We start from the raw sequence: 67,168 nt of genomic DNA, 5'->3' as shown, positions 1-67,168 counted from the left end.
TGAAGTCAGTGTTTATGCTAAAGTCATGATGAAGTCAGTGTTTATGCTAAAGTCATGATGAAGTCAGTGTTTATGCTACAGTCATGATGAAGTCAGTGTTTATGCTAAAGTCATGATGAAGTCAGTATTTATGCTAAAGTCATGATGAAGTCAGTGTTTATGCTAAAGTCATGATGAAGTCAGTATTTATGCTAAAGTCATGATGAAGTCAGTATTTATGCTAAAGTCATGATGAAGTCAGTATTTATGCTAAAGTCATGATGAAGTCAGTATTTATGCTAAAGTCATGATGAAGTCAGTATTTATGCTAAAGTCATGATGAAGTCAGTATTTATGCTAAAGTCATGATGAAGTCAGTATTTATGCTAAAGTCATGATGAAGTCAGTATTTATGCTAAAGTCACGATGAAGTCAGTATTTATGCTAAAGTCACGATGAAGTCAGTATTTATGCTAAAGTCACGATGAAGTCAGTGTTTATGGTTAAGTCATGATGAAGTCAGTGTTTATGCTTAAGTCATGATGAAGTCAGTGTTTATGCTAAAGTCATGATGAAGTCAGTATTTATGCTAAAGTCATGATGAAGTCAGTGTTTATGCTTAAGTCATGATGAAGTCAGTGTTTATGCTTAAGTCATGATGAAGTCAGTGTTTATGCTAAAGTCATGATGAAGTCAGTGTTTATGCTAAAGTCATGATGAAGTCAGTATTTATGCTAAAGTCATGATGAAGTCAGTATTTATGCTAAAGTCATGATGAAGTCAGTGTTTATGCTAAAGTCATGATGAAGTCAGTGTTTATGCTAAAGTCATGATGAAGTCAGTATTTATGCTAAAGTCATGATGAAGTCAGTGTTTATGCTAAAGTCATGATGAAGTCAGTATTTATGCTAAAGTCATGATGAAGTCAGTGTTTATGCTAAAGTCATGATGAAGTCAGTATTTATGCTAAAGTCATGATGAAGTCAGTATTTATGCTAAAGTCATGATGAAGTCAGTGTTTATGCTAAAGTCATGATGAAGTCAGTGTTTATGCTAAAGTCATGATGAAGTCAGTGTTTATGCTACAGTCATGATGAAGTCAGTATTTATGCTAAAGTCATGATGAAGTCAGTGTTTATGCTACAGTCATGATGAAGTCAGTATTTATGCTAAAGTCATGATTGAGTCAGTGTTTATGCTTAAGTCATGATTGAGTCAGTGTTTATGCTAAAGTCATGATTGAGTCAGTGTTTATGCTAAAGTCATGATTGAGTCAGTGTTTATGCTAAAGTCATGATTGAGTCAGTGTTTATGCTGCTTGTGTCATACACAACACTGATGGACACGAAACGTAGCATCATAAGTTTATACCTGGCAAAACATTCCATTTCCTCGCTTTCTTTCCTTAGTATTTCTCACGTTCTTTCAGTTTTTTAGGCATAATAATTTCAAGACACCGCTTCTGAGTCATGGATCCACGGCCCTCAGGGGCCCTCAGGGGCCCTCAGACCCGCGGTGGTCATTAGTTTGATGATTTGATCAGTTATTAAACTCATAGATTTATAGTTTTATGGCTGTAGCTCATTCCTGGCATTTGGGCTCATCCACGGCATCTCGGCCCGTTCACCTACACGCGCTCTGATTGGTCTAGACGGTCACGAGCTGGGCTAGAGCGGTGCGCCAGAGCGTAGCTGAAGCTAACAGCTTAAAATGCGTTTTAAAGACAACTGAAGAATCTTAAAATTTAAGTAAAGTAAATGACCCAAAAATAGGTAAGAATTGTCGCTGTATCCGACATTTCTGAAAGCTCTTACGTCCCTGTCAGCCGAACACGAGCAGTTTTAAGTTACATTGCGCTCTAGGGAAAAAAGCTTTCTGGGTCGATCGATTTCTTTTGCTGCAGTACCAATGGAGTGGCCACTGGGGGCGGTGGCGACATGCTGCGGCTAGTGATGGGTCATTTGAAGCCGAGGCTTCGAGGCTTGTGTCAGTTTGCTTAAAAACACGTGACCGACAAAAGCGAAGCTTCACTTTTGTTTTTGGTCATGTGACTGGTTCAGGATACGTGTCACTTTCAAATAGAAGCGCGCGATGTCTCGCGGTGCGTCGTGGGTGTCGTGGGTCAGTCAGTGTCAGATAGTAGAATGACAGTTCAGTTTAGTATTTCAGGTTAATTACTCAGGTTTGTATTTCAGAAGCACAGGACGCTGCTGATTATATCTAACAGCACAAGCACCGAGCACGTATCTGTACAGTAATAACATTCCTAATCCTAATTACAAATGCTCACTAAATGATTCAAACAGGAAATACTTGGCCTTAATAATTTTATATCTGAAAGGCACATTATAGAAGAAATGTTTATTAAGGTGAATGAGTACCAAAGCGTTGATTCACTCACGCTCAATTATGTCAATGTGTGATGATCCCCTCATTTTGCAGCAGTGATCAATGAGTCAAGTTCTGATACAGACTTTAAACTGAAGCTCCATCAGGAGGATCTCAAGCAGCGTCTGGATGAGGAGAACAAGCACAAATGAACTGCCTCATAATCCGTGGCAGTGCCTGGGTCTGAGAAAGCTCAGATTGTTGAAATAGATAAATACTAATATAAACCTAGATTTTCCATAAGTCTGTGTGGCTGATTAGAGTTGCATCCGCCCTGGGACCAGGGGAGGCCAGCCGTGGATAGTGGCCATAGAGCGCCAGCCAATCAGAATGAGCCTGTGTGCCATGTGCCACTGTGATGAAGGCCAACCAATCAGAATGCAGAGATTCGTTGACAAATTCATCTCAAGAGACCTGAGTTCAATTCCTGCTGTGCCCAGAAGAAGAGGAACGTTTCAAAGGATCAAAACTTTAAATATATGAAGTTTATGAGTTCAAACTTTAAATGTATAAAGTTTATCAGTTCAAACTTTAAATGTATAAAGTTTATCAGTTCAAACATTAAATGTATAAAGTTTATGAGTTGGTGTGGCAGTTTGCACTTGTTAAAAGGTCAGATCATGAGAAGGACTCACATGCAGCTGCTGGGACTGATTTGCAATATTAATAAAATCACAAATTGATCACAAAAAGTGATTTCTGCTTCACCTTAAGAGATTTACCCACGTCACACCTTCTGCATGAATAAACTTGGTCAGAAAACTCCAGGTGTTTAGTCCGCAGGGGTCAGAGGTCACACTATCACATCTCTAACACTGCAGCACTGAACTGTACCACTGTGTTCAGTTTATGTTCTGCAGAGAAATAAAACATTTACTCATATTATTAATGATATGATATATCAATCATGTAAAGAATAGTGTTGTATCATTATATTGGAAAGAAAACACAAAAAACAAATACTTTTAAGAATATTTATTGACAGGGAAAATACAAGAAATATTAAGTTTCATTAATTTACACTTCAGACAGCATTCATTACTTTACAGTAGTATTTACATTAAATAAACTGATATATAGAGTCCAGGAAAGAATGTGTGGATGTGAGGACTGTGAGGGCCTGCTTCAGCTCCAGTTTGCAGAACCTGCACGTTCTCCCTGGGGCAGGTGACTCCTCTCTCTTCCTCTTCTGTTGCTTCCTTTCCTCCACTCTCTGTCTTGTGGCCTCCAGCTCCCTCTGGAAGAACTCTGTGTCCACAAAGTCCTTAAAGGTGGTGTTTCTTCAGGGCTGCTGCTGCTGCTGCTCAGGGCGTCCTGAGAAAGAGACGGTGATGGTCAGAACTGTAGGAGGCGACGAGGTGATGGTCAAAGCTGTAGGAGGCGAGGTGATGGTCGGAGCTGTAGGAGGAGGCGAGGTGATGGTCTGAGGAGGAGGCTTCACTGTGGCAGGTGTAGTGGTGACGACAGGTGTCGTGGTGATGACAGTTGTCATGGTGACGATAGGCAGAGTTGTGGTGCTGCCAGAGTGTGTGTTTGCTCCAGCTTTTCCGGGCTGATGTTGAGTGAAGATGATGCATTTAATAATCTGATGTGATGATTGATGTAATGAGAAATATGTAGTTTTGTGGTCGGGTGTAGCGCGCTGTTGGCTGATTGGCTCAGGGCAGTGGAGGGGGAGGCGGCCTGTTGATGACGACTGCGGCTGAAGCTTCACTGGAGGAGGAACTACAGAACAAAACAGATGAATGTTTTAGTGATAAGCAACACGTGAAATACAACACATGACACACATTTAGAACCACTGCACTGGCTGTCAAACTACAGTCAGCATGAAGCATTCATCTGTTCACTCTGTGATGGTTTGACTGAGACAGACACAGACACAGACACACATGGAGCTCACTCACTTTGGGTTCTCTCTTCTCCAGGAGCATCAGATGCAGAATGTGTGGGACGAGCTGCATCTGAAACAACTAAAACACCACAATATAGGTTTATGTTTGTTTAGATTATTCTATTAAAATGTCAGACCTGGAGCTGAAGTACTTCCAGACTCGGGCAGAACAAACCTCAGCTCCTGTGGAAGTGGCACTGGAGGCTTGAGGGGCAGCACATCTGCAGCAGCTGAAGAGAGGAAAGAAATGTATGATACGTTTGATCAACTTTGATCTTACAGTGAATAAGCAACAAGTAAAAGCTCTTACCGTCCTGTGGTTCCTCCAGAACAGCTGCTGTAAGAGAAGAAGAAGAATAATGAGTCATATTTAGCTGTTAGTAACAACGCACACTTACATTTGACCTGTTGTTTGTATCATAAGTAAGTTTATATTGCTGTTTTATTTAGCAATGTTAGTGTGAATGAGCAGAAGAAGCTCTCACGTCAAGTACACACTCACTCATTCATATTGAACACCAGATAATATGACTTACTCTCATCACAGATGCATGAATTCAGAGCAGGACATGAACAGGGTCAGGAACAACTGAACTCATGCACAGGACAGAACGTGTCCCAAAGTGTCTTTCATGGCAGGACATCTATGTGAACTTCTGTAAAGCTGAGGATGATGGAGCTCAGCAGTGACTGGTGCAGACACGGCTGGAATAAAAGACAAACCTTTTTAACACATGGTACATCCAAAATGGAGCTAAAGCGTTACAGACACATTACACACATCCACGTGTTGTTTGGACGGAGATGCTGAGCATTGTCCTCTCCAGCGCGTCCTCTTCAGCCACTACTAAAGGAAAAGATATGAAATGAAACAGAAGTGACTGCTCCTCTACACGGTGTGACTCTGTGTGACTCCACACAAACCAAGAACACATGATTTATGTAGTTATACTCACCCAAGGGCTCACGAGGAGAGCTGGTGGGGACACGAGTGGGTGGGACAGAGGACGGGAGAGAGGAGGGCAGGACAGAGGAGGACAGGACAGAGGAGGACAGGGCAGAGGACAGGACAGGACAGAGGAGGATGGGGCAGAGGAGGACAGGGGAGAGGAGGACAGGAGAGAGGACAGGACAGGAGAGAGGAACAACATAATCAACATAAATGTTGAGTCATTCATATGCATTTTGGCTCTTGTTTACAGTCTGTTGCTAGGTAACATTTGTGGAATGTCCTCCACATTAACATTAAGTGAAGGCATTTCCCCCATTGTGGGACAAAGTCTCTCTTACTTGTAATGAATTGTTGATGCTACAACTACTTTTATGCACAATAAGAGACAACACAACACGCAGATCACGTAATATTACACCTTATATAAAACTGCACAACTGCAAACCTTTAAATGTAATAAAGTTTAACTTAACAGGGCTGAATATCACACAAAACTGACTGAAAAGTCGCGTTAGTTTTTCAACAGAGACATGGAAGTAGCAGTGACTTTACGTGACTAAAAACAAAAGTATATTACATCCGTAGTGGTTTAGCACTACCATAGGAAATGAATGGGATTCTGTTAAGGGCTGTTTAGCTAAAGAATCCACGGCTGCCGCGGCGCGGCCAGCCGTGGATAGTGGGCATAGAGCGTCAGCCAATCAGAATGAGCCTGTGTGCCATGTGCCACTGTGATGAAGGCCAACCAATCAGAATGCAGAGATTCGTGTTGTTCACAAATTCATCTCAAGAGACCAGAGTTCAAATCCTGCTGTGCCCAGAAGAAGAGGAACGTTTCAAAGGATCACAACTTTAAATATATGAAGTTTATGAGTTCAAACATTAAATATATGAAGTTTATGAGTTCAAACTTTAAATATATGAAGTTTATGAGTTCAAACTTTAAATGTATAAAGTTTATGAGTTCAAACTTTAAATGTATAAAGTTTATGAGTTGGTGTGTCAGTTTGCACTTGTTAAAGGTCAGATCATGAGAAGGACTCACATGCAGCTGCTGGGACTGATTTGCAATATTAATAAAATCACAAATTGATCACAAAAAGTGATTTCTGCTTCACCTTAAGAGATTAACCCACGTCACGTCTTCTGCATGAATAAACTTGGAGTGGGTCAGAAACAGGGAGTTTAGTCCGCAGGGGTCAGAGGTCACACTATCACATCTCTAACACTGCAGCACTGAACTGTACTATTGTGTTCAGTTTATGTTCTGCAGAGAAATAAAACATTTACTCATATTATTAATGATATGATATCTCAATCATGTATGGAATATTATTGTATTATTATATAAGAAAACACAATAACATATACTTTTAAGAATATTTATTGACAGGGAAATACCAGAAATATTAAGTTTCATTTATTTACAATTCAGACAGCATTCATTACTTGACAGTAGTATTTACAATAAATATACAGATATATACAGTCCAGGGAAGTATGTGTGGATGTGAGGACTGTGCGGGGCCTGCTTCAGCTCCAGTTTGCAGAACCTGCACGTTCTCCCTGGGGCAGAACCTGCACGTTCTCCCTGGGGCAGAACCTGCACGTTCTCCCTGGGGCAGGTGACTCCTCTCTCTTCCTCTTCTGCTGCTTCCTTTTTCCACTCTCTGTCTTGTGGCCTCCAGCTCCCTCTGGAAGAACTCTGTGTCCACAAAGTCCTTAAAAGGTGGTGTTTCTTCAGGGCTGCTGCTGCTGCTCAGGGCGTCCTGAGAAAGAGACGGTGATGGTCAGAACTGTAGGAGGCGAGGTGATGGTCTGAGGAGGAGGCTTCACTGTGGCAGGTGTCGTGGTGACGACAGTCGTCGTGGTGACGGCAGTCGTCGTGGTGACGACAGGTGTCGCGGTGACGACAGTTGTCATGGTGACAACAGGCAGAGTTGTGGTGCTGCCAGAGTGTCTGTGTTTGCTCCAGCTTTTTCGGGCTGATGTTGAGTGAAGATGATGCATTTAATAATTTGATGTGATGATGATGTAATGATAAATATGTAGTTTTGTGGTCGGGTGTAGCGTGCTGTTGGCTGATTGGCTCAGGGGCAGTGGAGGGGGAGGCGGCCTGTTGTGACGACTGCGGCTGAAGCTTCACTGGAGGAGGAACTACAGAACAAAACAGATGAATGTTTTAGTGATAAGCAACACGTGAAATACAAGACATGACACACATTTAGAACCACTGCACTGGCTGTCAAACTACAGTCAGCATGAAGCATTCATCTGTTCACTCTGTGATGGTTTGACTGAGACAGACACACATGGAGCATGAAGCATTCATCTGTTCACTCTGTGATGGTTTGACTGAGACAGACACACATGGAGCATGAAGCATTCATCTGTTCACTCTGTGATGGTTTGACTGAGACAGACACAGACACACATGGAGCTCACTCACTTTGGGTTCTCTCTTCTCCAGGAGCATCAGATGCAGAATGTGTGGGACGAGCTGCATCTGAAACAACCAAAACACCACAATATAGGTTTATGTTTGTTTAGATTATTCTATTAAAATGTCAGACCTGGAGCTGAAGTACTTCCAGACTCGGGCAGAACAAACCTTAGCTCCTGTGGAAGTGGCACTGGAGGCTTAAGGGGCAGCACATCTGCAGCAGCTGAAGAGAGGAAAGAAATGTATGATACGTTTGATCAACTTTGATCTTACAGTGAATAAGCAACAAGTAAAAGCTCTTACATCCTGTGGTTCCTCCAGAACAGTCTGTTTGGACTGTGCAGCTGCTGTAAGAGAAGAAGACGAATAATGAGTCATATTTAGCCGTTAGTAACAACGCACACTTACATTTGACCTGTTGTTTATATCATAAGTAAGTTTATATGGCTGTTTTATTTAGCAATGTTAGTGTGAATGAGCAGAAGAAGCTCTCACTCATTCATATTGAACACCAGATAATATGACTTACTCTCATCACAGATGCATGAATTCAGAGCAGGACCTGAACAGGGTCAGGAACAACTGAACTCATGCACAGGACAGAACGTGTCCCAAAGTGTCTTTCATGGCAGGACATCTGTGTGTGAACTTCTGTAAACCTGAGGATGATGGAGCTCAGCAGCGACTGGTGCAGACACGGCTGGAATAAAAGACAAACCTTTTTAACACATGGTACATCCAAAATGGAGCTAAAGCGTTACAGACACATTACACACATCCACGTGTTTGGACGGAGATGCTGAGCATTGTCCTCTCCAGCGCGTCCTCTTCAGCCACTGCTAAAGGAAAAGACATGAAATGAAACAGAAGTGACTGCTCCTCTACACGGTGTGACTCTGTATGACTCCACACAAACCAAGAACACATGATTTATGTAGTTATACTCACCCAAGGGCTCACGAGGAGAGGTGGTGGGGACACGAGTGGGTGGGACAGAGGACGGGACAGAGGAGGGCAGGAGAGAGGAGGACAGGACAGAGGAGGACAGGACAGAGGAAGACAGGACAGAGGAGGACAGGACAGAGGAGGACGGGACAGAGGAGGACGGGACAGAGGAGGACAGGATAGTGGAGGACAGGACAGAGGAGGACAGGACAGAGGAGGACGGGACAGAGGAGGACAGGGTAGAGGAGGGCAGGAGAGAGGAGGACAGGACAGAGGAGGACAGGATAGTGGAGGACAGGGCAGAGGAGGACAGGGCAGAGGAGGACAGGACAGAGGAGTACGGGGCAGAGGAGGACAGGGGAGAGGAGGACAGGACAGAGGAAAGGACAGGACAGGAGAGAGGAACAACATAATCAACATAATTGTTGAGTCATTCATATGGATTTTGGCTCTTGTTTACAGTCTGTTGCTAGGTAACAGTTGTGGAATGTCCTCCACATTAACATTAAGTGAAGGCATTTCCCCCATTGTGGGACAAACAAAGTCTCTCTTACTTGTGATGAATTGTTGATGCTACAACTACTTTTATGCACAATAAGAGACAACACAACACACAGATGACGTAATATTACACCTTAAATAAAACTGCACAACTGCAAACCTTTAAATGTAATAAAGTTTAACTTAACAGGGCTGAATATCACACAAAACTGACAGAAAAGTCGCGTTAGTTGTTCAACAGAGACATGGAAGTAGCAGTGATTTTACGTGACTAAAAACACAGTTTCAAAAGTGCAAAACACAAGACGAACTTTACCTGAAAACGTCCTCAAATGCCCGTTATAAATGCCACAAAATACGAGTGTTCTGGGGCAGTAAAATGTCCATAAGAAGGTGAAAACAGGAGCAGATCTAGTGCTAAACTTGTCCCGGTCACATTGAATGAATGACGTCACTCTGCATTCAAACATGGCGCGCTCCCGCCACAGCGCCGCCGCTGGCCAAAAGTATATTACATCCGTAGTGGTTTAGCACTACCATAGGAAATGAATGGGATTCTGTTTAGGGCTGTTTAGCTAAAGAATCCACGGCTGCCGCGCGGCGCGGGCAGCAGACAAGATCGAGACCTGATCAAGCCTTATTGTTGAACCATGTGACACAATCTGTTGTTATGGAATGAACATTCATCATTGGATAGATCATTTATTTTTTGTGTATTTTTTGTGTATTGGTGTTGTTTTCTCAATAAAAGCGGTTATTGTTTGGTTTGTGACGCTGTACTATTTCACATGCATTACATTTTATTGACCACAAGATGGCGTAGTGGAGCAAATGAAACACCTTGCGAGGCATCGACTCGTGTATCGATACAATTGGCTAAAGCCTCAAATGGTTCATGGGGCTTCATTTGGCCATCACTATCTGCGGCTAGCCATATGCCAGCCCCATGGCTCCGAGCTAGCGCGCTAGCTCAACATCCGGTTTGGTTTCATTCTCAAATATCGACACTAACACGAACACTGACCATACCCAACTCAACCATGTATTTATTGCACACTAATACATTATCCCAGGTCGTCTATTTATTTGTATTAAATAAATCCGGATCCCAACCACAGAAGAGACACATGGGAGAGAGGAGGACTCACGCTCGGAGCTACGCTGTGGAGCTAGATCATACACCCACTAACTCACGGAAGTCAGAATTTTAAGGGGGACGGAAGTTACAGAATCCAATATGGCGGCCCAAATCACAATCGTAAAAGACAATAATTATATGGCGGCCCTCGATACGCTTCAGATACTGGGTTAGAGTTCACTTCAGATTTTGACTCAAGAGAGACAATTATTGCCTAAGCTGTATCAGCGGTCCCCGCCATGTTGGAGTCTGACTTCCGTGAGTTAGTGAGGTCTGATCTAGTGCCGACCCTGTGGAGCTCCACTCAACATGGCGCTGCCCGTCGCGTGAGCTAGACCCTTCTCGGAGAAGAGTAGACTGTAAGAATTGTAAAGTTGTATTATTTATATTTATACTTTGTATTTTGTGAAGGTTATTTTTTCACGTAAATGTTCAAATGTATCAAATAATAATAATTAATTTGGTATTGACCAACCGGTTACCCCCCCACGAGTCCGAAGCAGCCGCCGACCAACTACTACTACTGAACTGTCGTGACTTTTATAAAAGCAGGGACGGAATTAATCTAATTCTTGGTTGTAATTTGTCATTAGAAATTAAAAATGTATTTAAATCTTAACTGTGCATTGACGGTGAATTTTCTACTTTAGTACGTAGTTCAATTGCCCCCAACTAGAGAAATCTTAATATTAGAGTAAATCTGGAACACAAAGCTAAAGGTAAGTTGCACATTCATCTCAGAGTTTTTATTGATTATTATTCTGTTTGATTATTAGCAGTTATTGTCATCTTTTTTCATAATTTGATGTAAATCATTTCATTAGTTCAATATATATAACAGGAAATGTCAATGCAGTGTAAGAAAAAAAAAAATGTAATTCATCAATGCATTTCTGAAAATGATATAATCTTTGTTTGAAAACTATGTTATGTGTTATGTATGTATCCATGAGTTTCTGAATTCCATAGTTTTTATTTCTCCTACTAGATTTGGATTGCAGAATGAAACAGTGGTTAAAAGGTATGTTTCTGATCGAGTTATTGTTTCTTTTTTTCTGCCCTGGCTCGTGTGGCTTGTTTTGCAAATACTCTTTGCTTTGCTTTCTATCTGTGCAGCATCAGCTGTTATCATCAGCTTCACCAAATGAATATAGACTAGTTTAATACTTGGTTCTGTAAAGTGACTTATTATAAAAGTGACTCATTCCAAACAAATAAATATATGTCTTGTTTTGTATATCTTGACTATTTTAGATGATTAATCTAAAATAGTTATACTTGACCAGGTGTGTCTGTGCTTTTATTCACGTGATTAAATTAAATCCTCAATTTGAGTTTGACAGTCACAATGGACTGACTCTTATTTTATTTCAGATCCAGTTTTGCTGCGGTGCCTGCGGTCATGTCGGCCCACTGGTCATTATCATTGCCCTTTTTGTTCAACAACAATTATACGACGGATTGACATGAAAAGGCATTTGGCCCCGTGCTTCTACAACCTCTCATCTGTCAAGAACCCGCTTATCCCGCTCTCCAGTGCCTCACCATCAAAGCCACACTCCGGTGCCTCGTCATTGCGTAATGAATAAATATACTATTTTAGAATGATATTTTGCTTTTATTTTTAGAGAAAGTTTTAACAGTTTTATCTATGTTCTTTTGTTTCAGATCCAGATTTGAGAAGGTGCCTGCGGTCGTGTCGGCCCTCTGGTCATTATCATTGTCCTTTTTGTTCATCAACAATTATACGACGGGTCGACATAACAAAGCATTTGGCCACTTGCTTCTACAACCTCTCATCTGTCAAGAACCCGCCTTTCTCAGTCTCCAGTGCCGTCCCATCGCAGCCACCCTCATTACAGCCCCCCTCCAGTGCCGTCCCATCGCAGCCACCCTCATTACAGCCCCCCTCCAGTGCCGTCCCATCGCAGCCACCCTCATTACAGCCCCCCTCCAGTGCCGTCCCATCGCAGCCACCCTCATCACAGCCCCCCTCCAGTGCCGTCCCATCGCAGCCACCCTCATCACAGCCCCCCTCCAGTGCCGTCCCATCGCAGCCACCCTCATCACAGCCCCCCTCCAGTGCCGTCCCATCGCAGCCACCCTCATCACAGCCCCCCTCCAGTGCCGTCCCATCGCAGCCACCCTCATCACAGCCCCCCTCCAGTGCCGTCCCATCGCAGCCACCCTCATCACAGCCCCCCTCCAGTGCCGTCCCATCGCAGCCACCCTCATCACAGCCCCCCTCCAGTGCCGTCCCATCGCAGCCACCCTCATCACAGCCCCCCTCCAGTGCCGTCCCATCGCAGCCACCCTCATCACAGCCCCCCTCCAGTGCCGTCCCATCGCAGCCACCCTCATCACAGCCCCCCTCCAGTGCCGTCCCATCGCAGCCACCCTCATCACAGCCCCCCTCCAGTGCCGTCCCATCGCAGCCACCCTCATCACAGCCCCCCTCCAGTGCCGTCCCATCGCAGCCACCCTCATCACAGCCCCCCTCCAGTGCCGTCCCATCGCAGCCACCCTCATCACAGCCCCCCTCCAGTGCCGTCCCATCGCAGCCACCCTCATCACAGCCCCCCTCCAGTGCCGTCCCATCGCAGCCACCCTCATTACAGCCCCCCTCCAGTGCCGTCCCATCGCAGCCACCCTCATCACAGCACCCCTCCAGTGCCGTCCCATCGCAGCCACCCTCATCACAGCCCCCCTCCAGTGCCGTCCCATCGCAGCCACCCTCATCACAGCCCCCCTCCAGTGCCGTCCCATCGCAGCCACCCTCATCACAGCCCCCCTCCAGTGCCGTCCCATCGCAGCCACCCTCATCACAGCCCCCCTCCAGTGCCGTCCCATCGCAGCCACCCTCATCACAGCCCCCCTCCAGTGCCGTCCCATCGCAGCCCCCCTCCAGTGCCGTCCCATCGCAGCCCCCCTCCAGTGCCGTCCCATCACAGTCACGGGATCACACGTATGCTTGGCCACAAGACCAGGGCACAGTTGAAGTTTGTGGTAAATATATTGAATGCCATTGCAAAGTAGTTCTCCTGAAAAAGAATTACAAAACACATTTTTTGCGAAAACATTCCTCTGCCTCGCGTGACATCTCTCAGGCAAATCATCTGAGGTGCATCACACTGGACCAGGATAATGGGATTTATGTGGTCCCGAAAACAAAGCATGGGTTTTCTGTTCCTGTGCATGTGCAGAAAAAACCCCGTGGGCCACAGCGTGTTAGATGTGAGCTGGAGAAGTGCACACGAGGCAGTGACCTCTCAAGTGGGTGTGTCCACGTCCAAGCAGTGGATTACTGTGAAGAGGTCGTTTTAGAGAGTGTCCTCAGTGAAGAGACCCTCAACCAAATGGTGGAGCAAGCCATATTTGGAGAAGACAAAGCGGCGCAGTGTGTGAAGAGGCAAAAGGCAACCCACACAGCTCATGTTCCTCTTTGTGTGCCAGTCAACTTCGGTGGGTCAGGTTCACGCAGGTTCTGTCTGTCCATTCACGAGCCAAACATACAATGGTTTTGTCGTTTAGGAAGGACAATTGTGACCTACAATATAGCCAAGAAAACCTACCATTGTAAATGCACCAAGTTGAAAAAATCTTGTCCTCACAAAGATATTGCCAAGTGGTATTTATTTCAAACCCAAAAAGAGCTGTTTACTTTCACATCACCAAGTCTGAAGTAGCCCCAAGATTAACATTCAAACAGTCGTGTACAATACATTCTTAAAGGAAGGAACAAATATTTCTTAAGTAAATCCTAAAAGACAGTTGCTCCGAGAAGTTAGAGGAGTTTGACAGCGTGTGGATGATGTACTGAGTATGTGCTCATCACAAAGAACTGTCAGCCTCATGGGTCTGATCGAAGGTGAGCGGAAACTATGCTTCTACTTCATCCTATCATCCCTGCAATAGAACTACATTTCATCATTAATATTAGTTTTATTTTTGTGTTAACATATAAAAGAAATGCCTTTGCTGTGAAAAGATTACTGGTTCCAGGAGGAGAAGGGTCCCAGGAGGAGAAGGGGTCTCTACCTCATTCTCACCCGTGACTTTCTGACATGTTTATGAAGCTACTGGGTTTGATATATAAATGTAAAAATAAATCTGATAAAAAAATATCCAGGAATGTGTTCCAACTTGAATGAGCTTTATATTTCATTCGCCCTTGACATTGGATAATGATGTCACCGATACCAAATAGTACTGTTGGTTTCAGACTCTGCCCCTCTCAGCAGCCACACGTCCTCCAGCGTCTGCAGCTCTTGTTATGGTCAAATATGTCATTCTATTAATGCTGTTTTTGTGTGTGGATAATATAAGAATATGATCCATCCAATATAAAGATCCACCTTTTGAGAAAGACAAACTGTTCTATTTCATTCTTTCTTGGTGATAGTTTGCAGTAATCCTACAACACTCTTAATCTGAGCTTCTCAGACCAACTCCTTCAGATTGAAAATGACTTTCTGGTGGAGAATGTTTTGAGTTTTACAACATCGTTGGGTACATCTTCAGAGGTAGATCTCCTTTGGACAAAGTTAGATTGAACTTGATTTCACTGCTGAAAGAAACTAAACTGTTACAGGAAGTTTATCAAGTCAGCAAATCAGTATCGAGCTATTTCAAACCGAACAGTTTAAAGGAAGTTAGTTTGTATGTTATTATGGACAGACTGCAGTACCACAGGCGACCAGCGGGCGGCAGCCACACGCCACAAGGACAAAATGAGCTAACTTGAGGCTAAAGCTAAAAACAGTGAAGTGTCTAAACCACGACCTCCTCCACCTCCTCCACCACCTCCTCCTCCCCCAGAGCGGAGACGCGGCCTCAGATCACGCGGTCTGTGGCAGGACCAGGGCAGGACAGGCGCAGACGGGCTGTTCAGAGCAGTTTTGCACCGAGCTAGCTTCACATTTAACCCATCGAGGACGCGTTTTTACCGCAAGACCTTCGGAAAGGCCGTGTAGGAGTGTGGAACATGTCTGCTGGACAAACGCTCAGAGCTCTGGTCAACGCGCGGCTGACCGCGGCTGCTGAAGACATATTTGTGCTTTTTGAAAGAACCATAGCGGAATATGAGAAGGAACTGAGCCGCTCCAAACAAGAGAACCAGAGGAAACAGGAGCTGCTGGACTCGGTTCTGAGCCCCAGATTCGTGCTGACCAGAGCGGGTGAGTCACGTGTCCTGACCCCATGATCCTGACCAACATGTCCTGACCCCATGATCCTGACCCCATGATCCTGACCTAAATGTCCTGACCCCATGATCCTGACCCCATGATCCTGACCTACATGTCCTGACCCCATGATCCTGACCCCATGATCCTGACCTACATGTCCTGACCCCATGATCCTGACCAACATGTCCTGACCCCATGATCCTGACCAACATGTCCTGACCCCATGATCCTGACCTACATGTCCTGACCCCATGATCCTGACCCCATGATCCTGACCTAAATGTCCTGACCCCATGATCCTGACCTACATGTCCTGACCCCATGATCCTGACCTACATGTCCTGACCCCATGATCCTGACCCCATGATCCTGACCTAAATGTCCTGACCCCATGATCCTGACCTACATGTCCTGACCCCATGATCCTGACCTACATGTCCTGACCCATGATCCTGACCCCATGATCCTGACCTAAATGTCCTGACCCCATGATCCTGACCCCATGATCCTGACCTACATGTCCTGACCCCATGATCCTGACCTACATGGTCCTGACCCCATGATCCTGACCCCATGATCCTGACCTACATGGTCCTGACCTACATGGTCCTGACCCCATGATCCTGACCAACATGTCCTGACCCCCTGGTCCTGACCTACATGGTCCTGACCCCATGGTCCTGACCTACATGATCCTGACCTACATGGTCCTGACTCCCTGGTCCTGACCTACATGGTCCTGACCCCATGATCCTGACCTACATGGTCCTGACCTACATGGTCCTGACCCCATGATCCTGACCAACATGTCCTGACCCCCTGGTCCTGACCTACATGGTCCTGACCCCATGGTCCTGACCTACATGATCCTGACCTACATGGTCCTGACTCCCTGGTCCTGACCTACATGGTCCTGACCCACATGGTCCTGACCTACATGGTCCTGACTCCCTGGTCCTGACCTACATGGTCCTGACCCCATGATCCTGACCTACATGGTCCTGACCTACATGGTCCTGACCCCATGATCCTGACCAACATGTCCTGACCCCCTGGTCCTGACCTACATGGTCCTGACCCCATGGTCCTGACCTACATGATCCTGACCTACATGGTCCTGACTCCCTGGTCCTGACCTACATGGTCCTGACCCACATGGTCCTGACCCACATGGTCCTGACCTACATGTCCCTCTTCAATGTCTTTGTGGTTCATTGTAGTGTTATATATGACTAAAGTGTGATGTCACTGTAACATGATACGGGTAATGTGATTAGGATGGAAGTGTATGTACTTGTGCGTGTACTTGTGCGTGTACTTGTGCGTGTACGTGTATGTGTGCGTGTACTTGTACGTGTGCCTGTACTTGTGCCTGTACTTGTGCGTGTACTTGTGCGTGTACTTGTGCGTGCACTTGTGCGTGTGCGTGTACTTGTGCGTGTACGTGTGCGTGTACTTGTGCGTGTACTTGTACTTGTGCGTGTACTTGTACGTGTGCTTGTGCGTGTACTTGTGCGTGTACTTGTGCGTGTACATGTACTTGTGCGTGTGCGTGTACTTGTGCGTGTACTTATGCGTGTACTTGTGCGTGTACATGTACTTGTGCGTGTACTTGTACGTGTGCTTGTGCGTGTACTTGTGCGTGTACTTGTGCGTGTACATGTACTTGTGCGTGTGCGTGTACTTGTGCGTGTACTTATGCGTGTACGTGTACTTGTACGTGTGCGTGTACTTGTGCGTGTACTTATGCGTGTACTTGTGCGTGTACTTGTGCGTGTACTTGTACGTGTGCGTGTACTTGTGCGTGTACTTATGCGTGTACTTGTGCGTGTACTTGTGCGTGTACTTGTACGTGTGCGTGTACTTGTGCGTGTACGTGTGCGTGTACTTGTGCTTGTACTTGTGCGTGTACTTGTACGTGTACCTGTACTTGTGCGTGTACTTGTACTTGTGCGTGTACTTGTGCGTGTGCGTGTACTTGGGCGTGTACTTGGGCGTGTACGTGTGCTTGTACGTGTACTTGTGCGTGTGCGTGTACTTGTGCGTGTACTTGTGCGTGTACGTGTGCGTGTACTTGTGCGTGTACTTGTGCGTGTACTTGTACTTGTGCGTGTGCGTGTACTTGTGCGTGTGCGTGTACTTGTGCGTGTGCGTGTACTTGTGCGTGTACTTGTGCGTGTACTTGTGCGTGTACTTGTACTTGTGCGTGTGCGTGTACTTGTGCGTGTGCGTGTACTTGTGCGTGTACTTGTGCGTGTGCGTGTACTTGTGCGTGTACTTAGGGGGAGCTGTCCCACAAACCAAAACAAATCTATTTCAATGACTCCTCCATGAACAATATGACGCCATCGGTTAAACCTGTTCCTGTCACTCCCAATTCAAACTGAAGCTGTTTCTTTTGGAGAATAAACTTGAATAAATACATTGGATGAGATCTTTGTGACGCTGTCGTCTCTAATGCCTGGTTTACTCTAATAAGATTGAACAAGCTCTGCACAAAATGATTATAACTTTATGTTTTTCTTATTTACTGGTTTAGCCCCAACTCAGAATTTCTTTTTAAGGCAAGTTCTGGTTCAGGTTTGGTTGTCTTATGTCTTAAGTCTTATGTACTTTATTTTTCGCAAACCTCTAGTTTATGGCTCATTTGTAAAGGTCAGAGAGCGGTCAGAAAGGCCATGGACCATGTACTGACCAGTGAACAGCCCCAGAGGTGGTTCCTGTTCGGGTCCAGACCACGGGCCCCCTCACAGACTTTGTGTTGGGATGTGTGAAAAGTGTGGCCCTCGGGAAAATGTGTCTTGGTGTAAATTCACACCTTTTATCTCCCGGTTGACTCCTGCAGGTGTCCAGATCCCCTCTCTGAGTCCTGGACCCGGTTTGAACCAGGAAATCCCAGAGACTCCACTGACCAAAGAGGAGCCAGAAGACCAGAGCGTGAAAGAGGAGGAAGAGCAGCTGCAAGTGTGAGTCTCAACTACTTTAAACCCCATTTTTCGAATAAATGTTGTCAGATTAGAAATATATTTTGAAAAAATGAGTCAGAAATCTGAACTTCTAAATGAATCCCATGTACAGGGTTACATACACTTTATTTGCATAGCACATTTTACTAACACAAAGTCTCCAAAGTGCTGCACAGAGTACAAGACAAGCACAAGTCCAACATGGTCAGAAATAAATAAATACATTAAAAATAAATATGTACAAACAAAATAAACACTAATTAAAAACAAAAAATGCAAACAGTGGTTTGTAGACGCACTGGTTATACAAATGTATTTGTCTTTGCAGCTTTATTTATACTTTTGTGATGTCAGATGTATGATTTCTAAGTGTTTTCACTTTTAGGATGACTTTTTGACATCTGAAAAAGGGACTCCCGAGGCAAATGAGCTCATATCAGCTAACTCCTGGCACATATACATTGTTTGATGTTGAGAAATGCGCAATGTCCCTTTTCAAAGAAATAAATACATTATCCAGTAGGAGACTGGATAATTTGAATCCAGGTGGTAACTTGTTTTTTGGGACACAGTGTAATAAGACTTTGCACAGGACAGTGTTAATCCAAACATGTTTCATTCATTTAGATTTTATTTGAATTCCTTTTTCAGGGTGGTCCCCGAGTCCAGTGTTGTGTTTGTAAAGACCGAAGAGTCCTCACTGTTTCAACAAAGACAAACTGAGCACAGAGAGAATTCTCAGGATGAGGACATCAGCTCACACTTTCACTCAGAGACTGAGGGAGACACGCACCTCTCTTCTTACATTGACAATGGTGGAGACTGGAGAGCTCCATTCAGTTGTTCAGCTCCAAGGATGGACACAGAGGCAAATGGAGACCACTACAACCACATCCAAATCAGAGCCAGAAGCACAGCTTCACAAAACTTAGTTCTCTACCCCGAATACAAGTCTGCACATGAGATGAGTTACGCTCTGAACTATGACATGTCAAGAACAACCGAAGGAGCGGAAGAGAAGAAACACCAGTGCCCTGTTTGCATGAAGAGATTTGGATGTAAACGGGATTTGCAAAGACACATTAGAGTTCACACAGGAGAGAAACCATTCAGCTGTTCAATTTGTAAGAAAGCGTTTTCCAGAGAGAGTATTGTTGCAGAACACATGAAAACACACACTGGAGACCGACCATACAGCTGTTCAATCTGTAAGAAAACATTTGCCCAAATGTGTAATCTTAAAGTGCACACGAGAACACACACTGGAGAAACACCCTTCAGTTGTTCAGTCTGTATGAAACCATTTGCACAAAGGAGTAATCTCTTACAACACATGAAAACACACACACAGGAGACGCACCTTGCAGCTGTTCACTTTGTATGAACTCTTGATCTAAACAGGAGAAAAACGTTAAAGCTGTTCTGTCTTTAATACACGGTTTACCGTGTGTGTGTGTCTGTGTGTGTCTGTGTGTGTCTGTGTGTGTGTGTGTGTGTGTGTGTGTGGGTGGGTGTGTGTTGTGTGTGCGTGTGCGTGTGAGGCGCGTCTGTGTGTGTGTGTGTGCGTGCGTGTGATGCGCGTCTGTGTGTGTGATGCGCGTCTGTGTGTGTGATGCGCGTCTGTGTGTGTGATGCGCGTCTGTGTGTGTGATGCGTGTCTGTGTGTGTGAGGCGCGTGCGTGTAAGGTGTATGCGTGTGTGTGATGCGCGTCTGTGTGTGTGAGGCGCGTCTGTGTGTGTGATGCGTGTCTGTGTGTGTGAGGCGCGTGCGTGTAAGGTGTATGCGTGTGAGGCGTGTGCGTGTGTGTGATGCGCGTCTGTGTGTGTGAGGCGTGTGCGTGTGTGTGATGCGCGTCTGTGTGTGTGAGGCGCGTGCGTGTGAGGCGTGTGTGTGTGTGTGCGTGCGTGCACTCGTGTGCGTTTTTAACCTTGTAATTGTTTTCTCACACATTTATAGACCTAAAGAACAAATAGACAGCAATAATCATGAATAATCAACCTTCCTGAAGACATTTATGGTCAAATACGGCTGTTCCTTGTTCCAGTGTTCCAGGTTTACCGGGGCTTTTATTGATCCCACTGTGAGGAAATGTGAAGCTACTGCAGTACTCTTATGTACAATGAGGCTATGACTATGTACAGTGCAGCATATTGACAGAATAAATACTACAGCAGGTAAAGTGACTTCAGTGTCTTGATTCACATTATTGTAGATGTTAAAGAAGGTTTTTAATGGTTATGGGCAAAACTTGAAACTAAGTAGTAATTGACAAATGTATTTGCCTAGTACCCAAGTTATGGAGTACTTGGAGTGCAGTGTTGGGAATAATACTTTGAAAATGTATTTTGTAAGATGCTATATTCTGTTACATGGTCCAATCAGAATACTGCATTCTCAATACGTTGAGTTATATATCTTACTGTGAAAAGCAAAGCAAAAAAACTGCTTTAAGTTTGTGCACTGTTGTGCTGTACAGGCAGTGGCATGTGGTCAGGGCAATTAGTTGGCCAATAAAATCTCAAATTACTGTGTGTCACAACTAGATGAAATTTCCCCATGTGTGGACAATAAAGGAATATCTTATCTTATCTTGGATATAAAATTGTTCTAAAATATATAAAAATAAGCCGCTTTTCCCTCACTTCTGTTGCTGAAGCTTGGTTGAAGTCACGGTGTCTTTTAGCTCCCTCTAGGCTACTGAGCTTGTATTTTCATAAAGTTTAAGTTTGTCACAAGCTCAGAGTCGGGGGAAGGATTTGGACCCATAACTTCAGAACACACATTTAAAGTTCCTGGTCTCTGAACCACAAATTCACATGTTTGTCTGTTTTTAGTTTGTCAGTTTTTTTTGTCTGGTTTAATCCTTGCTCCTGGACAGAGAAAGTGTTTAAGTGTGAGACTTTAGATGTTGGAAACAAAGACGCACATGGAAGTCTGGAGGCCAGGGGCCCAATGGAGGAGGAGCACACACAACAACAGAGTTCTTGCTCTGCCCAAGGGTCCAGGACCCTCATGTGGCAGCTGTGCGAGTGTCAGGACTCTCCAAACGTGAAGACATTTTATGATCAAGAGTTTGGATTATGCAGAGAACTAATAAAGAGAGTTTATTAAAAGAGACCCAATAAAAGGCGTTATTCAGTAGTTCCATGGAGCGCATGAGGTGAGGAGAGAGCGCGAGGTGAGGAGAGAGAGCACAAGGTGAGAGAGGAGCGCAAGGTGAGGAGAGCGTGAGGTGAGGAGAGAGCACGAGGTGCGGAGAGAGCGCATGAGGTGAGGAGAGAGCGCATGAGGTGAGGAGAGAGCGCGAGGTGAGGAGTGAGCGCGAGGTGAGGAGAGAGCGCATGAGGTGAGGAGAGAGCGCACGAGGTGAGGAGAGAGCGCACGAGGTGAGGAGAGAGCGCGAGGTGAGGAGTGAGCGCGAGGTGAGGAGTGAGCGCGAGGTGAGGAGTGAGCGCGAGGTAAGGAGAGAGCGCGAGGTGAGGAGAAAGCGAGGTGAGGAGTGAGGTGAGGAGAGAGCACGAGGTGAGGAGAGAGAGCACAAGGTGAGGAGAGAGGAGCGCAAGGTGAGGAGAGCGTGAGGTGAGGAGAGAGCACGAGGTGAGGAGAGAGCACGAGGTGAGGAGAGAGCGCGAGGTGAGGAGAGAGCAGAGGTGAGGAGAGAGCACGAGGTGAGGAGTGAGCGCGAGGTAAGGAGAGAGCGTGAGGTGAGGAGAGAGCGCGAGGTGAGAGAGAGCACGAGGTGAGGGCACGAGGTGAGGAGAGAGCACAAGGTGAGGAGAGAGGAGCGCAAGGTGGGGAGAGAGCGAGGTGAGGAGAGAGCACGAGGTGAGGAGAGAGCACGAGGTGAGGAGAGAGCACGAGGTGAGGAGAGAGCACGAGGTGAGGAGAGAGCACATGGTGAGGAGAGAGGAGCGCAAGGTGAGGAGAGAGCGAGGTGAGGAGAGAGCACGAGGTGAGGAGAGAGCGCGAGGTGAGGAGAGAGCGCGAGGTGAGGAGAGAGCGCGAGGTAAGGAGAGAGCACGAGGTGAGGAGTGAGCGAGAGGTGAGGAGAGAGGGCGAGGTGAGGAGGGAGCGCGAGGTGAGGAGAGAGCGCGAGGTGAGGACGGGGTGAGGAGAGAGGACGAGGTGAGGAGTGAGGAGTGAGCAGAGGTGAGGAGAGAGCACGAGGTGAGGAGAGAGGACGAGGTGAGGAGAGAGCAGAGGTGAGGAGAGAGCACGAGGTGAGGAGAGAGCACGAGGTGAGGAGAGAGCACGAGGTGAGGAGAGAGCGCGAGGTGAGGAGAGAGCGCGAGGTGAGGAGAGAGCGCGAGGTGAGGAGAGAGCGCGAGGTAAGGAGAGAGCAAGAGGTGAGGAGTGAGCGAGAGGTGAGGAGAGAGGGCAAGGTGAGGAGGGAGCGCGAGGTGAGGAGAGAGCGCGAGGTGAGGACGGGGTGAGGAGAGAGGACGAGGTGAGGAGTGAGGAGTGAGCAGAGGTGAGGAGAGAGCGCATGAGGTGAGGAGAGAGCGTGAGGTGAGGAGAGAGCGCGAGGTGAGGAGAGAGAGCACGAGGTGAGGAGAGAGCACGAGGTGAGGAGAGAGCACGAGGTGCGGAGAGAGCGCATGAGGTGAGGAGAGAGCGCGAGGTGAGGAGTGAGCGCGAGGTGAGGAGTGAGCGCGAGGTAAGGAGAGAGCGCGAGGTGAGGAGAAAGCGAGGTGAGGAGTGAGCGTGAGGTGAGGAGAGAGCACGAGGTGAGGAGAGAGAGCACGAGGTGAGGAGAGAGCACGAGGTGAGGAGAGAGAGCACAAGGTGAGGAGAGAGGAGCGCAAGGTGAGGAGAGCGTGAGGTGAGGAGAGAGCACGAGGTGAGGAGAGAGCACGAGGTGAGGAGAGAGCGCGAGGTGAGGAGAGAGCAGAGGTGAGGAGAGAGCACGAGGTGAGGAGTGAGCAGAGGTGAGGAGAGAGCACGAGGTGAGGAGTGAGCGCGAGGTGAGGGCACGAGGTGAGGAGAGAGGAGCGCAAGGTGAGGAGAGAGCGAGGTGAGGAGAGAGCACGAGGTGAGGAGAGAGCACGAGGTGAGGAGAGAGCACGAGGTGAGGAGAGAGCACGAGGTGAGGAGTGAGCGAGAGGTGAGAAGAGAGCGCGAGGTAAGGAGAGAGCACGAGGTGAGAAGAGAGCGCGAGGTAAGGAGAGAGCACGAGGTGAGGAGTGAGCGAGAGGTGAGGAGAGAGCGCGAGGTGAGAAGAGAGCGCGAGGTAAGGAGAGAGCACGAGGTGAGGAGTGAGCGAGAGGTGAGGAGAGAGGGCGAGGTGAGGAGGGAGCGCGAGGTGAGGAGAGAGCGCGAGGTGAGGACGGGGTGAGGAGAGAGGACGAGGTGAGGAGTGAGGAGTGAGCAGAGGTGAGGAGAGAGCACGAGGTGAGGAGAGAGGATGAGGTGAGGAGAGAGCAGAGGTGAGGAGAGAGCACGAGGTGAGGAGTGAGCAGAGGTGAGGAGAGAGCACGAGGTGAGGAGAGAGCACGAGGTGAGGAGAGAGCGCGAGGTGAGGAGAGAGCACGAGGTGAGGAGAGAGCACGAGGTGAGGACGGGGTGAGGAGAGAGGACGAGGTGAGGAGGGAGCGCGAGGTGAGGAGAGAGCGCGAGGTGAGGACGGGGTGAGGAGAGAGGACGAGGTGAGGAGTGAGGAGTGAGCAGAGGTGAGGAGAGAGCACGAGGTGAGGAGAGAGGGTGAGGAGAGAGCAGAGGTGAGGAGAGAGCACGAGGTGAGGAGTGAGCAGAGGTGAGGAGAGAGCACGAGGTGAGGAGAGAGCACGAGGTGAGGAGAGAGCGCGAGGTGAGGAGAGAGCACGAGGTGAGGAGAGAGCAGAGGTGAGGAGAGAGCACGAGGTGAGGAGTGAGCAGAGGTGAGGAGAGGAGAGAGCACGAGTTGAGGACGGGGTGAGGAGAGAGCACGAGGTGAGGAGTGAGGATGGAGCAGAGGTGAGGAGAGAGCACGAGGTGAGGCGAGAGCGCGAGGTGAGGAGAGAGGAGCGCGAGGTGAGGAGAGAGCACGAGGTGAGGAGAGAGCACGAGGTGAGGAGAGAGCGCGAGGTGAGGAGAGAGCACGAGGTGAGGAGAGAGGAGGGCGAGGTGAGGAGAGAGCACGAGGTGAGGAGAGAGCGCGAGGTGAGGAGAGAGTGCGAGGTGAGGAGAGAGCGCGAGGTGAGGAGAGAGCGCGAGGTGAGGAGAGAGCAGAGGTGAGGAGAGAGCACGAGGTGAGGAGGGAGCGCGAGGTGAGGAGTGAGCAGAGGTGAGGAGAGAGCACATGGTGAGGAGAGAGGACGAGGTGAGGAGGGAGCGCGAGGTGAGGAGAGAGCGCGAGGTGAGGAGAGAGCACGAGTTGAGGACGGGGTGAGGAGAGAGCGCGAGGTGAGGAGAGAGAGCACTAGGTGAGGAGAGAGGACAAGGTGAGGAGAGAGGAGCGCGAGGTGAGGAGAGCGCAAGGCAGGACAGAGCACGAGGTGAGGAGAGAGTGCGAGGTGAGGAGAGAGCGCGAGGTGAGGAGAGAGCGCGAGGTGAGGAGTGAGCAGAGGTGAGGAGAGAGCGCGAGTTGAGGAGAGAGCAGAGGTGAGGAGAGAGAGCACTAGGTGAGGAGAGAGCAGAGGTGAGGAGAGAGCGCGAGGTGAGGTGAGGAGAGAGCGCGAGGTGAGCACGAGGTGAGGAGAGAGCGCGAGGTGAGGAGAGAGAGCACTAGGTGAGGAGAGAGCACAAGGTGAGGAGAGAGGAGCGCGAGGTGAGGAGAACGCAAGGTGAGGACAGAGCACGAGGTGAGGAGAGAGTGCGAGGTGGGGAGAGAGCGCGAGGTGAGGAGAGAGCAGAGGTGAGGAGAGAGCACGAGGTGAGGAGAGAGCAGAGGTAAGGAGAGAGCGCGAGGTGAGGAGAGAGCACGAGGTGAGAGGTGAGGAGAGAGCACGAGGTGAGGAGAGAGCAGAGGTGAGGAGAGAGCGCGAGGTGAGGAGAGAGCAGAGGTGAGGAGAGAGCGCGAGGTGAGGAGAGAACACGAGGTGAGGAGAGAGCACGAGGTGAGGAGAGAGCGCGAGGTGAGGAGAGAGCGCGAGGTGAGGAGAGAGCGCGAGGTGAGGAGAGAGCACGAGGTAAGGAGTGAGCAGAGGTGAGGAGAGAGCACGAGTTGAGGATGGGGTGAGGAGAGAGCACGAGGTGAGGAGTGAGGAGAGAGCACGAGGTGAGGAGAGAGCACGAGGTGAGGAGAGAGTGCGAGTTGAGGAGAGAGCAGAGGTGAGGAGAGAGCACATGGTGAGGAGAGAGGACGAGGTGAGGAGGGAGCGCGAGGTGAGGAGAGAGCGTGAGGTGAGGAGAGAGCACGAGTTGAGGACGGGGTGAGGAGAGAGCACGAGGTGAGGAGTGAGGAGTGAGCAGAGGTGAGGAGAGAGCACGAGGTGAGGAGAGAGCACGAGGTGAGGAGAGAGCAGAGGTGAGGAGAGAGCGCGAGGTGAGGAGAGAGCGCGAGGTGAGCACGAGGTGAGGAGAGAGCGCGACGTGAGGAGAGAGAGCACGAGGTGAGGAGAGAGCACAAGGTGAGGAGAGCGCGAGGTGAGGAGAGCGCGAGGTGAGGAGAGACCAGAGGTGAGGAGAGAGCGCGAGGTGAGGAGAGAGCAGAGGTGAGGAGAGAGCACGAGGTGAGGAGAGAGCAGAGGTGAGGAGAAAGCGCGAGGTGAGGAGAGAGCACGAGGTGAGGAGAGAGCACGAGGTGAGGAGAGAGGAGCGCGAGGTGAGGAGAGCGCGAGGTGAGGAGAGAGCAGAGGTGAGGAGAGAGCGCGAGGTGAGGAGAGAGCAGAGGTGAGGAGAGAGCACGAGGTGAGGAGAGAGCAGAGGTGAGGAGAGAGCGAGAGGTGAGGAGAGAGCACGAGGTGAGGAGAGAGCACGAGGTGAGGAGAGAGCGCGAGGTGAGGAGAGAGCGCGAGGTGAGGAGTGAGCAGAGGTGAGGAGAGAGCACGAGGTGAGGAGAGAGGACGAGGTGAGGAGGGAGCGCGAGGTGAGGAGAGAGCGCGAGGTGAGGAGAGAGCACGAGTTGAGGACGGGGTGAGGAGAGAGCACAAGGTGAGGAGTGAGGAGTGAGCAGAAGTGAGGAGAGAGCACGAGGTGAAGAGAGAGCAGAGGTGAGGAGAGAGCGCGAGGTGAGGTGAGGAGAGAGCGCGAGGTGAGCACGAGGTGAGGAGAGAGCGCGAGGTGAGGAGAGAGAGCACAAGGTGAGGAGAGAGGAGCGCGAGGTGAGGAGAGCGCAAGGTGAGGACAGAGCACGAGGTGAGGAGAGAGTGCGAGGTGAGGAGAGAGCGCGAGGTGAGGAGAGAGCAGAGGTAAGGAGAGAGCGCGAGGTGAGGAGAGAGCACGAGGTGAGAGGTGAGGAGAGAGCACGAGGTGAGGAGAGAGCAGAGGTGAGGAGAGAGCGCGAGGTGAGGAGAGAGCAGAGGTGAGGAGAGAGCGCGAGGTGAGGAGAGAACACGAGGTGAGGAGAGAGCACGAGGTGAGGAGAGAGCGCGAGGTGAGGAGAGAGCGCGAGGCGAGGAGAGAGCGCGAGGTGAGGAGAGAGCACGAGGTAAGGAGAGAGCAGAGGTGAGGAGAGAGCACGAGGTGAGGAGTGAGCAGAGGTGAGGAGAGAGCACGAGTTGAGGATGGGGTGAGGAGAGAGCACGAGGTGAGGAGTGAGGAGAGAGCACGAGGTGAGGAGAGAGCATGAGGTGAGGAGAGAGCAGAGGTGAGGAGAGAGCGCGAGGTGAGGAGAGAGCGCGAGGTGAGGAGAGAGCGCGAGGTGAGCACGAGGTGAGGAGAGAGCGCGAGGTGAGGAGAGAGAGCACGAGGTGAGGAGAGAGCACAAGGTGAGGAGAGAGCAATAGGTGAGGAGAGAGCGCGAGGTGAGGAGGGAGCACGAGGTGAGGAGAGAGGACGAGGTGAGGAGGGAGCACGAGGTGAGGGGAGAGCGCGAGGTGAGGAGTGAGCAGAGGTGAGGAGAGAGCACGAGGTGAGGAGGGAGCGCGAGGTGAGGAGAGAGAGCACAAGGTGAGGAGAGAGCACAAGGTGAGGAGAGAGGAGCGCGAGGTGAGGAGAGCGCGAGGTGAGGAGAGAGCACGAGGTGAGGAGAGAGCACGAGGTGAGGAGAGAGCGCGAGGTGAGGAGAGAGCAGAGGTGAGGAGAGAGCACGAGGTGAGGAGTGAGCAGAGGTGAGGACAGAGCACGAGGTGAGGAGTGAGCGCGAGGTAAGGAGAGAGCGTGAGGTGAGGAGAGAGCGCGAGGTGAGAGAGAGCACGAGGTGAGGGCACGAGGTGAGGAGAGAGCACAAGGTGAGGAGAGAGCAGAGGTGAGGAGAGAGCACGAGGTGAGGAGAGAGCAGAGGTGAGGAGAGAGCGCGAGGTGAGGAGAGAGCACGAGGTGAGGAGAGAGCACGAGGTGAGGAGAGAGCGCGAGGTGAGGACAGAGTGCGAGGTGAGGAGAGAGCGCGAGGTGAGGAGAGAGCGCGAGGTGAGGAGTGAGCAGAGGTGAGGAGAGAGCACGAGGTGAGGAGAGAGGACGAGGTGAGGAGGGAGCGCGAGGTGAGGAGGGAGCGCGAGGTGAGGAGAGAGCGCGAGGTGAGGAGAGAGCACGAGTTGAAGACGGGGTGAGGAGAGAGCACGAGGTGAGGAGTGAGGAGTGAGCAGAGGTGAGGAGAGAGCACGAGGTGAAGAGAGAGCAGAGGTGAGGAGAGAGAGCACTAGGTGAGGAGAGAGCAGAGGTGAGGAGAGAGCCCGAGGTGAGGTGAGGAGAGAGCGCGAGGTGAGCACAAGGTGAGGAGAGAGCGCGAGGTGAGGAGAGAGAGCACTAGGTGAGGAGAGAGCACAAGGTGAGGAGAGAGGAGCGCGAGGTGAGGAGAGCGCAAGGTGAGGACAGAGCACGAGGTGAGGAGAGAGTGCGAGGTGAGGAGAGAGCGCGAGGTGAGGAGAGAGCAGAGGTGAGGAGAGAGCACGAGGTGAGGAGAGAGCAGAGGTAAGGAGAGAGCGCGAGGTGAGGAGAGAGCACGAGGTGAGAGGTGAGGAGAGAGCACGAGGTGAGGAGAGAGCAGAGGTGAGGAGAGAGCGCGAGGTGAGAGCAGAGGTGAGGAGAGAGCGCGAGGTGAGGAGAGAACACGAGGTGAGGAGAGAGCACGAGGTGAGGAGAGAGCGCGAGGTGAGGAGAGAGCGCGAGGTGAGGAGAGAGCGCGAGGTGAGGAGAGAGCACGAGGTAAGGAGAGAGCAGAGGTGAGGAGAGAGCACGAGGTGAGGAGAGAGCACGAGGTGAGGAGAGAGCGCGAGGTGAGGAGAGAGCACGAGGTGAGGAGAGAGGAGCGCGAGGTGAGGAGAGAGCACGAGGTGAGGAGAGAGTGCGAGGTGAGGAGAGAGCGCGAGGTGAGGAGAGAGCGCGAGGTGAGGAGAGAGCGCGAGGTGAGGAGAGAGCAGAGGTGAGGAGAGAGCACGAGGTGAGGAGGGAGCGCGAGGTGAGGAGTGAGCAGAGGTGAGGAGAGAGCACATGGTGAGGAGAGAGGACGAGGTGAGGAGGGAGCGCGAGGTGAGGAGAGAGCGCGAGGTGAGGAGAGAGCACGAGTTGAGGACGGGGTGAGGAGAGAGCGCGAGGTGAGGAGAGAGAGCACTAGGTGAGGAGAGAGGACAAGGTGAGGAGAGAGGAGCGCGAGGTGAGGAGAGCGCAAGGCAGGACAGAGCACGAGGTGAGGAGAGAGTGCGAGGTGAGGAGAGAGCGCGAGGTGAGGAGAGAGCGCGAGGTGAGGAGTGAGCAGAGGTGAGGAGAGAGCACATGGTGAGGAGTGAGCAGAGGTGAGGAGAGAGCACGAGGTGAAGAGAGAGCAGAGGTGAGGAGAGAGAGCACTAGGTGAGGAGAGAGCAGAGGTGAGGAGAGAGCGCGAGGTGAGGTGAGGAGAGAGCGCGAGGTGAGGAGAGAGCGCGAGGTGAGGAGAGAGAGCACTAGGTGAGGAGAGAGCACAAGGTGAGGAGAGAGGAGCGCGAGGTGAGGAGAGCGCAAGGTGAGGACAGAGCACGAGGTGAGGAGAGAGTGCGAGGTGAGGAGAGAGCGCGAGGTGAGGAGAGAGCAGAGGTGAGGAGAGAGCACGAGGTGAGGAGAGAGCAGAGGTAAGGAGAGAGCGCGAGGTGAGGAGAGAGCACGAGGTGAGAGGTGAGGAGAGAGCACGAGGTGAGGAGAGAGCAGAGGTGAGGAGAGAGCGCGAGGTGAGGAGAGAGCAGAGGTGAGGAGAGAGCGCGAGGTGAGGAGAGAACACGAGGTGAGGAGAGAGCACGAGGTGAGGAGAGAGCGCGAGGTGAGGAGAGAGCGCGAGGTGAGGAGAGAGCGCGAGGTGAGGAGAGAGCACGAGGTGAGGAGTGAGCAGAGGTGAGGAGAGAGCACGAGTTGAGGATGGGGTGAGGAGAGAGGAGAGAGCACGAGGTGAGGAGAGAGCACGAGGTGAGGAGAGAGCAGAGGTGAGGAGAGAGCGCGAGGTGAGGAGAGAGCGCGAAGTGAGGAGAGAGCGCGAGGTGAGGAGAGAGCGCGAGGTGAGGAGAGAGAGCACGAGGTGAGGAGAGAGCACAAGGTGAGGAGAGAGTACTAGGTGAGGAGAGAGCGCGAGGTGAGGAGAGAGCACGAGGTGATGAGAGAGGACGAGGTGAGGAGGGAGCACGAGGTGAGGGGAGAGCGCAAGGTGAGGAGTGAGCAGAGGTGAGGAGAGAGCACGAGGTGAGGAGAGAGCGCGAGGTGAGGAGAGAGGAGCGCGAGATAAGGAGAGAGCACGAGGTGAGGAGAGAGCACGAGATGAGGAGAGAGCGCGAGGTGAGAGCGCGAGGTGAGGAGAGAGCACGAGGTGAGGAGAGAGCAGAGGTGAGGAGAGAGCGCGAGGTGAGGAGTGAGCAGAGGTAAGGAGAGAGCACATGGTGAGGAGAGAGGACGAGGTGAGGAGGGAGCGCGAGGTGAGGAGAGAGCACGAGTTGAGGAGTGAGGAGTGAGCAGAGGTGAGGAGAGAGCACGAGGTGAGGAGAGAGCAGAGGTGAGGAGAGAGCGCGAGGTGAGGAGAGAGCGCGAGGTGAGCACGAGGTGAGGAGAGAGCGCGAGGTGAGGAGAGAGTGCGAGTTGAGGGGAGAGCAGAGGTGAGGAGAGAGCACATGGTGAGGAGAGAGCGCGAGGTGAGGAGAGAGCGCGAGGTGAGTAGAGAGTGCGAGTTGAGGAGAGAGCAGAGGTGAGGAGAGAGCACATGGTGAGGAGAGAGGACGAGGTGAGGAGGGAGCGCGAGGTGAGGAGAGAGCGTGAGGTGAGGAGAGAGCACGAGTTGAGGACGGGATGAGGAGAGAGCACGAGGTGAGGAGTGAGGAGTGAGCAGAGGTGAGGAGAGAGCACGAGGTGAGGAGAGAGCAGAGGTGAGGAGAGAGCGCGAGGTGAGGAGAGAGCGCGAGGTGAGCACGAGGTGAGGAGAGAGCGCGAGGTGAGGAGAGAGAGCACGAGGTGAGGAGAGAGCACAAGGTGAGGAGAGCGCGAGGTGAGGAGAGCGCGAGGTGAGGAGAGACCAGAGGTGAGGAGAGAGCGCGAGGTGAGGAGAGAGCAGAGGTGAGGAGAGAGCACGAGGTGAGGAGAGAGCAGAGGTGAGGAGAAAGCGCGAGGTGAGGAGAGAGCACGAGGTGAGGAGAGAGCACAAGGTGAGGAGAGAGCAGAGGTGAGGAGAGAGCACAAGGTGAGGAGAGAGGAGCGCGAGGTGAGGAGAGCGCGAGGTGAGGAGAGAGCAGAGGTGAGGAGAGAGCGCGAGGTGAGGAGAGAGCAGAGGTGAGGAGAGAGCACGAGGTGAGGAGAGAGCAGAGGTGAGGAGAGAGCGCGAGGTGAGGAGAGAGCACGAGGTGAGGAGAGAGCACGAGGTGAGGAGAGAGCGCGAGGTGAGGACAGAGTGCGAGGTGAGGAGAGAGCGCGAGGTGAGGAGAGAGCGCGAGGTGAGGAGTGAGCAGAGGTGAGGAGAGAGCACGAGGTGAGGAGAGAGGACGAGGTGAGGAGGGAGCGCGAGGTGAGGAGAGAGCGCGAGGTGAGGAGAGAGCACGAGTTGAGGACGGGGTGAGGAGAGAGCACGAGGTGAGGAGTGAGGAGTGAGCAGAGGTGAGGAGAGAGCACGAGGTGAAGAGAGAGCAGAGGTGAGGAGAGAGAGCACTAGGTGAGGAGAGAGCAGAGGTGAGGAGAGAGCGCGAGGTGAGGTGAGGAGAGAGCGCGAGGTGAGCACGAGGTGAGGAGAGAGCGCGAGGTGAGGAGAGAGAGCACTAGGTGAGGAGAGAGCACAAGGTGAGGAGAGAGGAGCGCGAGGTGAGGAGAGCGCAAGGTGAGGACAGAGCGCGAGGTGAGGAGAGAGTGCGAGGTGAGGAGAGAGCGCGAGGTGAGGAGAGAGCAGAGGTGAGGAGAGAGCACGAGGTGAGGAGAGAGCAGAGGTAAGGAGAGAGCGTGAGGTGAGGAGAGAGCACGAGGTGAGAGGTGAGGAGAGAGCACGAGGTGAGGAGAGAGCAGAGGTGAGGAGAGAGCGCGAGGTGAGGAGAGAGCAGAGGTGAGGAGAGAGCGTGAGGTGAGGAGAGAACACGAGGTGAGGAGAGAGCACGAGGTGAGGAGAGAGCGCGAGGTGAGGAGAGAGCGCGAGGTGAGGAGAGAGCGCGAGGTGAGGAGAGAGCACGAGGTAAGGAGAGAGCAGAGGTGAGGAGAGAGCACGAGGTGAGGAGTGAGCAGAGGTGAGGAGAGAGCACGAGTTGAGGATGGGGTGAGGAGAGAGCACGAGGTGAGGAGTGAGGAGAGAGCACGAGGTGAGGAGAGAGCACGAGGTGAGGAGAGAGCGCGAGGTGAGGAGAGAGCGCGAGGTGAGCACGAGGTGAGGAGAGAGCGCGAGGTGAGGAGAGAGAGCACGAGGTGAGGAGAGAGCACAAGGTGAGGAGAGAGCACAAGGTGAGGAGAGAGCACTAGGTGAGGAGAGAGCGCGAGGTGAGGAGGGAGCACGAGGTGAGGAGAGAGGACGAGGTGAGGAGGGAGCACGAGGTGAGGGGAGATCGCGAGGTGAGGAGAGAGCAGAGGTGAGGAGAGAGCACGAGGTGAGGAGTGAGCAGAGGTGAGGACAGAGCACGAGGTGAGGAGTGAGCGCGAGGTGAGAGAGAGCACGAGGTGAGGGCACGAGGTGAGGAGAGAGCACAAGGTGAGGAGAGAGCAGAGGTGAGGAGAGAGCACGAGGTGAGGAGAGAGCACGAGGTGAGGAGAGAGCGCGAGGTGAGGACAGAGTGCGAGGTGAGGAGAGAGCGCGAGGTGAGGAGAGAGCGCGAGGTGAGGAGTGAGCAGAGGTGAGGAGAGAGCACGAGGTGAGGAGAGAGGACGAGGTGAGGAGGGAGCGCGAGGTGAGGAGAGAGCACGAGTTGAGGACGGGGTGAGGAGAGAGCACGAGGTGAGGAGTGAGGAGTGAGCAGAGGTGAGGAGAGAGCACGAGGTGAAGAGAGAGCAGAGGTGAGGAGAGAGAGCACTAGGTGAGGAGAGAGCAGAGGTGAGGAGAGAGCCCGAGGTGAGGTGAGGAGAGAGCGCGAGGTGAGCACAAGGTGAGGAGAGAGCGCGAGGTGAGGAGAGAGAGCACTAGGTGAGGAGAGAGCACAAGGTGAGGAGAGAGGAGCGCGAGGTGAGGAGAGCGCAAGGTGAGGACAGAGCACGAGGTGAGGAGAGAGTGCGAGGTGAGGAGAGAGCGCGAGGTGAGGAGAGAGCAGAGGTGAGGAGAGAGCACGAGGTGAGGAGAGAGCAGAGGTAAGGAGAGAGCGCGAGGTGAGGAGAGAGCACGAGGTGAGAGGTGAGGAGAGGGCACGGGGTGAGGAGAGAGCAGAGGTGAGGAGAGAGCGCGAGGTGAGGAGAGAGCAGAGGTGAGGAGAGAGCGCGAGGTGAGGAGAGAACACGAGGTGAGGAGAGAGCACGAGGTGAGGAGAGAGCGCGAGGTGAGGAGAGAGCGCGAGGTGAGGAGAGAGCGCGAGGTGAGGAGAGAGCACGAGGTAAGGAGAGAGCAGAGGTGAGGAGAGAGCACGAGGTGAGGAGAGAGCAGAGGTGAAGAGAGAGCGCGAGGTGAGGAGAGAGCGCGAGGTGAGGAGAGAGTGCGAGTTGAGGAGAGAGCACGAGGTGAGGAGAGAGCACATGGTGAGGAGAGAGGACGAGGTGAGGAGGGAGCGCGAGGTGAGGAGAGAGCGCGAGGTGAGGAGAGAGCACGAGTTGAGGAAGGGGTGAGGAGAGAGCACGAGGTGAGGAGTGAGGAGTGAGCAGAGGTGAGGAGAGAGCACGAGGTGAGGAGAGAGCACGAGGTTAGGAGAGAGCAGAGGTGAGGAGAGAGCGCGTGGTGAGGAGAGAGCGCGAGGTGAGGAGAGAGCGCGAGGTGAGCACGAGGTGAGGAGAGAGCGCGAGGTGAGGAGAGAGAGCACGAGGTGAGGAGAGAGCACAAGGTGAGGAGAGCGCGAGGTGAGGAGAGCGCGAGGTGAGGAGAGACCAGAGGTGAGGAGAGAGCGCGAGGTGAGGAGAGAGCAGAGGTGAGGAGAGAGCACGAGGTGAGGAGTGAGGAGTGAGCAGAGGTGAGGAGAGAGCACGAGGTGAGGAGAGAGCAGAGGTGAGGAGAGAGCGCAAGGTGAGGAGAGAGCGCGAGGTGAGGAGAGAGCGCGAGGTGAGCACGAGGTGAGGAGAGAGCGCGAGGTGAGGAGAGAGAGCACGAGGTGAGGAGAGAGCACAAGTTGAGGAGAGAGGAGCGCGAGGTGAGGAGAGAGCGCGAGGTGAGGAGAGAGAGCACGAGGTGAGGAGAGAGCACAAGTTGAGGAGAGAGGAGCGCGAGGCGAGGAGAGCGCGAGGCGAGGAGAGAGCAGAGGTGAGGAGAGAGCGCGAGGTGAGGAGAGAGCAGAGGTGAGAGCACGAGGTGAGGAGAGAGCAGAGGTGAGGAGAGAGCGCGAGGTGAGGAGAGAGCACGAGGTGAGGAGAGAGCACGAGGTGAGGAGAGAGCAGAGGTGAGGAGAGAGCGCCAGGTGAGGAGAGAGCACGAGGTGAGGAGAGAGCACGAGGTGAGGAGAGAGCGCGAGATGAGGAGAGAACACAAGGTGAGGAGGGAGCACGAGTTGAGGAGAGAGCGCGAGGTGAGGAGAGAGCACGAGGTGAGGAGAGAGCAGAGGTGAGGAGAGAGCGCGAGGTGAGGAGAGAGAGCACGAGGTGAGGAGAGAGCACGAGGTGAGGAGAGAGCGCGAGGTGAGGAGAGAGGAGCGCGAGGTGAGGAGAGAGCACGAGGTAAGGAGAGAGCGCGAGGTGAGGAGAGAGCGCGAGGTGTGGAGAGAGCGCGAGGTGAGGAGAGAGCACAAGGTGAGGAGAGAGCAGAGGTGAGGAGAGAGCGCGAGGTGAGGAGAGAGCAGAGGTGAGGAGAGAGCACGAGGTGAGGAGTGAGCAGAGGTGAGGAGATAGCACATGGTGAGGAGAGAGGACGAGGTGAGGAGGGAGCGCGAGGTGAGGAGAGAGCGCGAGGTGAGGAGAGAGCACGAGTTGAGGACGGGGTGAGGAGAGCTTGAGGTGAGAAGTGAGGAGTGAGCAGAGGTGAGGAGAGAGCACGAGGTGAGGAGAGAGCAGAGGTGAGGAGAGAGCGCGAGGTGAGGAAAGAGCGCGATGTGAGGAGAGAGCGCGAGGTGAGCACGAGGTGAGGAGAGAGCGCGAGGTGAGGAGAGAGAGCACGAGGTGAGGAGAGAGCACAAGGTGAGGGGAGAGGAGCGCGAGGTGAGGAGAGCGCTAGGTGAGGAGAGAGCAGAGGTGAGGAGAGAGCGCGAGGTGAGAGCAGAGGTGAGGAGAGAGCACGAGGTGAGGAGAGAGCAGAGGTGAGGAGAGAGCGCGAGGTGAGGAGAGAGCGCGAGGTGAGGAGAGAGCAGAGGTGAGTAGAGAGCACGAGGTGAGGAGAGAGCAGAGGTGAGGAGAGAGCGCGAGGTGAGGAGAGAGCACGAGGTGAGGAGAGAGCAGAGGTGAGGAGAGAGCGCGAGGTGAGGAGAGAGCAGAGGTGAGGAGAGAGCGCGAGGTGAGGAAAGAACACGAGGTGAGGAGAGAGCACGAGGTGAGGAGAGAGTGCGAGTTGAGGAGAGAGCAGAGGTGAGGAGAGAGCACATGGTGAGGAGAGAGGACGAGGTGAGGAGGGAGCGCGAGGTGAGGAGAGAGCGCGAGGTGAGGAGAGAGCACGAGGTAAGGAGAGAGCACGAGGTGAGGAGAGAGCGCGAGGTGAGGAGAGAGCGCGAGGTGAGGAGAGAGCACAAGGTGAGGAGAGAGCAGAGGTGAGGAGAGAGCGCGAGGTGAGGAGAGAGCAGAGGTGAGGCGAGAGCGCGAGGTGAGGAGAGAACACGAAGTGAGGAGAGAGCACGAGGTGAGGAGAGAGCGCGAGGTGAGGAGAGAGCGCGAGGTGAGGAGAGAGCGCGAGGTGAGGAGAGAGTGCGAGTTGAGGAGAGAGCAGAGGTGAGGAGAGAGCACATGGTGAGGAGAGAGGACGAGGTGAGGAGGGAGCGCGAGGTGAGGAGAGAGCGCGAGGTGATGAGAGAGCACGAGTTGAGGACGGGGTGAGGAGAGAGCACCAGATGAGGAGTGAGGAGTTAGCAGAGGTGAGGAGAGAGCACGAGGTGAGGGGAGAGCACGAGGTGAGGAGAGAGCAGAGGTGAGGAGAGAGTGCGAGGTGAGAGCGCGAGGTGAGGAGAGAACGCGAGGTGAGCACGAGGTGAGGAGAGAGCGCGAGGTGAGGAGAGAGAGCACAAGGTGAGGAGAGAGCACAAGGTGAGGAGAGAGGAGCGCGAGGTGAGGAGAGCGCGAGGTGAGGAGAGAGCAGAGGTGAGGAGAGAGTGCGAGGTGAGGAGAGAGCAGAGGTGAGGAGAGAGCACGAGGTGAGGAGAGAGCAGAGGTGAGGAGAGAGCGCGAGGTGAGGAGAGAGCACGAGGTGAGGAGAGAGCACGAGGTGAGGAGAGAGCAGAGGTGAGGAGAGAGCGCCAGGTGAGGAGAGGGCATGAGGTGAGGAGAGAGCGCGAGATGAGGAGAGAACACGAGGTGAGGAGAGAGCATGAGGTGAGGAGAGAGCGCGAGGTGAGGAGAGAGCGCGAGGTGAGGAGAGAGCGCGAGGTGAGGAGAGAGTGCGAGGTGAGGAGAGAGCACGAGGTGAGAGCAGAGGTGAGGAGAGAGCGCGAGGTGAGGAGAGAACACGAGGTGAGGAGAGAGCAGAGGTGAGGAGAGAGCAGAGCTGAGGAGAGAGCAGAGGTGAGGAGAGAGCACGAGTTGAAGAGAGAGCAGAGGTGAGGAGAGAGCACGAGGTGAGGAGAGAGCACGATGTGAGGAGAGAGCAGAGGTGAGGAGAGAGCGCGAGGTGAGGAGAGAACACGAGGTGAGGAGAGAGCAGAGGTGAGGAGAGAGCGCGAGGTGAGGAGAGAACACGAGGTGAGGAGAGAGCAGAGGTGAGGAGAGAGCAGAGGTGAGGAGAGAGCACGAGGTGAGGAGAGAGCAGAGGTGAGGAGAGAGCGCGAGGTGAGGAGAGAGCGCGAGGTGAGGAGAGAGCGCGAGGTGAGCACGAGGTGAGAAGAGAGCGCGAGGTGAGGAGAGAGAGCACGAGGTGAGGAGAGAGCACAAGGTGAGGAGAGAGGAGCGCGAGGTGAGGAGAGCGCGAGGTGAGGAGAGAGCACGAGGTGAGGACGGGGTGAGGAGAGAGCACGAGGTGAGAAGTGAGGAGTGAGCAGAGGTGAGGAGAGAGCACGAGGTGAGGAGAGAGCAGAGGTGAGGAGAGAGCGCGAGGTGAGGAAAGAGCGCGATGTGAGGAGAGAGCGCGAGGTGAGCACGAGGTGAGGAGAGAGCGCGAGGTGAGGAGAGAGAGCACGAGGTGAGGAGAGAGCACAAGGTGAGGGGAGAGGAGCGCGAGGTGAGGAGAGCGCTAGGTGAGGAGAGAGCAGAGGTGAGGAGAGAGCGCGAGCGAGATGAGGAGAGAGCAGAGGTGAGGAGAGAGCACGAGGTGAGGAGAGAGCAGAGGTGAGGAGAGAGGAGCGCGAGGTGAGGAGAGCGCGAGGTGAGGAGCGAGCAGAGGTGAGGAGAGAGCGCGAGGTGAGGAGAGAGCACGAGGTGAGGAGAGAGCACGAGGTGAGGAGAGAGCAGAGGTGAGGAGAGAGCGCCAGGTGAGGAGAGAGCACGAGGTGAGGAGAGAGCACGAGGTGAGGAGAGAAAGCGAGATGAGGAGAGAACACGAGGTGAGGAGAGAGCACGAGGTGAGGAGAGAGCGCGAGGTGAGGAGAGAGCACGAGGTGAGGAGAGAGCAGAGGTGAGGAGAGAGCGCGAGGTGAGGAGAGAGCAGAGGTGAGGAGAGAGCACGAGGTGAGGAGTGAGCAGAGGTGAGGAGAGAGCACATGGTGAGGAGAGAGGACGAGGTGAGGAGGGAGCGCGAGATGAGGAGAGAGCGCGAGGTGAGGAGAGAGCACGAGTTGAGGACGGGGTGAGGAGAGAGCACGAGGTGAGGAGTGAGGAGTGAGCAGAGGTGAGGAGAGAGCACGAGGTGAGGAGAGAGCAGAGGTGAGGAGAGAGCGCGAGGTGAGGAGAGAGCGCGAGGTGAGGAGAGAGCGCGAGGTGAGCACGAGGTGAGGAGAGAGCGCGAGGTGAGGAGAGAGAGCGCGAGGTGAGGAGAGAGCACAAGGTGAGGAGAGAGGAGCGCGAGGTGAGGAGAGCGCGAGGTGAGGAGAGAGCAGAGGTGAGGAGAGAGCGCGAGGTGAGGAGAGAGCAGAGGTGAGGAGAGAGCACGAGGTGAGGAGAGAGCAGAGGTGAGGAGAGAGCGCGAGGTGAGGAGAGAGCACGAGGTGAGGAGAGAGCACGAGGTGAGGAGAGAGCAGAGGTGAGGAGAGAGCGCCAGGTGAGGAGAGAGCACGAGGTGAGGAGAGAGCACGAGGTGAGGAGAGAGCGCGAGATGAGGAGAGAACACTGGGTGAGGAGAGAGCGCAAGGTGAGGAGAGAGTGCGAGTTGAGGAGAGAGCAGAGGTGAGGAGAGAGCACATGGTGAGGAGAGAGGACGAGGTGAGGAGGGAGCGCGAGGTGAGGAGAGAGCGCGAGGTGATGAGAGAGCACGAGTTGAGGACGGGGTGAGGAGAGAGCACGAGATGAGGAGTGAGGAGTTAGCAGAGGTGAGGAGAGAGCACGAGGTGAGGAGAGAGCACGAGGTGAGGAGAGAGCAGAGGTGAGGAGAGAGCGCGAGGTGAGAGCGCGAGGTGAGGAGAGAGCGCGAGGTGAGCACGAGGTGAGGAGAGAGCGCGAGGTGAGGAGAGAGAGCACAAGGTGAGGGGAGAGCACAAGGTGGAGAGAGAGGAGCGCGAGGTTAGGAGAGCGCGAGGTGAGGAGAGAGCAGAGGTGAGGAGAGAGCGCGAGCGAGATGAGGAGAGAGCAGAGGTGAGGAGAGAGCACGAGGTGAGGAGAGAGCAGAGGTGAGGAGAGAGGAGCGCGAGGTGAGGAGAGCGCGAGGTGAGGAGAGAGCAGAGGTGAGGAGAGAGCGCGAGGTGAAGAGAGAGCAGAGGTGAGGAGAGAGCGCGAGGTGAGGAGAGAGCACGAGGTGAGGAGAGAGCACGAGGTGAGGAGAGAGCAGAGGTGAGGAGAGAGTGCCAGGTGAGGAGAGAGCACGAGGTGAGGAGAGAGCACGAGGTGAGGAGAGAACGCGAGATGAGGAGAGAACACGAGGTGAGGAGAGAGCACGAGGTGAGGAGAGAGCGCGAGGTGAGGAGAGAGCACGAGGTGAGGGGAGAGCAGAGGTGAGGAGAGAGCGCGAGGTGAGGAGAGAGCAGAGGTGAGGAGAGAGCACGAGGTGAGGAGTGAGCAGAGGTGAGGAGAGAGCACATGGTGAGGAGAGAGCACGAGTTGAGGACGGGGTGAGGAGAGAGCACGAGGTGAGGAGTGAGGAGTGAGCAGAGGTGTGGAGAGAGCACGAGGTGAGGAGAGAGCAGAGGTGAGGAGAGAGCAGAGGTGAGGAGAGAGCGCGAGGTGAGGAGAGAGCGCGAGGTGAGCACGAGGTGAGGAGAGAGCGCGAGGTGAGGAGAGAGAGCGCGAGGTGAGGAGAGAGCACAAGGTGAGGAGAGAGGAGCGCGAGGTGAGGAGAGCGCGAGGTGAGGAGAGAGCAGAGGTGAGGAGAGAGCGCGAGGTGAGGAGAGAGCAGAGGTGAGGAGAGAGCACGAGGTGAGGAGAGAGCAGAGGTGAGGAGAGAGCGCGAGGTGAGGAGAGAGCACGAGGTGAGGAGAGAGCACGAGGTGAGGACAGAGCAGAGGTGAGGAGAGAGCGCCAGGTGAGGAGAGAGCACGAGGTGAGGAGAGAGCACGAGGTGAGGAGAGAGCAGAGGTGAGGAGTGAGGAGTGAGCAGAGGTGAGGAGAGAGCACGAGGTGAGGAGAGAGCAGAGGTGAGGAGAGAGCAGAGGTGAGGAGAGAGCGCGAGGTGAGGAGAGAGCGCGAGGTGAGCACGAGGTGAGGAGAGAGCGCGAGGTGAGAAGTGAGGAGTGAGCAGAGGTGAGGAGAGAGCACGAGGTGAGGAGAGAGCAGAGGTGAGGAGAGAGCGCGAGGTGAGGAAAGAGCGCGATGTGAGGAGAGAGCGCGAGGTGAGCACGAGGTGAGGAGAGAGCGCGAGGTGAGGAGAGAGCAGAGGTGAGGAGAGAGGAGCGCGAGGTGAGGAGAGCGCGAGGTGAGGAGCGAGCAGAGGTGAGGAGAGAGCGCGAGGTGAGGAGAGAGCACAAGGTGAGGGGAGAGGAGCGCGAGGTGAGGAGAGCGCTAGGTGAGGAGAGAGCAGAGGTGAGGAGAGAGCGCGAGCGAGATGAGGAGAGAGCAGAGGTGAGGAGAGAGCACGAGGTGAGGAGAGAGCAGAGGTGAGGAGAGAGGAGCGCGAGGTGAGGAGAGCGCGAGGTGAGGAGCGAGCAGAGGTGAGGAGAGCGCGAGGTGAGGAGAGAGCACGAGGTGAGGAGAGAGCACGAGGTGAGGAGAGAGCAGAGGTGAGGAGAGAGCGCCAGGTGAGGAGAGAGCACGAGGTGAGGAGAGAGCACGAGGTGAGGAGAGAAAGCGAGATGAGGAGAGAACACGAGGTGAGGAGAGAGCACGAGGTGAGGAGAGAGCGCGAGGTGAGGAGAGAGCACGAGGTGAGGAGAGAGCAGAGGTGAGGAGAGAGCGCGAGGTGAGGAGAGAGCAGAGGTGAGGAGAGAGCACGAGGTGAGGAGTGAGCAGAGGTGAGGAGAGAGCACATGGTGAGGAGAGAGGACGAGGTGAGGAGGGAGCGCGAGATGAGGAGAGAGCGCGAGGTGAGGAGAGAGCACGAGTTGAGGACGGGGTGAGGAGAGAGCACGAGGTGAGGAGTGAGGAGTGAGCAGAGGTGAGGAGAGAGCACGAGGTGAGGAGAGAGCAGAGGTGAGGAGAGAGCGCGAGGTGAGGAGAGAGCGCGAGGTGAGGAGAGAGCGCGAGGTGAGCACGAGGTGAGGAGAGAGCGCGAGGTGAGGAGAGAGAGCGCGAGGTGAGGAGAGAGCACAAGGTGAGGAGAGAGGAGCGCGAGGTGAGGAGAGCGCGAGGTGAGGAGAGAGCAGAGGTAAGGAGAGAGCGCGAGGTGAGGAGAGAGCAGAGGTGAGGAGAGAGCACGAGGTGAGGAGAGAGCAGAGGTGAGGAGAGAGCGCGAGGTGAGGAGACAGCACGAGGTGAGGAGAGAGCACGAGGTGAGGAGAGAGCAGAGGTGAGGAGAGAGCGCCAGGTGAGGAGAGAGCACGAGGTGAGGAGAGAGCACGAGGTGAGGAGAGAGCGCGAGATGAGGAGAGAACACTGGGTGAGGAGAGAGTGCAAGGTGAGGAGAGAGTGCGAGTTGAGGAGAGAGCAGAGGTGAGGAGAGAGCACATGGTGAGGAGAGAGGACGAGGTGAGGAGGGAGCGCGAGGTGAGGAGAGAGCAGAGGTGAGGAGAGAGCACATGGTGAGGAGAGAGGACGAGGTGAGGAGGGAGCGCGAGGTGAGGAGAGAGCGCGAGGTGATGAGAGAGCACGAGTTGAGGACGGGGTGAGGAGAGAGCACCAGATGAGGAGTGAGGAGTTAGCAGAGGTGAGGAGAGAGCACGAGGTGAGGGGAGAGCACGAGGTGAGGAGAGAGCAGAGGTGAGGAGAGAGTGCGAGGTGAGAGCGCGAGGTGAGGAGAGAACGCGAGGTGAGCACGAGGTGAGGAGAGAGCGCGAGGTGAGGAGAGAGAGCACAAGGTGAGGAGAGAGCACAAGGTGAGGAGAGAGGAGCGCGAGGTGAGGAGAGCGCGAGGTGAGGAGAGAGCAGAGGTGAGGAGAGAGTGCGAGGTGAGGAGAGAGCAGAGGTGAGGAGAGAGCACGAGGTGAGGAGAGAGCAGAGGTGAGGAGAGAGCGCGAGGTGAGGAGAGAGCACGAGGTGAGGAGAGAGCACGAGGTGAGGAGAGAGCAGAGGTGAGGAGAGAGCGCCAGGTGAGGAGAGGGCATGAGGTGAGGAGAGAGCGCGAGATGAGGAGAGAACACGAGGTGAGGAGAGAGCATGAGGTGAGGAGAGAGCGCGAGGTGAGGAGAGAGCGCGAGGTGAGGAGAGAGCGCGAGGTGAGCACGAGGTGAGGAGAGAGCGCGAGGTGAGGAGAGAGAGCGCGAGGTGAGGAGAGAGCACAAGGTGAGGAGAGAGGAGCGCGAGGTGAGGAGAGCGCGAGGTGAGGAGAGAGCAGAGGTAAGGAGAGAGCGCGAGGTGAGGAGAGAGCAGAGGTGAGGAGAGAGCACGAGGTGAGGAGAGAGCAGAGGTGAGGAGAGAGCGCGAGGTGAGGAGAGAGCACGAGGTGAGGAGAGAGCACGAGGTGAGGAGAGAGCAGAGGTGAGGAGAGAGCGCCAGGTGAGGAGAGAGCACGAGGTGAGGAGAGAGCGCGAGGTGAGGAGAGAGCGCGAGATGAGGAGAGAACACTGGGTGAGGAGAGAGCGCAAGGTGAGGAGAGAGTGCGAGTTGAGGAGAGAGCAGAGGTGAGGAGAGAGCACATGGTGAGGAGAGAGGACGAGGTGAGGAGGGAGCGCGAGGTGAGGAGAGAGCGCGAGGTGATGAGAGAGCACGAGTTGAGGAGAGAGCAGAGGTGAGGAGAGAGCACATGGTGAGGAGAGAGGACGAGGTGAGGAGGGAGCGCGAGGTGAGGAGAGAGCGCGAGGTGATGAGAGAGCACGAGTTGAGGACGGGGTGAGGAGAGAGCACCAGATGAGGAGTGAGGAGTTAGCAGAGGTGAGGAGAGAGCACGAGGTGAGGGGAGAGCACGAGGTGAGGAGAGAGCAGAGGTGAGGAGAGAGTGCGAGGTGAGAGCGCGAGGTGAGGAGAGAACGCGAGGTGAGCACGAGGTGAGGAGAGAGCGCGAGGTGAGGAGAGAGAGCACAAGGTGAGGAGAGAGCACAAGGTGAGGAGAGAGGAGCGCGAGGTGAGGAGAGCGCGAGGTGAGGAGAGAGCAGAGGTGAGGAGAGAGTGCGAGGTGAGGAGAGAGCAGAGGTGAGGAGAGAGCACGAGGTGAGGAGAGAGCAGAGGTGAGGAGAGAGCGCGAGGTGAGGAGAGAGCACGAGGTGAGGAGAGAGCACGAGGTGAGGAGAGAGCAGAGGTGAGGAGAGAGCGCCAGGTGAGGAGAGGGCATGAGGTGAGGAGAGAGCGCGAGATGAGGAGAGAACACGAGGTGAGGAGAGAGCATGAGGTGAGGAGAGAGCGCGAGGTGAGGAGAGAGCGCGAGGTGAGGAGAGAGCGCGAGGTGAGGAGAGAGTGCGAGGTGAGGAGAGAGCACGAGGTGAGAGCAGAGGTGAGGAGAGAGCGCGAGGTGAGGAGAGAACACGAGGTGAGGAGAGAGCAGAGGTGAGGAGAGAGCAGAGCTGAGGAGAGAGCAGAGGTGAGGAGAGAGCACGAGTTGAAGAGAGAGCAGAGGTGAGGAGAGAGCACGAGGTGAGGAGAGAGCACGATGTGAGGAGAGAGCAGAGGTGAGGAGAGAGCGCGAGGTGAGGAGAGAACACGAGGTGAGGAGAGAGCAGAGGTGAGGAGAGAGCGCGAGGTGAGGAGAGAACACGAGGTGAGGAGAGAGCAGAGGTGAGGAGAGAGCAGAGGTGAGGAGAGAGCACGAGGTGAGGAGAGAGCAGAGGTGAGGAGAGAGCGCGAGGTGAGGAGAGAGCGCGAGGTGAGGAGAGAGCGCGAGGTGAGCACGAGGTGAGAAGAGAGCGCGAGGTGAGGAGAGAGAGCACGAGGTGAGGAGAGAGCACAAGGTGAGGAGAGAGGAGCGCGAGGTGAGGAGAGCGCGAGGTGAGGAGAGAGCACGAGGTGAGGACGGGGTGAGGAGAGAGCACGAGGTGAGAAGTGAGGAGTGAGCAGAGGTGAGGAGAGAGCACGAGGTGAGGAGAGAGCAGAGGTGAGGAGAGAGCGCGAGGTGAGGAAAGAGCGCGATGTGAGGAGAGAGCGCGAGGTGAGGAGAGAGAGCACGAGGTGAGGAGAGAGCACAAGGTGAGGGGAGAGGAGCGCGAGGTGAGGAGAGCGCTAGGTGAGGAGAGAGCAGAGGTGAGGAGAGAGCGCGAGCGATATGAGGAGAGAGCAGAGGTGAGGAGAGAGCACGAGGTGAGGAGAGAGCAGAGGTGAGGAGAGAGGAGCGCGAGGTGAGGAGAGCGCGAGGTGAGGAGCGAGCAGAGGTGAGGAGAGAGCGCGAGGTGAGGAGAGAGCACGAGGTGAGGAGAGAGCACGAGGTGAGGAGAGAGCAGAGGTGAGGAGAGAGCGCCAGGTGAGGAGAGAGCACGAGGTGAGGAGAGAGCACGAGGTGAGGAGAGAAAGCGAGATGAGGAGAGAACACGAGGTGAGGAGAGAGCACGAGGTGAGGAGAGAGCGCGAGGTGAGGAGAGAGCACGAGGTGAGGAGAGAGCAGAGGTGAGGAGAGAGCGCGAGGTGAGGAGAGAGCAGAGGTGAGGAGAGAGCACGAGGTGAGGAGTGAGCAGAGGTGAGGAGAGAGCACATGGTGAGGAGAGAGGACGAGGTGAGGAGGGAGCGCGAGATGAGGAGAGAGCGCGAGGTGAGGAGAGAGCACGAGTTGAGGACGGGGTGAGGAGAGAGCACGAGGTGAGGAGTGAGGAGTGAGCAGAGGTGAGGAGAGAGCACGAGGTGAGGAGAGAGCAGAGGTGAGGAGAGAGCGCGAGGTGAGGAGAGAGCGCGAGGTGAGGAGAGAGCGCGAGGTGAGCACGAGGTGAGGAGAGAGCGCGAGGTGAGGAGAGAGAGCGCGAGGTGAGGAGAGAGCACAAGGTGAGGAGAGAGGAGCGCGAGGTGAGGAGAGCGCGAGGTGAGGAGAGAGCAGAGGTGAGGAGAGAGCGCGAGGTGAGGAGAGAGCAGAGGTGAGGAGAGAGCACGAGGTGAGGAGAGAGCAGAGGTGAGGAGAGAGCGCGAGGTGAGGAGAGAGCACGAGGTGAGGAGAGAGCACAAGGTGAGGAGAGAGCAGAGGTGAGGAGAGAGCGCCAGGTGAGGAGAGAGCACGAGGTGAGGAGAGAGCACGAGGTGAGGAGAGAGCGCGAGATGAGGAGAGAACACTGTGTGAGGAGAGAGCGCAAGGTGAGGAGAGAGTGCGAGTTGAGGAGAGAGCAGAGGTGAGGAGAGAGCACATGGTGAGGAGAGAGGACGAGGTGAGGAGGGAGCGCGAGGTGAGGAGAGAGCGCGAGGTGATGAGAGAGCACGAGTTGAGGACGGGGTGAGGAGAGAGCACGAGATGAGGAGTGAGGAGTTAGCAGAGGTGAGGAGAGAGCACGAGGTGAGGAGAGAGCACGAGGTGAGGAGAGAGCAGAGGTGAGGAGAGAGCGCGAGGTGAGAGCGCGAGGTGAGGAGAGAGCGCGAGGTGAGCACGAGGTGAGGAGAGAGCGCGAGGTGAGGAGAGAGAGCACAAGGTGAGGGGAGAGCACAAGGTGGAGAGAGAGGAGCGCGAGGTTAGGAGAGCGCGAGGTGAGGAGAGAGCAGAGGTGAGGAGAGAGCGCGAGCGAGATGAGGAGAGAGCAGAGGTGAGGAGAGAGCACGAGGTGAGGAGAGAGCAGAGGTGAGGAGAGAGGAGCGCGAGGTGAGGAGAGCGCGAGGTGAGGAGAGAGCAGAGGTGAGGAGAGAGCGCGAGGTGAAGAGAGAGCAGAGGTGAGGAGAGAGCGCGAGGTGAGGAGAGAGCACGAGGTGAGGAGAGAGCACGAGGTGAGGAGAGAGCAGAGGTGAGGAGAGAGTGCCAGGTGAGGAGAGAGCACGAGGTGAGGAGAGAGCACGAGGTGAGGAGAGAACGCGAGATGAGGAGAGAACACGAGGTGAGGAGAGAGCACGAGGTGAGGAGAGAGCGCGAGGTGAGGAGAGAGCACGAGGTGAGGGGAGAGCAGAGGTGAGGAGAGAGCGCGAGGTGAGGAGAGAGCAGAGGTGAGGAGAGAGCACGAGGTGAGGAGTGAGCAGAGGTGAGGAGAGAGCACATGGTGAGGAGAGAGCACGAGTTGAGGACGGGGTGAGGAGAGAGCACGAGGTGAGGAGTGAGGAGTGAGCAGAGGTGAGGAGAGAGCACGAGGTGAGGAGAGAGCAGAGGTGAGGAGAGAGCAGAGGTGAGGAGAGAGCGCGAGGTGAGGAGAGAGCGCGAGGTGAGCACGAGGTGAGGAGAGAGCGCGAGGTGAGGAGAGAGAGCGCGAGGTGAGGAGAGAGCACAAGGTGAGGAGAGAGGAGCGCGAGGTGAGGAGAGCGCGAGGTGAGGAGAGAGCAGAGGTGAGGAGAGAGCGCGAGGTGAGGAGAGAGCAGAGGTGAGGAGAGAGCACGAGGTGAGGAGAGAGCAGAGGTGAGGAGAGAGCGCGAGGTGAGGAGAGAGCACGAGGTGAGGAGAGAGCACGAGGTGAGGACAGAGCAGAGGTGAGGAGAGAGCGCCAGGTGAGGAGAGAGCACGAGGTGAGGAGAGAGCACGAGGTGAGGAGAGAGCGCGAGATGAGGAGAGAACACGAGGTGAGGAGAGAGCACGAGGTAAGGAGAGAGCGCGAGGTGAGGAGAGAGCAGAGGTGAGGAGAGAGCGCCAGGTGAGGAGAGAGCACGAGGTGAGGAGAGAGCTCGAGATGAGGAGAGAACACGAGGTGAGGAGAGAGCACGAGGTGATGAGAGAGCACGAGTTGAGGAGTGAGGAGTTAGCAGAGGTGAGGAGAGAGCACGAGGTGAGGAGAGAGCACGAGATGAGGAGTGAGGAGTTAGCAGAGGTGAGGAGAGAGCACGAGGTGAGGAGAGAGCACGAGGTGAGGAGAGAGCAGAGGTGAGGAGAGAGCAGAGGTGAGGAGAGAGCGCGAGGTGAGAGCGCGAGGTGAGGAGAGAGCGCGAGGTGAGCACGAGGTGAGGAGAGAGCGCGAGGTGAGGAGAGAGAGCACAAGGTGAGGAGAGAGCACAAGGTGGAGAGAGAGGAGCGCGAGGTTAGGAGAGCGCGAGGTGAGGAGAGAGCAGAGGTGAGGAGAGAGCGCGAGCGAGATGAGGAGAGAGCAGAGGTGAGGAGAGAGCACGAGGTGAGGAGAGAGCAGAGGTGAGGAGAGAGGAGCGCGAGGTGAGGAGAGCGCGAGGTGAGGAGAGAGCAGAGGTGAGGAGAGAGCGCGAGGTGAGGAGAGAGCAGAGGTGAGGAGAGAGCGCGAGGTGAGGAGAGAGCACGAGGTGAGGAGAGAGCACGAGGTGAGGAGAGAGCAGAGGTGAGGAGAGAGTGCCAGGTGAGGAGAGAGCACGAGGTGAGGAGAGAGCACGAGGTGAGGAGAGAACGCGAGATGAGGAGAGAACACGAGGTGAGGAGAGAGCACGAGGTGAGGAGAGAGCGCGAGGTGAGGAGAGAGCACGAGGTGAGGGGAGAGCAGAGGTGAGGAGAGAGCGCGAGGTGAGGAGAGAGCAGAGGTGAGGAGAGAGCACGAGGTGAGGAGTGAGCAGAGGTGAGGAGAGAGCACATGGTGAGGAGAGAGGACGAGGTGAGGAGGGAGCGCGAGATGAGGAGAGAGCGCGAGGTGAGGAGAGAGCACGAGTTGAGGACGGGGTGAGGAGAGAGCACGAGGTGAGGAGTGAGGAGTGAGCAGAGGTGAGGAGAGAGCACGAGGTGAGGAGAGAGCAGAGGTGAGGAGAGAGCAGAGGTGAGGAGAGAGCGCGAGGTGAGGAGAGAGCGCGAGGTGAGCACGAGGTGAGGAGAGAGCGCGAGGTGAGAAGTGAGGAGTGAGCAGAGGTGAGGAGAGAGCACGAGGTGAGGAGAGAGCAGAGGTGAGGAGAGAGCGCGAGGTGAGGAAAGAGCGCGATGTGAGGAGAGAGCGCGAGGTGAGCACGAGGTGAGGAGAGAGCGCGAGGTGAGGAGAGAGAGCACGAGGTGAGGAGAGAGCACAAGGTGAGGGGAGAGGAGCGCGAGGTGAGGAGAGCGCTAGGTGAGGAGAGAGTAGAGGTGAGGAGAGAGCGCGAGCGAGATGAGGAGAGAGCAGAGGTGAGGAGAGAGCACGAGGTGAGGAGAGAGCAGAGGTGAGGAGAGAGGAGCGCGAGGTGAGGAGAGCGCGAGGTGAGGAGCGAGCAGAGGTGAGGAGAGAGCGCGAGGTGAGGAGAGAGCACGAGGTGAGGAGAGAGCACGAGGTGAGGAGAGAGCAGAGGTGAGGAGAGAGCGCCAGGTGAGGAGAGAGCACGAGGTGAGGAGAGAGCACGAGGTGAGGAGAGAAAGCGAGATGAGGAGAGAACACGAGGTGAGGAGAGAGCACGAGGTGAGGAGAGAGCGCGAGGTGAGGAGAGAGCACGAGGTGAGGAGAGAGCAGAGGTGAGGAGAGAGCGCGAGGTGAGGAGAGAGCAGAGGTGAGGAGAGAGCACGAGGTGAGGAGTGAGCAGAGGTGAGGAGAGAGCACATGGTGAGGAGAGAGGACGAGGTGAGGAGGGAGCGCGAGATGAGGAGAGAGCGCGAGGTGAGGAGAGAGCACGAGTTGAGGACGGGGTGAGGAGAGAGCACGAGGTGAGGAGTGAGGAGTGAGCAGAGGTGAGGAGAGAGCACGAGGTGAGGAGAGAGCAGAGGTGAGGAGAGAGCGCGAGGTGAGGAGAGAGCGCGAGGTGAGGAGAGAGCGCGAGGTGAGCACGAGGTGAGGAGAGAGCGCGAGGTGAGGAGAGAGAGCGCGAGGTGAGGAGAGAGCACAAGGTGAGGAGAGAGGAGCGCGAGGTGAGGAGAGCGCGAGGTGAGGAGAGAGCAGAGGTAAGGAGAGAGCGCGAGGTGAGGAGAGAGCAGAGGTGAGGAGAGAGCACGAGGTGAGGAGAGAGCAGAGGTGAGGAGAGAGCGCGAGGTGAGGAGAGAGCACGAGGTGAGGAGAGAGCACGAGGTGAGGAGAGAGCAGAGGTGAGGAGAGAGCGCCAGGTGAGGAGAGAGCACGAGGTGAGGAGAGAGCACGAGGTGAGGAGAGAGCGCGAGATGAGGAGAGAACACTGGGTGAGGAGAGAGCGCAAGGTGAGGAGAGAGTGCGAGTTGAGGAGAGAGCAGAGGTGAGGAGAGAGCACATGGTGAGGAGAGAGGACGAGGTGAGGAGGGAGCGCGAGGTGAGGAGAGAGCGCGAGGTGATGAGAGAGCACGAGTTGAGGACGGGGTGAGGAGAGAGCACGAGATGAGGAGTGAGGAGTTAGCAGAGGTGAGGAGAGAGCACGAGGTGAGGAGAGAGCACGAGGTGAGGAGAGAGCAGAGGTGAGGAGAGAGCGCGAGGTGAGAGCGCGAGGTGAGGAGAGAGCGCGAGGTGAGCACGAGGTGAGGAGAGAGCGCGAGGTGAGGAGAGAGAGCACAAGGTGAGGGGAGAGCACAAGGTGGAGAGAGAGGAGCGCGAGGTTAGGAGAGCGCGAGGTGAGGAGAGAGCAGAGGTGAGGAGAGAGCGCGAGCGAGATGAGGAGAGAGCAGAGGTGAGGAGAGAGCACGAGGTGAGGAGAGAGCAGAGGTGAGGAGAGAGGAGCGCGAGGTTAGGAGAGCGCGAGGTGAGGAGAGAACACTGGGTGAGGAGAGAGCGCAAGGTGAGGAGAGAGTGCGAGTTGAGGAGAGAGCAGAGGTGAGGAGAGAGCACATGGTGAGGAGAGAGGACGAGGTGAGGAGGGAGCGCGAGGTGAGGAGAGAGCGCGAGGTGATGAGAGAGCACGAGTTGAGGACGGGGTGAGGAGAGAGCACGAGATGAGGAGTGAGGAGTTAGCAGAGGTGAGGAGAGAGCACGAGGTGAGGAGAGAGCACGAGGTGAGGAGAGAGCAGAGGTGAGGAGAGAGCGCGAGGTGAGAGCGCGAGGTGAGGAGAGAGCGCGAGGTGAGCACGAGGTGAGGAGAGAGCGCGAGGTGAGGAGAGAGAGCACAAGGTGAGGGGAGAGCACAAGGTGGAGAGAGAGGAGCGCGAGGTTAGGAGAGCGCGAGGTGAGGAGAGAGCAGAGGTGAGGAGAGAGCGCGAGCGAGATGAGGAGAGAGCAGAGGTGAGGAGAGAGCACGAGGTGAGGAGAGAGCAGAGGTGAGGAGAGAGGAGCGCGAGGTTAGGAGAGCGCGAGGTGAGGAGAGAGCAGAGGTGAGGAGAGAGCGCGAGGTGAAGAGAGAGCAGAGGTGAGGAGAGAGCGCGAGGTGAGGAGAGAGCACGAGGTGAGGAGAGAGCACGAGGTGAGGAGAGAGCAGAGGTGAGGAGAGAGTGCCAGGTGAGGAGAGAGCACGAGGTGAGGAGAGAGCACGAGGTGAGGAGAGAACGCGAGATGAGGAGAGAACACGAGGTGAGGAGAGAGCACGAGGTGAGGAGAGAGCGCGAGGTGAGGAGAGAGCACGAGGTGAGGGGAGAGCAGAGGTGAGGAGAGAGCGCGAGGTGAGGAGAGAGCAGAGGTGAGGAGAGAGCACGAGGTGAGGAGTGAGCAGAGGTGAGGAGAGAGCACATGGTGAGGAGAGAGGACGAGGTGAGGAGGGAGCGCGAGATGAGGAGAGAGCGCGAGGTGAGGAGAGAGCACGAGTTGAGGACGGGGTGAGGAGAGAGCACGAGGTGAGGAGTGAGGAGTGAGCAGAGGTGAGGAGAGAGCACGAGGTGAGGAGAGAGCAGAGGTGAGGAGAGAGCAGAGGTGAGGAGAGAGCGCGAGGTGAGGAGAGAGCGCGAGGTGAGCACGAGGTGAGGAGAGAGCGCGAGGTGAGGAGAGAGAGCGCGAGGTGAGGAGAGAGCACAAGGTGAGGAGAGAGGAGCGCGAGGTGAGGAGAGCGCGAGGTGAGGAGAGAGCAGAGGTGAGGAGAGAGCGCGAGGTGAGGAGAGAGCAGAGGTGAGGAGAGAGCACGAGGTGAGGAGAGAGCAGAGGTGAGGAGAGAGCGCGAGGTGAGGAGAGAGCACGAGGTGAGGAGAGAGCACGAGGTGAGGACAGAGCAGAGGTGAGGAGAGAGCGCCAGGTGAGGAGAGAGCACGAGGTGAGGAGAGAGCACGAGGTGAGGAGAGAGCGCGAGATGAGGAGAGAACACGAGGTGAGGAGAGAGCACGAGGTAAGGAGAGAGCGCGAGGTGAGGAGAGAGCAGAGGTGAGGAGAGAGCGCCAGGTGAGGAGAGAGCACGAGGTGAGGAGAGAGCTCGAGATGAGGAGAGAACACGAGGTGAGGAGAGAGCACGAGGTGAGGAGAGAGCGCGAGGTGAGGAGAGAGCGCGAGGTGAGGAGAGAGCGCGAGGTGAGGAGAGAGTGCGAGGTGAGGAGAGAGCACGAGGTGAGAGCAGAGGTGAGGAGAGAGCGCGAGGTGAGGAGAGAACACGAGGTGAGGAGAGAGCAGAGGTGAGGAGAGAGCAGAGCTGAGGAGAGAGCAGAGGTGAGGAGAGAGCACGAGGTGAAGAGAGAGCAGAGGTGAGGAGAGAGCACGAGGTGAGGAGAGAGCACGATGTGAGGAGAGAGCAGAGGTGAGGAGAGAGCGCGAGGTTAGGAGAGAACACGAGGTGAGGAGAGAGCAGAGGTGAGAAGAGAGCAGAGGTGAGGAGAGAGCACGAGGTGAGGAGAGAGCAGAGGTGAGGAGAGAACGCGAGGTGAGGAGAGAACGCGAGGTGAGGAGAGAGCGCGAGGTGAGGAGAGAGCAGAGGTGAGGAGATAGCAGAAGTGAGGAGAGAGCGCGAGGTGAGGAGAGAGCGCGAGGTGAGGAGAGAGCGCGAGGTGAGCACGAGGTGAGGAGAGAGCGCGAGGTGAGGAGAGAGCACGAGGTAAGGAGAGAGCACGAGGTGAGGAGAGAGCGCGAGGTGAGGAGAGAGCGCGAGGTGAGGAGAGAGCGCGAGGTGAGGAGAGAGCACAAGGTGAGGAGAGAGCAGAGGTGAGGAGAGAGCGCGAGGTGAGGAGAGAGCAGAGGTGAGGCGAGAGCGCGAGGTGAGGAGAGAACACGAGGTGAGGAGAGAGCACGAGGTGAGGAGAGAGCGCGAGGTGAGGAGAGAGCGCGAGGTGAGGAGAGAGCGCGAGGTGAGGAGAGAGTGCGAGTTGAGGAGAGAGCAGAGGTGAGGAGAGAGCACATGGTGAGGAGAGAGGACGAGGTGAGGAGGGAGCGCGAGGTGAGGAGAGAGCGCGAGGTGATGAGAGAGCACGAGTTGAGGACGGGGTGAGGAGAGAGCACCAGATGAGGAGTGAGGAGTTAGCAGAGGTGAGGAGAGAGCACGAGGTGAGGGGAGAGCACGAGGTGAGGAGAGAGCAGAGGTGAGGAGAGAGCGCGAGGTGAGAGCGCGAGGTGAGGAGAGAACGCGAGGTGAGCACGAGGTGAGGAGAGAGCGCGAGGTGAGGAGAGAGAGCACAAGGTGAGGAGAGAGCACAATGTGAGGAGAGAGGAGCGCGAGGTGAGCGCGAGGTGAGGAGAGAGCAGAGGTGAGGAGAGAGTGCGAGGTGAGGAGAGAGCAGAGGTGAGGAGAGAGCACGAGGTGAGGAGAGAGCAGAGGTGAGGAGAGAGCGCGAGGTGAGGAGAGAGCACGAGGTGAGGAGAGAGCACGAGGTGAGGAGAGAGCAGAGGTGAGGAGAGAGCGCCAGGTGAGGAGAGAGCATGAGGTGAGGAGAGAGCGCGAGATGAGGAGAGAACACGAGGTGAGGAGAGAGCATGAGGTGAGGAGAGAGCGCGAGGTGAGGAGAGAGCGCGAGGTGAGGAGAGAGCGCGAGGTGAGGAGAGAGTGCGAGGTGAGGAGAGAGCACGAGGTGAGAGCAGAGGTGAGGAGAGAGCGCGAGGTGAGGAGAGAACACGAGGTGAGGAGAGAGCAGAGGTGAGGAGAGAGCAGAGCTGAGGAGAGAGCAGAGGTGAGGAGAGAGCACGAGTTGAAGAGAGAGCAGAGGTGAGGAGAGAGCACGAGGTGAGGAGAGAGCACGATGTGAGGAGAGAGCAGAGGTGAGGAGAGAGCGCGAGGTGAGGAGAGAACACGAGGTGAGGAGAGAGCAGAGGTGAGGAGAGAGCGCGAGGTGAGGAGAGAACACGAGGTGAGGAGAGAGCAGAGGTGAGGAGAGAGCAGAGGTGAGGAGAGAGCGCGAGGTGAGGAGAGAGCGCGAGGTGAGGAGAGAGCGCGAGGTGAGCACGAGGTGAGAAGAGAGCGCGAGGTGAGGAGAGAGAGCACGAGGTGAGGAGAGAGCACAAGGTGAGGAGAGAGGAGCGCGAGGTGAGGAGAGCGCGAGGTGAGGAGAGAGCACGAGGTGAGGACGGGGTGAGGAGAGAGCACGAGGTGAGAAGTGAGGAGTGAGCAGAGGTGAGGAGAGAGCACGAGGTGAGGAGAGAGCAGAGGTGAGGAGAGAGCGCGAGGTGAGGAAAGAGCGCGATGTGAGGAGAGAGCGCGAGGTGAGCACGAGGTGAGGAGAGAGCGCGAGGTGAGGAGAGAGAGCACGAGGTGAGGAGAGAGCACAAGGTGAGGGGAGAGGAGCGCGAGGTGAGGAGAGAGCAGAGGTGAGGAGAGAGCGCGAGCGAGATGAGGAGAGAGCAGAGGTGAGGAGAGAGCACGAGGTGAGGAGAGAGCAGAGGTGAGGAGAGAGGAGCGCGAGGTGAGGAGAGCGCGAGGTGAGGAGAGAGCAGAGGTGAGGAGAGAGCGCGAGGTGAGGGGAGAGCAGAGGTGAGGAGAGAGCACGAGGTGAGGAGCGAGCAGAGGTGAGGAGAGAGCGCGAGGTGAGGAGAGAGCACGAGGTGAGGAGAGAGCACGAGGTGAGGAGAGAGCAGAGGTGAGGAGAGAGCGCCAGGTGAGGAGAGAGCACGAGGTGAGGAGAGAGCACGAGGTGAGGAGAGAAAGCGAGATGAGGAGAGAACACGAGGTGAGGAGAGAGCACGAGGTGAGGAGAGAGCGCGAGGTGAGGAGAGAGCAGAGGTGAGGAGAGAGCACGAGGTGAGGAGAGAGCAGAGGTGAGGAGAGAACGCGAGGTGAGGAGAGAACGCTGGGTGAGGAGAGAGCGCGAGGTGAGGAGAGAGCAGAGGTGAGGAGATAGCAGAAGTGAGGAGAGAGCGCGAGGTGAGGAGAGAGCGCGAGGTGAGGAGAGAACGCGAGGTGAGCACGAGGTGAGGAGAGAGCGCGAGGTGAGGAGAGAGCACGAGGTAAGGAGAGAGCACGAGGTGAGGAGAGAGCGCGAGATGAGGAGAGAGCGCGAGGTGAGGAGAGAGCGCGAGGTGAGGAGAGAGCACAAGGTGAGGAGAGAGCAGAGGTGAGGAGAGAGCGCGAGGTGAGGAGAGAGCAGAGGTGAGGTGAGAGCGCGAGGTGAGGAGAGAACACGAGGTGAGGAGAGAGCACGAGGTGAGGAGAGAGCGCGAGGTGAGGAGAGAGCGCGAGGTGAGGAGAGAGCGCGAGGTGAGGAGAGAGTGCGAGTTGAGGAGAGAGCAGAGGTGAGGAGAGAGCACATGGTGAGGAGAGAGGACGAGGTGAGGAGGGAGCGCGAGGTGAGGAGAGAGCGCGAGGTGATGAGAGAGCACGAGTTGAGGACGGGGTGAGGAGAGAGCACCAGATGAGGAGTGAGGAGTTAGCAGAGGTGAGGAGAGAGCACGAGGTGAGGGGAGAGCACGAGGTGAGGAGAGAGCAGAGGTGAGGAGAGAGCGCGAGGTGAGAGCGCGAGGTGAGGAGAGAACGCGAGGTGAGCACGAGGTGAGGAGAGAGCGCGGGGTGAGGAGAGAGAGCAAAAGGTGAGGAGAGAGCACAAGGTGAGGAGAGAGGAGCGCGAGGTGAGGAGAGCGCGAGGTGAGGAGAGAGCAGAGGTGAGGAGAGAGTGCGAGGTGAGGAGAGAGCAGAGGTGAGGAGAGAGCACGAGGTGAGGAGAGAGCAGAGGTGAGGAGAGAGTGCGAGGTGAGGAGAGAGCACGAGGTGAGGAGAGAGCACGAGGTGAGGAGAGAGCAGAGGTGAGGAGAGAGCGCCAGGTGAGGAGAGAGCATGAGGTGAGGAGAGAGCGCGAGATGAGGAGAGAACACGAGGTGAGGAGAGAGCATGAGGTGAGGAGAGAGCGCGAGGTGAGGAGAGAGCGCGAGGTGAGGAGAGAGCGCGAGGTGAGGAGAGAGTGCGAGGTGAGGAGAGAGCACGAGGTGAGAGCAGAGGTGAGGAGAGAGCGCGAGGTGAGGAGAGAACACGAGGTGAGGAGAGAGCAGAGGTGAGGAGAGAGCAGAGCTGAGGAGAGAGCAGAGGTGAGGAGAGAGAACGAGTTGAAGAGAGAGCAGAGGTGAGGAGAGAGCACGAGGTGAGGAGAGAGCACGATGTGAGGAGAGAGCAGAGGTGAGGAGAGAGCGCGAGGTGAGGAGAGAACACGAGGTGAGGAGAGAGCAGAGGTGAGGAGAGAGCGCGAGGTGAGGAGAGAACACGAGGGGAGGAGAGAGCAGAGGTGAGGAGAGAGCAGAGGTGAGGAGAGAGCACGAGGTGAGGAGAGAGCAGAGGTGAGGAGAGAGCGCGAGGTGAGGAGAGAGCGCGAGGTGAGGAGAGAGCGCGAGGTGAGCACGAGGTGAGAAGAGAGCGCGAGGTGAGGAGAGAGAGCACGAGGTGAGGAGAGCGCGAGGTGAGGAGAGAGCACGAGGTGAGGACGGGGTGAGGAGAGAGCACGAGGTGAGAAGTGAGGAGTGAGCAGAGGTGAGGAGAGAGCACGAGGTGAGGAGAGAGCAGAGGTGAGGAGAGAGCGCGAGGTGAGGAAAGAGCGCGATGTGAGGAGAGAGCGCGAGGTGAGGAGAGAGCACAAGGTGAGGAGAGAGCAGAGGTGAGGAGAGAGCACGAGGTGAGGAGAGAGCAGAGGTGAGGTGAGAGCGCGAGGTGAGGAGAGAACACGAGGTGAGGAGAGAGCACGAGGTGAGGAGAGAGCGCGAGGTGAGGAGAGAGCGCGAGGTGAGGAGAGAGCGCGAGGTGAGGAGAGAGTGCGAGTTGAGGAGAGAGCAGAGGTGAGGAGAGAGCACATGGTGAGGAGAGAGGACGAGGTGAGGAGGGAGCGCGAGGTGAGGAGAGAGCGCGAGGTGATGAGAGAGCACGAGTTGAGGACGGGGTGAGGAGAGAGCACCAGATGAGGAGTGAGGAGTTAGCAGAGGTGAGGAGAGAGCACGAGGTGAGGGGAGAGCACGAGGTGAGGAGAGAGCAGAGGTGAGGAGAGAGCGCGAGGTGAGAGCGCGAGGTGAGGAGAGAACGCGAGGTGAGCACGAGGTGAGGAGAGAGCGCGGGGTGAGGAGAGAGAGCAAAAGGTGAGGAGAGAGCACAAGGTGAGGAGAGAGGAGCGCGAGGTGAGGAGAGCGCGAGGTGAGGAGAGAGCAGAGGTGAGGAGAGAGTGCGAGGTGAGGAGAGAGCAGAGGTGAGGAGAGAGCACGAGGTGAGGAGAGAGCAGAGGTGAGGAGAGAGTGCGAGGTGAGGAGAGAGCACGAGGTGAGGAGAGAGCACGAGGTGAGGAGAGAGCAGAGGTGAGGAGAGAGCGCCAGGTGAGGAGAGAGCATGAGGTGAGGAGAGAGCGCGAGATGAGGAGAGAACACGAGGTGAGGAGAGAGCATGAGGTGAGGAGAGAGCGCGAGGTGAGGAGAGAGCGCGAGGTGAGGAGAGAGCGCGAGGTGAGGAGAGAGTGCGAGGTGAGGAGAGAGCACGAGGTGAGAGCAGAGGTGAGGAGAGAGCGCGAGGTGAGGAGAGAACACGAGGTGAGGAGAGAGCAGAGGTGAGGAGAGAGCAGAGCTGAGGAGAGAGCAGAGGTGAGGAGAGAGAACGAGTTGAAGAGAGAGCAGAGGTGAGGAGAGAGCACGAGGTGAGGAGAGAGCACGATGTGAGGAGAGAGCAGAGGTGAGGAGAGAGCGCGAGGTGAGGAGAGAACACGAGGTGAGGAGAGAGCAGAGGTGAGGAGAGAGCGCGAGGTGAGGAGAGAACACGAGGTGAGGAGAGAGCAGAGGTGAGGAGAGAGCAGAGGTGAGGAGAGAGCACGAGGTGAGGAGAGAGCAGAGGTGAGGAGAGAGCGCGAGGTGAGGAGAGAGCGCGAGGTGAGGAGAGAGCGCGAGGTGAGCACGAGGTGAGAAGAGAGCGCGAGGTGAGGAGAGAGAGCACGAGGTGAGGAGAGCGCGAGGTGAGGAGAGAGCACGAGGTGAGGACGGGGTGAGGAGAGAGCACGAGGTGAGAAGTGAGGAGTGAGCAGAGGTGAGGAGAGAGCACGAGGTGAGGAGAGAGCAGAGGTGAGGAGAGAGCGCGAGGTGAGGAAAGAGCGCGATGTGAGGAGAGAGCGCGAGGTGAGCACGAGGTGAGGAGAGAGCGCGAGGTGAGGAGAGAGAGCACGAGGTGAGGAGAGAGCACAAGGTGAGGGGAGAGGAGCGCGAGGTGAGGAGAGCGCTAGGTGAGGAGAGAGCAGAGGTGAGGAGAGAGCGCGAGCGAGATGAGGAGAGAGCAGAGGTGAGGAGAGAGCACGAGGTGAGGAGAGAGCAGAGGTGAGGAGAGAGGAGCGCGAGGTGAGGAGAGCGCGAGGTGAGGAGAGAGCAGAGGTGAGGAGAGAGCGCGAGGTGAGGGGAGAGCAGAGGTGAGGAGAGAGCACGAGGTGAGGAGCGAGCAGAGGTGAGGAGAGAGCGCGAGGTGAGGAGAGAGCACGAGGTGAGGAGAGAGCACGAGGTGAGGAGAGAGCAGAGGTGAGGAGAGAGCGCCAGGTGAGGAGAGAGCACGAGGTGAGGAGAGAGCACGAGGTGAGGAGAGAAAGCGAGATGAGGAGAGACACGAGGTGAGGAGAGAGCACGAGGTGAGGAGAGAGCGCGAGGTGAGGAGAGAGCACGAGGTGAGGAGAGAGCAGAGGTGAGGAGAGAGCGCGAGGTGAGGAGAGAGCAGAGGTGACGAGAGAGCACGAGGTGAGGAGTGAGCAGAGGTGAGGAGAGAGCACATGGTGAGGAGAGAGGACGAGGTGAGGAGGGAGCGCGAGATGAGGAGAGAGCACGAGTTGAGGACGGGGTGAGGAGAGAGCACGAGGTGAGGAGTGAGGAGTGAGCAGAGGTGAGGAGAGAGCACGAGGTGAGGAGAGAGCAGAGGTGAGGAGAGAGCGCGAGGTGAGGAGAGAGCGCGAGGTGAGGAGAGAGCGCGAGGTGAGCACGAGGTGAGGAGAGAGCGCGAGGTGAGGAGAGAGAGCGCGAGGTGAGGAGAGAGCACAAGGTGAGGAGAGAGGAGCGCGAGGTGAGGAGAGCGCGAGGTGAGGAGAGAGCAGAGGTGAGGAGAGAGCGCGAGGTGAGGAGAGAGCAGAGGTGAGGAGAGAGCACGAGGTGAGGAGAGAGCAGAGGTGAGGAGAGAGCGCGAGGTGAGGAGAGAGCACGAGGTGAGGAGAGAGCACGAGGTGAGGAGAGAGCAGAGGTGAGGAGAGAGCGCCAGGTGAGGAGAGAGCACGAGGTGAGGAGAGAGCACGAGGTGAGGAGAGAGCGCGAGATGAGGAGAGAACACGGGGTGAGGAGAGAGCGCAAGGTGAGGAGAGAGTGCGAGTTGAGGAGAGAGCAGAGGTGAGGAGAGAGCACATGGTGAGGAGAGAGGACGAGGTGAGGAGGGAGCGCGAGGTGAGGAGAGAGCGCGAGGTGATGAGAGAGCACAAGTTGAGGACGGGGTGAGGAGAGAGCACGAGATGAGGAGTGAGGAGTTAGCAGAGGTGAGGAGAGAGCACGAGGTGAGGAGAGAGCACGAGGTGAGGAGAGAGCAGAGGTGAGGAGAGAGCGCGAGGTGAGAGCGCGAGGTGAGGAGAGAGCGCGAGGTGAGCACGAGGTGAGGAGAGAGCGCGAGGTGAGGAGAGAGAGCACAAGGTGAGGAGAGAGCACAAGGTGGAGAGAGAGGAGCGCGAGGTTAGGAGAGCGCGAGGTGAGGAGAGAGCAGAGGTGAGGAGAGAGCGCGAGCGAGATGAGGAGAGAGCAGAGGTGAGGAGAGAGCACGAGGTGAGGAGAGAGCAAAGGTGAGGAGAGAGGAGCGCGAGGTGAGGAGAGCGCGAGGTGAGGAGAGAGCAGAGGTGAGGAGAGAGCGCGAGGTGAGGAGAGATCAGAGGTGAGGAGAGAGCGCGAGGTGAGGAGAGAGCACGAGGTGAGGAGAGAGCACGAGGTGAGGAGAGAGCAGAGGTGAGGAGAGAGTGCCAGGTGAGGAGAGAGCACGAGGTGAGGAGAGAGCACGAGGTGAGGAGAGAACGCGAGATGAGGAGAGAACATGAGGTGAGGAGAGAGCACGAGGTGAGGAGAGAGCGCGAGGTGAGGAGAGAGCACGAGGTGAGGGGAGAGCAGAGGTGAGGAGAGAGCGCGAGGTGAGGAGAGAGCAGAGGTGAGGAGAGAGCACGAGGTGAGGAGTGAGCAGAGGTGAGGAGAGAGCATATGGTGAGGAGAGAGGACGAGGTGAGGAGGGAGCGCGAGATGAGGAGAGAGCGCGAGGTGAGGAGAGAGCACGAGTTGAGGACGGGGTGAGGAGAGAGCACGAGGTGAGGAGTGAGGAGTGAGCAGAGGTGAGGAGAGAGCACGAGGTGAGGAGAGAGCAGAGGTGAGGAGAGAGCGCGAGGTGAGGAGAGAGCGCGAGGTGAGGAGAGAGCGCGAGGTGAGCACGAGGTGAGGAGAGAGCGCGAGGTGAGGAGAGAGAGCGCGAGGTGAGGAGAGAGCACAAGGTGAGGAGAGAGGAGCGCGAGGTGAGGAGAGCGCGAGGTGAGGAGAGAGCAGAGGTGAGGAGAGAGCGCGAGGTGAGGAGAGAGCAGAGGTGAGGAGAGAGCACGAGGTGAGGAGAGAGCAGAGGTGAGGAGAAAGCGCGAGGTGAGGAGAGAGCACGAGGTGAGGAGAGAGCACGAGGTGAGGACAGAGCAGAGGTGAGGAGAGAGCGCCAGGTGAGGAGAGAGCACGAGGTGAGGAGAGAGCACGAGGTGAGGAGAGAGCGCGAGATGAGGAGAGAACACGAGGTGAGGAGAGAGCACGAGGTAAGGAGAGAGCGCGAGGTGAGGAGAGAGCAGAGGTGAGGAGAGAGCGCCAGGTGAGGAGAGAGCACGAGGTGAGGAGAGAGCTCGAGATGAGGAGAGAACACGAGGTGAGGAGAGAGCACGAGGTGAGGAGAGAGCGCGAGGTGAGGAGAGAGCGCGAGGTGAGGAGAGAGCGCGAGGTGAGGAGAGAGTGCGAGGTGAGGAGAGAGCACGAGGTGAGAGCAGAGGTGAGGAGAGAGCGCGAGGTGAGGAGAGAACACGAGGTGAGGAGAGAGCAGAGGTGAGGAGAGAGCAGAGCTGAGGAGAGAGCAGAGGTGAGGAGAGAGCACGAGGTGAAGAGAGAGCAGAGGTGAGGAGAGAGCACGAGGTGAGGAGAGAGCACGATGTGAGGAGAGAGCAGAGGTGAGGAGAGAGCGCGAGGTGAGGAGAGAACACGAGGTGAGGAGAGAGCAGAGGTGAGAAGAGAGCAGAGGTGAGGAGAGAGCACGAGGTGAGGAGAGAGCAGAGGTGAGGAGAGAACGCGAGGTGAGGAGAGAACGCGAGGTGAGGAGAGAGCGCGAGGTGAGGAGAGAGCAGAGGTGAGGAGATAGCAGAAGTGAGGAGAGAGCGCGAGGTGAGGAGAGAGCGCGAGGTGAGGAGAGAGCGCGAGGTGAGCACGAGGTGAGGAGAGAGCGCGAGGTGAGGAGAGAGAGCACGAGGTGAGGAGAGAGCACAAGGTGAGGAGAGAGGAGCGCGAGGTGAGGAGAGCACGAGGTGAGGAGAGAGCAGAGGTGAGGAGAGAGCGCGAGGTGAGGGGAGAGCAGAGGTGAGGAGAGAGCACGAGGTGAGGAGAGAGCAGAGGTGAGGAGAGAGCGCCAGGTGAGGAGAGAGCACGAGGTGAGGAGAGAGCACGAGGTGAGGAGAGAACGCGAGATGAGGAGAGAACGCGAGGTGAGGAGAGAGCACGAGGTGAGGAGAGAGCGCGAGGTGAGGAGAGAGCACGAGGTGAGGAGAGAGCAGAGGTGAGGAGAGAGCGCGAGGTGAGGAGAGAGCAGAGGTGAGGAGAGAGCACGAGGTGAGGAGTGAGCAGAGGTGAGGAGAGAGTACATGGTGAGGAGAGAGGACGAGGTGAGGAGGGAGCGCGAGGTGAGGAGAGAGCGCGAGGTGAGGAGAGAGCACGAGTTGAGGACGGGGTGAGGAGAGAGCACGAGGTGAGGAGTGAGGAGTGAGCAGAGGTGAGGAGAGAGCACGAGGTGAAGAGAGAGCACAGGGGTGAGGAGAGAGCAGACGTGAGGAGAGAGCGCGAGGTGAGGAGAGAGCGCGAGGTGAGGAGTGAGGATGGAGCAGAGGTGAGGACAGAGCACGAGGTGAGGAGAGAGCGCGAGGGGAGCACGAGGTGAGGAGAGAGGAGCGCGAGGTGAGGAGAGAGCACGAGGTGAGGAGAGAGCACGAGGTGAGGAGAGAGCGCGAGGTGAGGAGAGAGCACGAGGTGAGGAGAGAGGACGAGGTGAGGAGAGAGCGCGAGGTGAGGAGAGAGCGCGAGGTGAGGAGAGAGGAGCGCGAGGTGAGGAGAGAGCACGAGGTGAGGAGAGAGCGCGAGGTGAGGAGAGAGCGCGAGGTGAGAAGAGAGCGCGAGGTGAGGAGAGAGCACGAGGTGAGGAGAGAGCAGAGGTGAGGAGAGAGCGCGAGGTGAGGAGAGAGCAGAGGTGAGGAGAGAGCGCGAGGTGAGGAGAGAGCACGAGTTGAGGACGGGGTGAGGAGAGAGCACGAGGTGAGGAGTGAGGAGTGAGCAGAGGAGAGGAGAGAGCACGAGGTGAGGTGAGAGCACAGGGGTGAGGAGAGAGCAGAGGTGAGGAGAGAGCGCGAGGTGAGCACGAGGTGAGGAGAGAGCGCGAGGTGAGGAGAGAGCGCGAGGTGAGGAGAGAGAGCGCAAGGTGAGGAGAGAGCGCGAGGTGAGGAGAGAGTGCGAGGTGAGGAGAGAGCACGAGGTGAGAGCAGAGGTGAGGAGAGAGCGCGAGGTGAGGAGAGAACACGAGGTGAGGAGAGAGCAGAGGTGAGGAGAGAGCAGAGCTGAGGAGAGAGCAGAGGTGAGGGGAGAGCACGAGGTGAAGAGAGAGCAGAGGTGAGGAGAGAGCACGAGGTGAGGAGAGAGCACGATGTGAGGAGAGAGCAGAGGTGAGGAGAGAGCGCGAGGTGAGGAGAGAACACGAGGTGAGGAGAGAGCAGAGGTGAGAAGAGAGCAGAGGTGAGGAGAGAGCACGAGGTGAGGAGAGAGCAGAGGTGAGGAGAGAACGCGAGGTGAGGAGAGAACGCGAGGTGAGGAGAGAGCGCGAGGTGAGGAGAGAGCAGAGATGAGGAGATAGCAGAAGTGAGAAGAGAGCGCGAGGTGAGGAGAGAGCGCGAGGTGAGGAGAGAGCGCGAGGTGAGCACGAGGTGAGGAGAGAGCGCGAGGTGAGGAGAGAGAGCACGAGGTGAGGAGAGAGCACAAGGTGAGGAGAGAGGAGCGCGAGGTGAGGAGAGCACGAGGTGAGGAGAGAGCAGAGGTGAGGAGAGAGCGCGAGGTGAGGGGAGAGCAGAGGTGAGGAGAGAGCACGAGGTGAGGAGAGAGTACGAGGTGAGGAGAGAACGCGAGATGAGGAGAGAACGCGAGGTGAGGAGAGAGCACGAGGTGAGGAGAGAGCGCGAGGTGAGGAGAGAGCACGAGGTGAGGAGAGAGCAGAGGTGAGGAGAGAGCGCAAGGTGAGGAGAGAGCAGAGGTGAGGAGAGAGCACGAGGTGAGGAGTGAGCAGAGGTGAGGAGAGAGTACATGGTGAGGAGAGAGGACGAGGTGAGGAGGGAGCGCGAGGTGAGGAGAGAGCACGAGGTGAGGAGTGAGGAGTGAGCAGAGGTGAGGAGAGAGCACGAGGTGAAGAGAGAGCACAGGGGTGAGGAGAGAGCAGAGGTGAGGAGAGAGCGCGAGGTGAGGAGAGAGCGCGAGGTGAGGAGTGAGGATGGAGCAGAGGTGAGGACAGAGCACGAGGTGAGGAGAGAGCGCGAGGGGAGCACGAGGTGAGGAGAGAGGAGCGCGAGGTGAGGAGAGAGCACGAGGTGAGGAGAGAGCACGAGGTGAGGAGAGAGCGCGAGGTGAGGAGAGAGCACGAGGTGAGGAGAGAGGACGAGGTGAGGAGAGAGCGCGAGGTGAGGAGAGAGCGCGAGGTGAGGAGAGAGGAGCGCGAGGTGAGGAGAGAGCACGAGGTGAGGAGAGAGCGCGAGGTGAGGAGAGCGCGAGGTGAGAAGAGAGCGCGAGGTGAGGAGAGAGCACGAGGTGAGGAGAGAGCAGAGGTGAGGAGAGAGCGCGAGGTGAGGAGAGAGCAGAGGTGAGGAGAGAGCGCGAGGTGAGGAGAGAGCACGAGTTGAGGACGGGGTGAGGAGAGAGCACGAGGTGAGGAGTGAGGAGTGAGCAGAGGAGAGGAGAGAGCACGAGGTGAGGTGAGAGCACAGGGGTGAGGAGAGAGCAGAGGTGAGGAGAGAGCGCGAGGTGAGCACGAGGTGAGGAGAGAGCGCGAGGTGAGGAGAGAGCGCGAGGTGAGGAGAGAGTGCGAGGTGAGGAGAGAGCACGAGGTGAGGAGAGAGCAGAGGTGAGGAGAGAGCACGAGGTGAGGAGAGAGCAGAGGTAAGGAGAGAGGGCGAGGTGAGGAGAGAGCACGAGGTGAGGAGAGAGCAGAGGTGAGGAGAGAGCGCGAGGTGAGCACGAGGTGAGGAGAGAGCGCGAGGTGAGGAGAGAGAGCACAAGGTGAGGAGAGAGCGCGAGGTGAGGAGAGAGCGCGAGGTGAGGAGAGAGGAGCGCGAGGTAAGGAGAGAGCACGAGGTGAGGAGAGAGCGCGAGGTTAGGAGAGAGCGCGAGGTGAGGAGAGAGCGCGAGGTGAGGAGAGAGCACAAGGTGAGGAGAGAGCAGAGGTGAGGAGAGAGGGCGAGGTGAGGAGAGAGCAGAGGTGAGGAGAGAGCGCGAGGTGAGGAGAGAGCGCGAGGTGAGGAGAGAGCACAAGGTGAGGAGAGAGCAGAGGTGAGGAGAGAGCACGAGGTGAGGAGAGAGCACGAGGTGAGGAGTGAGCAGAGGTGAGGAGATAGCACATGGTGAGGAGAGAGGACGAGGTGAGGAGGGAGCGCGAGGTGAGGAGAGAGCGCGAGGTGAGGAGAGAGCACGAGTTGAGGACGGGGTGAGGAGAGAGCACGAGGTGAGGAGAGAGGAGCGCGAGGTGAGGAGAGCGCGAGGTGAGGAGAGAGCAGAGGTGAGGAGAGAGCACGAGGTGAGGAGAGAGCAGAGGTGAGGAGAGAGGAGCGCGAGGTGAGGAGAGCGCGAGGTGAGGAGAGAGCAGAGGTGAGGAGAGAGCGCGAGGTGAGGGGAGAGCAGAGGTGAGGAGAGAGCACGAGGTGAGGAGCGAGCAGAGGTGAGGAGAGAGCAGAGGTAAGGAGAGAGGGCGAGGTGAGGAGAGAGCACGAGGTGAGGAGAGAGCGCGAGGTGAGGAGAGAGCGCGAGGTGAGGAGAGAGCACGAGGTGTGGAGAGAGCACGAGGTGAGGGGAGAGCAGAGGTGAGGAGTGAGCAGAGGTGAGGAGAGAGAGCACTAGGTGAGGAGAGAGCACAAGGTGAGGAGAGAGGAGCGCTAGGTGAGGAGAGCGCAAGGTGAGGAGAGAGCACGAGGTGAGGAGAGAGTGCGAGGTGAGGAGAGAGCACGAGGTGAGGAGAGAGCAGAGGTGAGGAGAGAGCACGAGGTGAGGAGAGAGCAGAGGTAAGGAGAGAGGGCGAGGTGAGGAGAGAGCACGAGGTGAGGAGAGAGCGCGAGGTGAGGAGAGAGCGCGAGGTGAGGAGAGAGCACGAGGTGTGGAGAGAGCACGAGGTGAGGGGAGAGCAGAGGTGAGGAGTGAGCAGAGGTGAGGAGAGAGCACGAGTTGAGGACGGGGTGAGGAGAGAGCACGAGGTGAGGAGTGAGGAGAGAGCATGAGGTGAGGAGAGAGCACGAGGTGAGGAGAGAGCAGAGGTGAGGAGAGAGCGCGAGGTGAGGAGAGAGCGCGAGGTGAGGAGAGAGGAGCGCGAGGTAAGAAGAGAGCACGAGGTGAGGAGAGAGCGCGAGGTGAGGAGAGAGAGCACAAGGTGAGGAGAGAGCGCGAGGTGAGGAGAGAGCGCGAGGTGAGGAGAGAGGAGCGCGAGGTAAGAAGAGAGCACGAGGTGAGGAGAGAGCGCGAGGTTAGGAGAGAGCGCGAGGTGAGGAGAGAGCGCGAGGTGAGGAGAGAGCACAAGGTGAGGAGAGAGCAGAGGTGAGGAGAGAGGGCGAGGTGAGGAGAGAGCAGAGGTGAGGAGAGAGCACGAGGTGAGGAGTGAGCAGAGGTGAGGAGATAGCACATGGTGAGGAGAGAGGACGAGGTGAGGAGGGAGCGCGAGGTGAGGAGAGAGCGCGAGGTGAGGAGAGAGCACGAGTTGAGGACGGGGTGAGGAGAGAGCACGAGGTGAGGAGAGAGGAGCGCGAGGTGAGGAGAGCGCGAGGTGAGGAGAGAGCAGAGGTGAGGAGAGAGCACGAGGTGAGGAGAGAGCAGAGGTGAGGAGAGAGGAGCGCGAGGTGAGGAGAGAGCAGAGGTGAGGAGAGAGCGCGAGGTGAGGGGAGAGCAGAGGTGAGGAGAGAGCACGAGGTGAGGAGCGAGCAGAGGTGAGGAGAGAGCGCGAGGTGAGGAGAGAGCACGAGGTGAGGAGAGAGCACGAGGTGAGGAGAGAGCAGAGGTGAGGAGAGAGCGCCAGGTGAGGAGAGAGCACGAGGTGAGGAGAGAGCACGAGGTGAGGAGAGAAAGCGAGATGAGGAGAGAACACGAGGTGAGGAGAGAGCACGAGGTGAGAAGAGAGCGCGAGGTGAGGAGAGAGCACGAGGTGAGGAGAGAGCAGAGGTGAGGAGAGAGCGCGAGGTGAGGAGAGAGCAGAGGTGAGGAGAGAGCACGAGGTGAGGAGTGAGCAGAGGTGAGGAGAGAGCACATGGTGAGGAGAGAGGACGAGGTGAGGAGGGAGCGCGAGATGAGGAGAGAGCGCGAGGTGAGGAGAGAGCACGAGTTGAGGACGGGGTGAGGAGAGAGCACGAGGTGAGGAGTGAGGAGTGAGCAGAGGTGAGGAGAGAGCACGAGGTGAGGAGAGAGCAGAGGTGAGGAGAGAGCGCGAGGTGAGGAGAGAGCGCGAGGTGAGGAGAGAGCGCGAGGTGAGCACGAGGTGAGGAGAGAGCGCGAGGTGAGGAGAGAGAGCGCGAGGTGAGGAGAGAGCACAAGGTGAGGAGAGAGGAGCGCGAGGTGAGGAGAGCGCGAGGTGAGGAGAGAGCAGAGGTGAGGAGAGAGCGCGAGGTGAGGAGAGAGCAGAGGTGAGGAGAGAGCACGAGGTGAGGAGAGAGCAGAGGTGAGGAGAGAGCGCGAGGTGAGGAGAGAGCACGAGGTGAGGAGAGCGCGAGGTGAGGAGAGAGCAGAGGTGAGGAGAGAGCGCGAGGTGAGGAGAGAGCAGAGGTGAGGAGAGAGCACGAGGTGAGGAGAGAGCAGAGGTGAGGAGAGAGCACGAGGTGAGGAGAGAGCACGAGGTGAGGAGAGAGCAGAGGTGAGGAGAGAGCGCCAGGTGAGGAGAGAGCACGAGGTGAGGAGAGAGCACGAGGTGAGGAGAGAGCGCGAGATGAGGAGAGAACACGGGGTGAGGAGAGAGCGCAAGGTGAGGAGAGAGTGCGAGTTGAGGAGAGAGCAGAGGTGAGGAGAGAGCACATGGTGAGGAGAGAGGACGAGGTGAGGAGGGAGCGCGAGGTGAGGAGAGAGCGCGAGGTGATGAGAGAGCACAAGTTGAGGACGGGGTGAGGAGAGAGCACGAGATGAGGAGTGAGGAGTTAGCAGAGGTGAGGAGAGAGCACGAGGTGAGGAGAGAGCACGAGGTGAGGAGAGAGCAGAGGTGAGGAGAGAGCGCGAGGTGAGAGCGCGAGGTGAGGAGAGAGCGCGAGGTGAGCACGAGGTGAGGAGAGAGCGCGAGGTGAGGAGAGAGAGCACAAGGTGAGGAGAGAGCACAAGGTGGAGAGAGAGGAGCGCGAGGTTAGGAGAGCGCGAGGTGAGGAGAGAGCAGAGGTGAGGAGAGAGCGCGAGCGAGATGAGGAGAGAGCAGAGGTGAGGAGAGAGCACGAGGTGAGGAGAGAGCAGAGGTGAGGAGAGAGGAGCGCGAGGTGAGGAGAGCGCGAGGTGAGGAGAGAGCAGAGGTGAGGAGAGAGCGCGAGGTGAGGAGAGAGCAGAGGTGAGGAGAGAGCGCGAGGTGAGGAGAGAGCACGAGGTGAGGAGAGAGCACGAGGTGAGGAGAGAGCAGAGGTGAGGAGAGAGTGCCAGGTGAGGAGAGAGCACGAGGTGAGGAGAGAGCACGAGGTGAGGAGAGAACGCGAGATGAGGAGAGAACACGAGGTGAGGAGAGAGCACGAGGTGAGGAGAGAGCGCGAGGTGAGGAGAGAGCACGAGGTGAGGAGAGAGCAGAGGTGAGGAGAGAGCGCGAG

The 67,168-nt window shown here is 56.2% G+C and overlaps 2 protein-coding genes and 2 long non-coding RNA genes across 4 annotated transcripts; 3 read left to right on the top strand and 1 right to left on the bottom strand.

Moving 5' to 3' along the window:
* Window positions 1-7,829: 7,829 nt before the first annotated feature.
* On the bottom strand, window positions 7,830-8,334 carry LOC140370386 (uncharacterized). The gene is made up of 3 exons (XR_011928363.1): window positions 8,186-8,334; window positions 7,960-8,003; window positions 7,830-7,879 (listed from the first exon to the last, which is right to left on the bottom strand). It is a non-coding gene; the product is annotated as an uncharacterized lncRNA (long non-coding RNA).
* Window positions 8,335-11,215: 2,881 nt separating this feature from the next.
* Window positions 11,216-12,144, top strand: LOC140370381 (uncharacterized). The gene is made up of 3 exons (XR_011928362.1): window positions 11,216-11,261; window positions 11,615-11,818; window positions 11,909-12,144. It is a non-coding gene; the product is annotated as an uncharacterized lncRNA (long non-coding RNA).
* A 792-nt stretch (window positions 12,145-12,936) lies between these two features.
* Window positions 12,937-14,297, top strand: LOC140372337 (uncharacterized; the record flags this gene model as incomplete). The annotated part of the gene is made up of 1 exon (XM_072459471.1): window positions 12,937-14,297. A coding segment is annotated over one exon (990 nt), but the record flags the coding sequence as incomplete, so codon positions are not given.
* A 775-nt stretch (window positions 14,298-15,072) lies between these two features.
* LOC140373579 (uncharacterized) lies at window positions 15,073-20,562 on the top strand. The gene is made up of 3 exons (XM_072460157.1): window positions 15,073-15,417; window positions 18,272-18,392; window positions 19,044-20,562. The coding sequence occupies exons 1-3, from the start codon at window positions 15,225-15,227 to the stop codon at window positions 19,774-19,776; spliced, it is 1,047 nt and encodes a 348-aa protein (XP_072316258.1). The 5' UTR covers window positions 15,073-15,224; the 3' UTR covers window positions 19,777-20,562.
* Window positions 20,563-67,168: the final 46,606 nt, after the last annotated feature.

This window comes from Eucyclogobius newberryi, unplaced genomic scaffold, assembly GCF_026437365.1.
Source record: "Eucyclogobius newberryi isolate DKJ021-1_F unplaced genomic scaffold, fEucNew1.0.hap1 SCAF_10, whole genome shotgun sequence".
Classification (NCBI taxonomy): domain Eukaryota; kingdom Metazoa; phylum Chordata; class Actinopteri; order Gobiiformes; family Gobiidae; genus Eucyclogobius; species Eucyclogobius newberryi.
The sequence above is the reverse complement of the archived record's forward strand: the minus strand, read 5'-3'. Positions and strand labels throughout refer to the sequence as shown.

Coding starts and splice junctions, on each gene's coding strand:
- LOC140373579 (XM_072460157.1), top strand. CDS start 15,225: ATGTCTGCTGGACAAACGCTCAGAGCTCTGGTCAACGCGCGGCTGACC. Junction 15,418..18,271: donor ATTCGTGCTGACCAGAGCGG/GTGAGTCACGTG, acceptor TGACTCCTGCAG/GTGTCCAGATCCCCTCTCTG. Junction 18,393..19,043: donor GAGGAAGAGCAGCTGCAAGT/GTGAGTCTCAAC, acceptor TTCCTTTTTCAG/GGTGGTCCCCGAGTCCAGTG.